Here is a 72,089-nt window from a genome sequence, read left to right on the forward strand (position 1 = left end):
GAGTATCAACAAAAGTATGATATTCCCGATATCTTCTTTCCTACTAAACCAGAAGAAAAACCAACCATGGCTGAAGAAGGACCACAAAATCGTCCTCTTAAATTCTACGCTACCCCGTCCCAACAAGAACCTCACAACAACATTGCTGCCCCTGCTATCAATCGAAACGATTTCGAGCTGAAACCGTCACTATTATCAGCCGTCCAACAACATCAATTTGCTGGAAATCCTACGAACGACCCTAATGAACACCTGACCAAGTTTGTGCAGTACGCAGACACTGTAAAGGCGAACTGTGTATCTCAAGATGCGATAAGACTGCACCTCTTTCCTTTATCACTAAGAGACAGAGCTTGGGCTTGGTTGCAATCCTTGCCCTCCAACTCTGTTACAACATGGGAAGAATTGAAGAACGTTTTCTTATCCCGATATTTTCTGCCGAGCAAAACTGCTATGCTGAGAGCTCAAATCAGCGGATTTCGACAAAAAGATGTAGAATCTCTCTACGAAGCGTGGGAGAGATACAAGGACATGATGAGGATATGTACACATCACGGTCTCGAAGACTGGGTGATCATTCACACATTTTACAATGGGCTTCTGTATAACACAAGACTGACAGTAGACACTGCCGCGGGCGGTGCACTTATGGACAAGCCATACAACGAAGCCTATTAACTCATTGAAAACATGGCCCAAAACCATTACCAATGGGGAGGTGAAAGAACTCCAGTAGAAAAATCCCAAACAAAGGGTGGAATGTACGAAATTAGTAGCCTTGACCATGTCCATGCCAAGGTAGATGCCCTTGTTCAAAAATTAGACAACTTGACCATACCACCCGCAACCACCGTGGCTGCTGTAACTCCAAACTGTGAGTTATGTGGAAACCCTGGACACACTGCACAAGAATGTCAGATATTAGTAGGAGTCCCAACCGATCAAGTGAATTACGCACAAGGAAATCCCTATTCGAATACCTACAACCCAGGCTGGAAAAACCATCCTAATTTTTCGTATAAGAATAACAATGCCCTGTATGCACCTGGCCAAGCACCAGCTATTCCTCCTGGATATCAAAAGCCAGCTAATAATGCTCCTAACATGCCTAGGAAGTCAAATCTCGAATTAATGATGGAAAGCTTCATAGCTACCCAAGCTCAAACAAACAAAGACTTCTTGAACCAAAACATACATACTAGCGAGCAACTCAAACAACTAGCGAGCAAAGTAGACGCCTTAGCCACCCACAATAAAATGCTTGAAACACAGATTTCACAAGTGGCTCAACATTAAGCATCTACAACCGCTCCAGCTGGAACATTTCCTGGACAGCCGTAACCTAATCCAAAAGGACATGCAAATGCCGTTATACTGAGGAGTGGAAAAGAAATAGACGGACCCGTAGATCCAAGACTCCAAAACCCTGCCATGTACCAAAAACCAGACAAAACTACAACTAAGCAGGTGAATGAACCAAAGGAAATAAAAGATAATACCCGAGAGGCCGAAGAGAAAGAAAAACCTTATGTGCCTCCACCTCCTTATAAACCACCCATTCCGTATCCTCAAAGACTCACAAGTTCTAAAACTGCGAGTCAATTTAGGAAATTTGTTGAACTTCTGAAGCAACTAAACATTACAATACCCTTTACAGAAGCCATCACACAAATGCCCTCATATGCCAAATGTCTTAAGGAGATCCTATCCAATAAGAAAAAGATTGAGGGTAACGAAACAGTTACACTTACTGCCGAGTGTAGTGCAATAATCCAAAACAACATGCCTCCCAAACTAAAAGACCCAGGTAGTTTTTCCATACCCTGTGTCATTAGAAAATTCGTCATAGACAAAGCTCTATGCGATCTAGGAGCCAGCATTAGTGTAATGCCCTTAACCATCTGTAAAAGGCTCAGTATGGGAGAATTAAGACCAACCAAGATGTCTGTTCAATTAGCTGACCGCTCAATCAAATATCCTGTCGGTATACTAGAGAATGTCCCCGTACGTGTAGGACAAGTTTACATTCCTACAGACTTCATAATCATGGACATCAAAGAAGATGCCAGTACACCTATTATATTAGGAAGGTCGTTCTTGGCTACCGCCGGAGCTATAATAGACGTAAAGAGAGGTAAGCCGACATTCGAAGTTGGAGAGAAAAAGGTTGAATTCATCTTAACACAATTCTTACAAGCGCCAGCCATAAACGATACCTGTTATCTACTTGATGTCATAGACGAGTGCGTAAGAGAGATGGAGATGCAAGAAACCACATATTCTGATATAATGAAAATCCAAATTCCTCCAATCTTTGAAGACGATAATTGGCATGAACCATACCAAAACGAAAGTCTAAGCGAATGCTTAGCACTTACACCCAACCACATGCCATGCCCAAAGAAACCTGACTTGGAATTAAAAGCACTACCAAAGAACCTAAGATACGATTTCCTATACACTGAACTGAAAAGACCAGTAATAACCAACGCTGACTTAGGACAGATGGAAACTGAAAAGTTACTAGATGTACTAAGAAAATATCCAACTACGTTAGGATACAACATCGCCGACCTAAAAGGGATAAGTCCTTACATCTGTATGCATCGCATTATGCTGGAGGAAGATTGTAAAACCTCTAGAGAACACCAGAGAAGGATGAACCCAATCCTAAGTACGGTAGTCAAGGATGAAGTAAAGAAACTACTAGATGCTGGAATCATATACCCGATCTCCGATAGTCAATGGGTTAGCCCCGTTCATGTAGTACCCAAGAAAAGGGGTGTTACCGTTGTTAAGAACGAGAAGGGCGAATACATAGCACAAAGAGTTGTGACCGGAAGTAGAATGTGCATCGACTATAGAAAACTAAACAAAGCCACTCGGAAAGATCATTTTCCTCTGCCCTTCATTGACCAAATGCTTGAACGATTGGCTAAGCATTCCCACTTCTGCTATCTAGACGGTTATTCAGGATTCTTTCAAATTCCAATCCATCCTAACGACCAAGAAAAGACTACCTTCACATGCCCCTATGGTACATTCGCTTACCGACGAATGCCATTTGGATTATGCAACGCTCCCGCAATGTTTCAAAGATGCATGATGGCAATCTTCATTGATTTTATAGACGACATCATGGAAGTCTTTATGGACGACTTTTCTGTTTCTGGGCAGAGTTTCGAAGGATGTCTATCAAACCTTGAAATGGTACTCGAAAGATGCGTAAAGGTAAATCTCGTTTTGAACTGGGAGAAATGCCATTTCATGGTCCAACAAGGAATCGTGTTAGGTCACGTGGTATCTGATAGAGGAATTGAAGTAGACAAAGCTAAGATCGAAATCATAGAGAACCTTCAACCCCCTAAAATCGTACGAGAAATACGAAGCTTTTTGGGACACGCCGGTTTCTATCGACATTTTATCAAATATTTCTCGAAAATCACCAAGCCACTTATGGGTTTATTAATGAAAGACGCTGACTTCATCTTTGATGAAAAATGCTTAACAACGTTCAACCAACTAAAAACATCTTTAATCACCGCACCCATAATGCAACCACCTGACTAGAGATTACCTTTTGAAATCATGTGTGATGCGAGTGATTACGCCGTAGGCACAGTACTGGGACAAAGAAAGGATAAGAAACTTCATGCAATCTACTACACAAGTAGAACACTAGATCCAGCCCAAATGAACTACGCCACCACTGAAAAGGAACGTTTTGCCATCGTGTTCGCCTTGGACAAGTTCTGTTCCTACCTAGTAGGAGCGAAAATTATAATCTATACTGAACACGCCGCTATTAGATATCTATTAAGTAAGAAGGATGCCAAACCAAGACTTCTAAGATGGATCCTACTCTTACAAGAATTTGACTTAGAGATAAAAGATAAGAAAGGTACTGAAAACGTAGTAGCGGACCACTTATCACGAATCGAAGGGAATAAGCCTGAACAAATTCCAATCAATGACGATTTCCCTTACGAACGACTCATAGCCCAAATGGAAAGCGACATGTCTGAAGTAACAATAACTGATACTGAAATAGAAGATTCTGTGGAATAAATTCATGCAAATGTAACTCTGCCATGGTATGCTGATTTTGTCAACTACCTAGCTGTTGGAGTACTTCCACCAGACCTATCTTACCAACAAAAGAAGAAATTCTTCCATGACCTAAAACAATACTACTGGGATGAACCTCTACTTTTCAAAAGAGGTACCGACGGTATTTTTCGTTGATGTGTTCCTGAGGATGACATAATCTCTCATTGCCATTCCGCTCCCTATGGTGGGCACGCAAGTACCTCAAAGACCTGTACTAAGATCCTACAATCGGGCCTCTTTTGGCATACTCTATGGAAATATGTCCATAATACGGTCATGAAATGCGACCGGTGTCAACGCACTAGTAACATCTCAAGATGCGATGAAATGCCACAAACAGGAATCTTAGAAGTAGAAGTCTTCGATGTATGGGGGATTGACTTCATGGGACCATTCCCAGCTTCTTTTGGTAATAAGTACATACTCGTTGCTGTCGATTATGTTTCAAAATGGATCGAGGCTGTAGCTTCTCTGACAAATGACACACAAGTAGTGATTAAGTTATTCAAGAACATCATCTTTCCTAAATTCGGTGTTCCAAAACTAGTAGTTAGTGACGGTGGCTCCCACTTCATATCAAACATCTTTGGAAAACTTCTTCTGAATTATGGAGTTTGACACCGTGTAGCAACACCTTATCACCCACAAACTAGTGGGCAAGTTGAAGTCTCAAATCGAGAGATCAAATAGATTCTAGAAAAGACTGTTGGAATATCCAGAAAAGGCTGGTCATCTAAACTAAACGAAGCTCTGTGGGCCTATAGAACAGCTTACAAAACCCCAATAGGGACCACACCCTTTAAACTAGTCTACGGTAAATCATGTCATCTCCCTGTGGAATTAGAACACAAAGCTTACTGGGCAATCAAGACCCTAAATATAAATTATACTTCCGCAGGCGAGAAACAAATTTTGGACATTCACGAATTGGAAGAACTGAGACTAGACACCTATGAGAATGTCAGGATATATAAAGAGCGAACTAAAAGATGGCACGACAAACGTATATCTAGGAAAGAGTTTAATGTCGGTGACATAGTACTACTATTCAATTCGAGACTTAAACTTTTTTCGGGAAAACTTAAATCTAGGTGGTCAGGCCCTTTCGAAATCACTAAAGTCCTTAAAAGCGGTGCGATAGAAATAAAAGGTAGAACTAGTGAACCATTCATAGTAAACGGGCAGCGATTAAAACATTATCATAATATTGAAAATAGAGACTATTCAAACAGTCTCAGACTTATAGAGCTGCCTGCTCAACCCCAAAACTAGTACATCGCGACGCTACTGTCGAACTTACGACATTAAACAAAGTGCTTAGTGGGAGACAACCCGCCTTTTCTTTTATTTGTTATCTTTGTTACAAAGTATTTTCCTTCTTTGATTTTCTTCTTTATTTTTGCCCCCCTCTTCTTGATTCTATGCAGTAATTCTTGTTGCTTCTAGTTACTAACTTAGAAACATTGGATACTGATTAACAGGAAAATTAATAACTAGTTAGTTACTAACTTTCATCATGCAACAAGTAGATACAGTTTTCAGAGGCAGAGTTCAGAGAAGGCGGTATGATTATCTAGCTCGGAAGGATATGGCATTATCCATTTATTATGATGGGCCTACCATGGATAGGTTAGGTATCCGAGATAGCATCCTGTTTATGTTTAACCAGCTAGGGTGGGAGAATGCTGTTATTAAGAGACGGTTTGTCACTTACCGTGAACTAACCCTAAAATTCCTTAGCTCCCTAGTTTACAACCCCGAGCATGGTTATGGACTTAACAAAGGGTTGATATCCTTTAGGCTGTTTAGCATGGACTTCACCTATAACCGTAGAGACCTTGCTGACCTCCTAGGATTTCCTAGTGGCCCATTCGTTTTTACTACCCGCCAGGAGGAACTAATCGATGACATCGACCTAGATCACTTTTGGGGTAGCTTAACTGGAGACTACAACCCTAAGCCAAACGAGATGCACTCCCAAATGATCCACAACCCTGCTATCCGCTACTTCCATAAAATACTAGCCCGCACCCTGTTTGGTAAGGAAGAGAACAACATCATAGTGTCCCGCGAAGAACTTTTCATCTTGCTATGTGTCGATCAAGGTCGACATGTCAATGTCGTGACATTTATGATGGAGAGATTCGATCACCTTTCTAAGAACAATCGCACCCCAATAATAATAGGTGGCCTAGTAACCATGATAGCAGACGCCATCGGAATTAGACGCTCACTTTAAGAGCATGTACCATTTGGAAACATCCGACCCATGGATATCGAATTTTGCTTTAACCGTAGAATCATAGGCAACCTTCGGCCAGATACTTTTGATTACCTAATCAATAACGAAGTGGTCCGACTATTTACCTTGCCTAACCATGAGAGAACGAGTGTTCACAACCGCAATAACTGGCTTTATGACTTAGATGAACACCCAATTGATCCACCTTCACCTCCCGAGACACCGCCTAAATATGAGTATTTCAATGACCCTATCCATGTTGAAGAATCTGACCCTGAAACACCTCCCAACTACTATAACATTGATGAACCGGTTCCTCCATCATATGTTGATAATCTTGCCATGCTTCTTACCCGTCTGAATGATTTCCAAGCTGACATCACAACCGTGAAAGAAGAGATAAAGATCACGCGCTTTGATATCTTAGGCCTGATGGATATAGCCGTCGAGCAGTTTCATCACCTGAACCAGGCTGTAGCTGCATTGGGACAGAACCGTGGCTAATATCACTGTCCACTGATCTCTCCTACTCACACTAAGCAATGAGGACACTACTATATTTTATGTGGGGAGGGAGCACATTTATTTTATTACTTTTGTTTATTGCTCTTTTGTCGTTATTAACTTTTTTCTTATATTACATTTAATTTTAATCTATTAATCTAATAACATTTGCTATTTATTTATTTATTTATGCTTCAATTTATTTATGCTTCTTTATTTATTTATCTATGCTTTTAAATTCAATTGCTCAGTTATCATATTATATTGTATTAAACTGCTGTAACATTTAATGAAAAAATGAAGAAAATTGCAGACAAGCGTATGACGACCGTCACATATAATGTGACGCCCATCTCACAGACGTGACGACCGTCACGGATCTACCATGATCGTCACACGACATGCAAATGACCGTTACGAACATCTGACCGTTGCAGACGACCGTTACGCACCCGTTGCACGTGACGACCGTCACACCCCTGTGATGACCGTCATGAAACCAGAGGGCGCGCCTATAAATACAGGCGCACTTCCTCTCTTCTTCCTCATCAATCATCCTACTCATACCATTCTTCTCTGCATTATTCAATTCTTTACATCCTTTTAGGAGAGAAGCCTGTAACTCACCATATCCATCTCACCCACCAACACCAAAAGTTCCATAAATCACACCAATGTCCCGTCGAGAAAGAGCTACTCTCGACCTCTCAACCATCGTATTCAGAAATGGAGAAGCCGGCGAACGCCAAAGAGACAACTACCTCAAGTTCTACCAACGTTCAGTCCAAGCTACGAGGTATGTTGATAATGAATGCCTGACGGAGCTGGGGCTTTTGGATGGCGTAGGGTGGATGCTGACCAACTCCAGCTTGACGCAACTGTGTACCACACCGCAACCAACCTACGAAGCGTTGACCCTGGAATTCCTGAGTTCCTTCTCCTATATTACACCCCCTGGCGCAACTCAGTTTCTCACCGGAGTCGCCACATTTAGAATGTTCGGCACCGAGTATTCCCTAAACCAAACTCAGATAGCGTGAATGCTTGGCTTCCGACATGGAGAAGGAGTTCACTGTTGTATCCCTGACAGATGGACAGAGGTAGCATTTCAAGTATGGCATATCCTCACCAACATGAACGCCACGAGCTAGGATACACTTAACGCAACATACATTCACAACCCAACCATTAGATATTTCCACCGAGTCCTGGGGCACACAGTTTTTGGAAGAGTCAGCAATCATAAGATAAACTCCAAGGAACTTTTTCTTCTTCACAGTGTGTTTACCCCAATTGCGTTCAATGCTACTCCTTTCCCGTTAGCCAACATCCAGGCTGCGTGCATGAGAGGCAGTCATGCGTTTTATTTTGGGGGAATCATCACCTCCATAACACTAGGCTTGAATCTGGGAGATAGGCTAGCCAACTTGCCAGCCTTGCCAACCGAGTTCCTCGACATCGACTACTGCCGTGCTTCACACCTGATCAAAGCCAGAGACGACAGGAAGTATCATCCTGTTGTCAGAAACAAGATAGTTCGAAGCATCATCATGCCCAACAGGAACCGAACAGATCCGCAAAATATGGAGAATTGGATTTTTGATCTGGATGCCCCTGAGGAAACTGAAGGAGATCCTAATAATGGAACAAATGAAGTCGAGAAGGAACTTAACCGAGGCATGCCACAACCACCTCAGGAGTATGCTGCAGAGACATCTTTCCGAGGGCAGTGAAGAAGTGAGCGAAGACCCGCCACCATGGAAAACATCTACGTCGAGATGCTGCGACAAAACCAGAGGATGGAAGAATGCCAGACGGAAATGATGCAAGCGATCCAGCAAATACAGCCGGATCAGCATGACTATGCAAACTGGCATGACCAGGGGATGGCGGAGCTTTCAAACCAGATGAGTGCCCTGACATATTGCATAGATGCCATTCAGGAGTACACTCAGCATGTAGGGTTGGATCCTACCCAGCGAGGAAGAGGTGAGCGCGCAAGAGCAAGAGCCAGAGCACGCAGAATCCAACAGCGTAACGACGAGTAGTGACCTTCTTCTTTCTTTCTTTTTATTCTGTGTACTGTCGCATTGAGGATAATGCATTGATTAAATGTGGGAGGAAATCCTTATCACTCCTCTACTTGTTTCTATTGTTAGTATTTTCAGCCAATACAAAATTTTTTGTTTGTCCTTATCAATCATTTATACATAATTTGGCATAACAAAAATTTTATTATGTAAGATTTAATGCATTCCCTACGAGTATATAGGTTGTCTTACAGAGGTTCTGTTAGGAAACTGAGAAAGATCTAACAAGATTGATACCGTCCCGACACCTTAGATCCCTCACTTCTACGAGATCAGTTTGAATAACCATTATACTGATACCTTAAGTCTCCGTTCTAGATTAACCCCTAGTAGTTTATACTAGCAATCAGCACTGTCTCAAGCATAACCCACGTGAAGAGCCGATGAATATAAGTGTTTGATGCCTACGAATTAAAGAAAATCCTTCATACCTTTTGCTATCATGAAATTGATGAAAGAACCATACAAAAGGTTGCAAGATATACAAAAGGAAGGAACAGAAATACCCGGCTGGTTGGTTCAGAGGTACCTGGTACTGGACTCGGTAGGGCAAGCTACAGTTTGATCCCCCACAACCTTCAAAAAAAGGGATATATAAAGGGGTACCACACTAGTGTACCAGACCCAGTGCTAAGAAAAGGATCAAAGTCACTAACCGACTACTTCACTAAGTGCGTGTGGAGGCAAAGGGATTAATGTGATTGCGCTAGAATGAAACCGGGTGAAATAGGAATGAGAGACACTAGGTTGAGCTATAATTACATGATTTGAGCTGGCTTGTACAAAGGAGAGGTCTACGTTAATGCATTTTGCTTGTGTCGTCACTGTATCTTTAGTGTTTTACTTGAGTATCTGTCATCTTAGCAAAGTACCCAACAACCACGTACGAATTGGAAATGTATTCGAGTTTAACTATGGTTTCAAAATTTCATTTGCTTGAGGACAAGCAAAGATTCAAGTTTAGGGGAGTTTGATAACGCAAAAATGCATCAGATATTTACCTTGATTTACACTCAAAGATCATACCACTTTAGTTAATATTCCGATTATTCCGCAAGTATTCAAGTTATTTTTGCAAGTATTTAAATCTCCAAGCATTAATGAGCAAAATATAGAAAAGGAAGAAAAAGAAGAAGAAACAGATGAGAAAGCACAGAAAAAGCAGAAAAACCAGAAGAAAGAATTTGTTGATGTGACGATCGGCACGGCCTAGCCTGTGACGACCGTCACAGGCCTATGACGAGCGTCACCCGGCCAGATTTTACGCTTTGAAGCAGTCATCAGAGGCAACCAAACGTGCCTAAATTCTCTCCAACAGAATGACTCCCCCGTGGATTCCTCATTCAACCAGTCTTCCTTAATTTTCTCAACTGCCAAGACCTACCAAAGCAATATATAAAGGACAGAAGTTGGAAAAAAAGAGAACGTCTACATTCTCTCTGCAATTTATTTTTCTACAGCATTTTAACTTTTGAGCATTATTTTCCTTCAGCAACTTTCTTTCCCTTACCGTAATTCAGTTGCCATTCCTTTTAGAATTCCCGTTTTCTCTTTTCCTTCCCGTTTTCCAGTTAGCCATAGTAGTAGTTTCCTACACTGGGGAGCTACTGCACTTTATTTAATTTAGTAAGCAATTGTATTGAAGAAGTAGAATCCTACCGACTTGTGGAGGACTGCTCAAGTACTCCAAGATTTGCCGTACTCTGTTAATCCAATTGCCAGGTTTTTATTCAATTATTATTATTATCATTGTTTTGTTATCGTTATAATTATGTTTGTTGCGCTGTTAATCTGTTTATGCTTTGTGTTTGCGCTATTTAACATGTCTGGCTAAACTACCGGTATCGGTATGTAACAATTTAATTGGATGGGATTTAATAATAATTGGTGAAAACTCTTTTTCTCAAACAATCTTTTAGGCTAAGGTTTTTAATTTAAATTTAATTAACTTTGTCACAAAAGTGAAAAGCTATTTAATACGATTTTGCCATGAGAGTGGGAAATTAACTAAGGTGAGAACCGACAATCGCGAGAGCGTGAGGCTCGAGCTGGATAGTAAAAACTAGGCATTGATTTTAAAAACAGCGAGATCACTTTAAAAGCAATTATAACTTATTTATTTTCAAAAAGTATTTTTAACTTCAAATGGGACAACGAGAGCGTACATTCTGACTTAAAGCTATAGGCTGAATCAACAACCACGAGAGTGTGAGATAAAGTCTTTTAAATAAGTATTTTCTACTGAAAGATATTTGGTATTTAAACTATTCACCGGTGACTTATCGAATCCCTGAAGATTAATGCGTTGCATACTGATTCCTCTTATTAATAATTTCTTAAAACTAAATTTCTCTTAGATTTAATATTCTGCACCCGAACTTCTATAAATCATTCCCTTAGCTAAACAAAGTGACATTAGTAACACTAGTTTTGACCATAGGTCCCTGTGGGTTCGATATATTTTAAAACTAAAACGACTGGACTGTGCACTTGTAGTCAAGTACCCGATAGACTATATTTTATATATAGTCACGATTCGAATCAATATCCAAATACATTTATGTCAAAATGAGTGTGTCTCAGTTAGAAATGTATGAGGTGTGTATATGGTTAATATGAAAGTGCATCTCTGGATCCATTTATGTCAAAATGATTATGTACCAGTTAGGAATGCATGAGGTGCATATATGGTGAATACGGAAGTGAATCTCTGGACTATTTTCATGCAGAAAGAGACGTGTGGCTCATTTACACATGCATTTGGTATGAAATGGGTGCGTCAGAAAATGCATTTTCAGATTTGTAAGGGCATTTTCGGTTTTTCTTAAGGTGCTTCTCCACCACTTAGGGTGGGAGAAGAAATCCCCAATAATTTTTAGTAAAAGGTTTTCGATTGCAGGAAAAGAGGTTGGGCCTTTCTCAACCTAGTTGTTTTTGCACAACCCTTTCCCCCTCCCAGTTCTGGATAACACTCTGTCATACCCTAATTTCAACCCTAAGATGCCACCATCATTTGTATTATTTGCATGACATCTAACATCTTTGCATTACTAACCTATTGAAAATACAAAAAGATTTTCTACTTTATTTGTCTTAAGCCAGGGTTTTGCACCAAGAGCTTTCAAAGATTGATCAATCAAGACTTGGCATGAGTTTCAACATTTCAAACTCCTCATCCTTCCCAAGTGATCAAGTGACTTCCATCAACAAGAATAAAGTTCAAGATCATTCCATCTCAAATTCCTCAAGGCCAAAGTTCATCTGATACCCTCAACTAGGGTTTTGACCCAAAGTCAACTGGTTGACTTTTTAGCCAAAGCATGATCCCAAAGATTGAAGTATGGTTCAAAGAATTCAAATATATCATAAGCGATCCATTCACATCATCTAATGGGCCCAAGAGATCTCATTCATTAAAGATTGCAAGAATTGGATTCATTTGATACAAAGTCAACTAAGGCAAACTCAAAGTTTGACTTTTGACATTTTTGGTCAATTATGGACTTCTCAACTCAAGGATCATGAAAATATGGTTGATGGATGCATTTCATTAAGAGAAAACAAGAAATTGGAGGTTACTTGCAAAAATGGCAAGATTTGGTTATGTAAATTTTTCAAAGTTACGAAAAAAATACATGTTAAGGAGCCAACTTTCCAAGTTTATAACTTCCAATCCAAGCAACCATTTTATTTTCTCCAAATCTCAAATTAAATCTCTCTTCCCATACTACAACTTTTTCCTTGATGATTGGTTCCCAAAAATTGCAAGGATTTCAAGTTATGAAGCCATGAAGTTGGTACCATAAAGTTGAAACATAGAAAAAGTTTCAACCAAATCTGCCTTCAAAAAGTGACTTACATGATCATCATTTTTCACCATGATCCACATTGATTAAATGAAAACTCCCAACATGAAAGTTTTAAAGGATGTTATTAGATTTCCAAAATGTCTAAGAGCATGAAATTATCATATTTGAGCTAGGAGTTTCGAAGAGATGAAGTTGGCTCTCCAAATCTGAATTTTGGGTCATTTTCATGGCAAGTTCATCATGCAACCTTGAGCCAAAACTACATAATCTTACTTTGCAGGCTATATTGATTCTAATCCTCACCTTAATCATAATATTACACAAACCCTTGGTGCATAACATAAGGGATTGAGCCATTAACTAAGTCTTGATGCCATATTTGGAAGGTTTTGCAAAAAGCTTCATATCCATTTTGATAAAGGCCAACTTTTCCAACCACTCTTCCATTGAGCTTCTAACTTGTTTCTTTTAATCACACTTAACCTCTAAAACAAAAAAGTAAAATCCTAAACGTCAAGAAAATTACCTCTAAACTCCTCCTTTCACTCCACATTGTCATCATGATCCATTATGCATTTTTATGCAAAATGAAACCAAGTCACTAAACTAGCATTCCAATTGAACCAAGATTGATTTCTACAAGTTACATGAATCATATGGAGCCTCTATAAATATATAGCCAACCCTCATAACTCAACACACCAGAATTTATACAAAAACTCCATTGTAGCAAATTCTCTAAACCTCAAACTTCCAAATTCCATTGTGCTTGTGTTTCCTCCAAACCAACACTTCAAACAACTTCTAGACTTCCATTAGAAATTGTCCAAACACTTGAAAAACTTCTGTAACAATCCTACCATCATCTTCCAAATCAAATTTTCATAGCTTGCAACTTGATTTTGAAAGGAAGAACCAAACACTCTCAGCTCAAGTCAAACATTCAAACATCTTCCATGAGGTGTAAGGAAGTTGTTCAGATCATAAAATCACATTTGGAACACCCCTATTTCAAAACACTATTTTCATTTTTGAGGTATGTACTCGTTTTTTCAATTTATGATTTAAGGCACCATTTTCATCATTCTTGTTAGCATTTCACTTGGCAAGACGTGAGGAACAAAACCCATATGATCATTGGTCTTAAGCGGTGTTGTTTGTAATTTAATTTTAAATTCAATTTTTAGGGTTCATATGTATTTTGTTCGATTTCTTGAGATTTATGAAAAATAAATGAAATTGGTTAATACCATCATATTCCTTGCGAAATTCTAAGCAATTTTGGTATTTACAACTTTTGATTTCGTTAAGAATTGAGAGAGTTAGAGTTTTGTGAAGTTGTGAAAATGATGGACTACGGGATGAATGAGGAAGATGAAGTTTGAATCCATTTTTAAATTTTAAAAGTGACTTTAATATATATTTTAATTGATATAACTTAATACATGAATTGACGTTGTGCCATAGTGGTAAAATGCTGGTTTGTTAAGTCTCTTGCATGCATAAGGTTTGGGGTTCGAATGCCCTTGCCCCAGGCTTTTGTTTCTTTTATTTTTTTTACATCTTTTGCATTCAGTCTTAATATATTATGTATCACACACATAATACCAGTACTATTTGATGCTTGGCCCATTGGCTATGGTTTTAGCCTGCAAACACCAGGTCAAGGGTTCAAACCCCCTTAACCACACTTTCCTTGTTTTTTACCATTACTTTTTATGGTTTTCTTCAAATATTCATGCATTTATTTCTATATGCAAAATTAATTATTTTTGAATTATTTTTTACACACTTGTTATTTATCCTCTCTATTTTATGAATCAGCAAAAAAATTCCAAAAAATAATATTTTATTTGACCTTTTTTATTAGGTAGAAAACTAGTGCATTTTATGTTGTTTTTAGGTCTTTTAATGGATTTTCTTTTATTGTTTCCTTGTTCTAAGTGATCATAGATGTTTGTGTGACCAATATATATTTGTTTAGGTCTTGTTTGATGTTGGTTGCATTTTATTTGCTTAAACATTATCATATTTTGGGCATTATGCTATGATTAAATGACATTGTTTTAAAATATTAGTGATTGATTATTTAGATGAAACTTAGAGTTTTGTTTAGATGAATCTTTTGAAGCATCTTGATGCATGATTAGGGTTTTCACTTAAGCTTGGTCTTATCATGAACTTTGATTCAAGTTTAATATTTATTTTGCGAAGACTTATAATGTGATGCATGTTTGACCTAAATTGATTCATGTTATGTTTACCATGTACCAATGAATGCCTTTAACATGTCAAATATGAATTTGTCTTCACCATCAATGTGTTGTGTCTTGTGATGTTATGTGAAACTTCGTCATGTATTGTTTTTGTTTATCTCAATTCCTAAAAACCATGATCAATATTGTCATCCATACCTCACTCACCTTGTGATTGCCGTTGTGTTTAGCCATATTTTTTGCCTTAATGTTAATGCATATTCAACCTTGTTATTGTTTATATCCAAGGGAAACTTATCATGACATTCTTGTCATTTTGCATGTGTGTGTTCATCTGCATCCTATACAACTTTGCTTCCTGTTAATCCAAAACTTCTAGATACAATCTTAGGTTCCCCTCAATGTAAACCTTATGACTCTCTCTCTCTCTCTCTCTCTCTCTCTCTCTCTCTCTCTCTCTCTCCTTCTTATAACCACTTTCATAATAAACTTTGACTTAGGTCATTGATTTCCCATTTATTTATTAATCAAATGATTCAAAAAACTTAAGCATATTCAAAGATCTTTTCATAAGACCTAAAAAAACACAAACTTAATTCAGACCCTTTTGCCACTTTGACTTTTCCATGTTTAAAACCTTTTCATAAAAGGATTAGACATGAGTCATCCTTAGTTGAGATTTAAATCTCCTACCCCATAACATTGTTGGGATTGATATTGATTCTCTTCCATTTGGAAGAGATATGTGGCATACTTCTTGATTCTATATCCAAGTAAGAGCCCTTCTTTAAATTTGATGCAAAGATTTATCTTCCACATGGTTGTGGTGGTTTAAAACTAAGTTTTATCCTTAAGATGACAATTTGTCTCTTTCTCATAAAATCAACCCCAACAAATCCCTTCTTACTTTTAAACTCGAACTACGAGGTTTTGATCCTTCACGGGTACGTAGGCATAAGACTCAATGTCTTTCCAAATCATCAAACAATAAAAAAATGTTCTATTTCTCATCTCCGAAATCAAATAGCAAATAATTTTAAACCAAACACATATATTTAAAAGGTTCATGTAGAGTACTACAGATGATTAGGGTGCTAATACCTTCCCTTTTCATAATACACCTCCGTACCTTAGAATCTCCCCCCCTTTTCCTTAGCTTAAGTTTAATCTTATAGCTTTGCATATGCATATTGGGTTATTTTTGAATCTTTTCCCATTACCTTGGATAAATTAAAGTTCAGTGGTGATATTTTGATTCATGAGTCAAGTCTAATCAATAGCTTGGTCTCCAATTCTTCACCGCGACAGAAATGGCAACTTCACTAGGGACATAATATTAAGTGGGTGATACCTAACTTGTTTATATATGTTTATTATTATTATTATTATTATTATTATTATTATTATTATTTGTTGCTATGTTTGCTTGTGTTTCATTATGGAGATCTATAATGGTGAGGAAATCCTAACCTGGATTAGAGAATACAAATAAGATAGGATGGTGGTATAATCAAAGTTACATGTCTGGAGTAATCCTAAGCATGATTAACATATGATATAACCCCACTCAGTCGAGACCCCTTCGATGGTAATATATTTTGTTGCGAGTAAATCATAGTGGCATTATTATCTTCGACCTGGGAGTCTAAGAAACTGAGGACCTTTAGAACCCTTTTAACCCCTTCAAGCCTTTTTAGGATGTAATGCGGAGATTATCCAGGTGTAAGATCTGAGGTAATTGTTACGCGATGCTACTCTCAGACGAGTTTCTCTTGAGAATATTATTGGTCGGCGAGCAAGTCGTTAAACCGATAATATTCGAAAGAAGGATCTATGACTCTGGGGATAACTTTAGAACCTTATTCTACAGGTATAAAATAAACACCATACATTGTGGGGATGGTTAGACCCTTGGCTCCATGCTTAATGTCAAAACCCTAAACCCGTATTTGTGAAACATGCATTCATACGTCCATAAAAACCTTTTTGCATAAAAACCAAGAAACTCAATAGTTTTCTTTTGCAAATATCAATAGGTAAAATGGAACATAGAATGAGGAATACCAATAAATACACTTTCAAAAGTCCTGACTTAACAGAGTTGAAGAAGCTTGGTTTTATGATGGTTAGTCGAGAGGATATCAGAGCTCGGTATGGAAGACTTGTGGGTATCTTGAAGACCAAGGTTGAAGATGGAGTTCTCAACACCCTGGTACAGTCTTATGATCCACTCTACCATTGTTTCACATTTCCAGACTACCAGCTTATGCCTACTCTAGAAGAATACTCTTATTGGTTTGGTTTGCCAGTCTCTGACAAATTACCATTCAGTGGTTCAGAGAAGACCCTTACACCAGTAGCTATTGCAAAAGCACTTCATCTAGAAACGTCTATCGTGAAGGCCAACTTCATTACAAAAGGATGGATTCTAGGTCTAACCTCTAGATTCCTGATGGAGAAAGCCTTTGTCTTTGCAGAAGTAGATAATAGAGATGCCTTTGAAGCAATCTTTGCTCTACTCATTTATGGAATTATGCTCTTCCTAAACATTGATAACTTTGTGGATGTTAACGTTGTGCGAATCTTCTTAATTAGTAACCCATTACCCATATTACTTGGATATACCTACCATTCTATCCATCACAAGACTAAGAAAGGTGGTGGAACCATTCTTTGTTGTGCACCTCTCCCATATAAGTGGTTTATTTCTCACTTAGCCGGATCCAGGCTCTTCAGGGAGAATCCACAAAAGCTCAGATGGTCTCAGAGGTTCATGTCCATTGATCAAGGGAATATACATTGGTATGACCCATCATATGATATTGGAGTAATTATTGACAGTTGTGATGAATTTCCTAATGCATATCTCCTTGGTGTACATGGGGGAATTATCTACAACCCCATCCTTGCCATACGCCATTTAGGATATCCTATGGAAGATAAACCCGATAACCTTCTGTTGTCAGGTTTCTTTTACCTCAACAAAGAAGAGAGTTCCGGTTTTAAGGATAGAATCATACATGCTTGGAGCAACATTCACAAGAAAGGAAAAGGCCGATTAGGAAGAGAGAATTATGTTGCTTTTGAGCCCTACACCCAATGGGTTTGTGCTAGAGCCAGTGAACTTGAGATGCCCTGTGCTCCTGAGAATCCCTCATTCCCCTATGCTATAACATAATCATCCACCATTCCTATTGAGAATAGGGAAGAGTTTCAAGAAATTTTGGCTAGGTTGAAATTGGAAAGAGACACTTGGGAAGGAAAGTACCATGTCTTGAATGATAAGAAGATGAAGAGGAAGCATCAGCCAGCAATAGGACCTTCTATATATGGGATTCCTTAGGACTCATAGACTTAGTTGTTTTCCTCTTGTATTGTTTAGGATTGTCGAAATTGTATTTCATCCTTTGTAATCCCTCAATTGTTTAATAAAAAAAGATTTTTGTTCAGCTTATACCAAATTCTGTCTCTATAATATTTGCAATAAATTATTGAGTTTCTTAAAAATTAAAACTCATCTTTTTCATCTGCATATCATTCATCATTCAAGCACAAGTTCCTGCATTTCAAGAAACTTACAAGTGTCTTCTCCCTCCAATGGTCAAACTAAATCACCAGTGCAATACTCGAGCCAGTCGTCGGAGAAGGATGAGTCAGCTTGAACAAGAAAATCAAGAGCTCATGGAGGAAGTAATCACCTTGAAAGACAGTTTGGAAAGGCTTTCTGCTATGATGGAGGCTTTGGTGGCTGCTTAGAACCAGTCATCAAACAATTCTCAAGATCCAGTGCAACGAACAACCGTTTCTGAGAACGTCTCGACGCCTATTCCAGTGGTGCCCGTCAATGATCAACAATATTACATGCCACCCGGTTTCCCTTGGGGCATTCCTCACGGTTATATGCCAACTAGATACCGCCCTCAAAACACTGAAGCTCTAGTAGTGACTGTTATGATGTCTGTACTTCCTCATGTGGTGCATACGACTCCTTATAATGAAGAAAATATTTATCACATTGCTCTAAGCAAAGTTGTGGGAGTAGATGAAAGGTTAGAGAAATTTCAAGATCAGTTCTTAGAAATACAAAAGGAAATCAATGCTCTTCGAGGTAAGGATCTTTTTGGCAAGACCGCTTCCGAACTCTGCTTGGTTCCTAAGGTTCAAATTCCGCCTAAATTCAAAGTACCATAATTTGAGAAATACAAAGGAAATTCATGTCCTAAAAGTCATTTGGTGATGTATGCTAGGAATATGTCCACTTAGACTAACAACCATCAGCTTCTGATCCACTTCTTTCAAGACAATTTAACTGGTGTCGTTCTTAAGTTGTACATGGGCTTGGACATCGCGAAGATCCGTACTTTCTGTAACACCCTTCTAAATACCCCAAATTATTATAATTAAAATAAAAATATATTCATCAGAGTAATTATGCCCCGAAGGGTGTCACACAATCATTTCACAAAAATCCTCAAACATTCCTGTCATGCTCATTTATTTAATCAACATAAGGTTCTTTTGCATAATTCGCAGCGGAATAAAATCCAACATCAATGTAAAACATGTAACACAATACATGTAAATCATTCAACCACAAATATCAAATTAATTAAAACATTCCCTCCCGATGTTACATCTATCAGAGCATGACCCATAAGAAACTACTCTAGACTCCAAGCATAAGCTTCTACTCAACTCATTTCTCGTTACCTGAAAAATAGGCGTAAGGGTGAGTTCCTCAATCAATATAATAAGCATTATAGAACAACATGTAATGCCAAGTAATTAACACATTAATTCACCCTAATTAGACTACGCATTCAGCAACAGTAATATCCATTCAAACATCATACTCAACAGTACAATCTCCATCATATTAAATCATTAACAACCCAACACACAACACACATATGATACTGGAATACATCCATTCATATCATATGCCATACATTCATTATGCAATGAGACTCTATGCATGCGGTACCGACTATGTTGTGAACATATAGTTCAACCTCACCGTCCAAATCCAGGCACGGCTACCAAGCTCACTAGTCCCACTCATTTGAGACATAGTGACTCACTCACTAATTCCTCACCATGGGAATTAGCTACCACCCCAAATGGGCCATGATATGCACGCTAATCACCTAGCATGCAAACAACAACAACAATCAACATGATTTACTCACTAATTCCTCACCATGGGAATTAGCTACCACCCGAAGGCCACAATACGCATGCTAATCACCTAGCAATGCAACATCAACGATAATCAAGAATAGACACATGCTCACACTCTAAGCTATAGAATAGTCTATTCACAAATGCATACATTCACAACATCATGTATACCATTCCACATTATCAACACAATTTATCACAAAAGCATATCATATCATGCCAAACAACAACCACAATATTAGCACACTCCACTAATATCTATACTGCTCAAACAGCGGGAATTAGTCTCTATTACATCATAGGCCAACATAGGCCAACCCTCAAATAGGCACACAACATTACAATTAACATTTTTCCACTCTGCAACAGCGTTAACCGGTTAACGCCCTGGGTTAACCGGTTAACGCAGCACAACACGCCTTCTGTCTCAAAATTTAACAGTGTTAACCGGTTAACGCCCTGGGTTAACCGGTTAACGCAGCACAAACAGCCAAATATCAGAAATTACAACAGTGTTAACCGGTTAACACCCTGGGTTAACCGGTTAACGCAGACAAAACAACACATATTCATAATCCAACACAGTGTTAACCGGTTAACACCCTGGGTTAACCGGTTAACGCAAGACAGAAGCTGTTCCTGCGCTAACTCAAGGCAGAATGCAGAATTCTCCGCATTTTCCGCCATTGGAGGACTTCCGGACCTCCGAATCCGATTCCGTAAAAAGCCATACGATCGGGGAATTACAACAGTCTCAATTACCGACTAAATTTCAACTTCTAACACGGTTCATCCAACAAAATTTCAGTATTCACAGTTCCCAATTAGGGTCAATCAACAGCTTATCACTACCCATGACATATTATCCCATAATACCCGTTAATTGACGATAAACCCCCCTTACCTGAGTTAATCCGGCGAATCTCTAAGCTCAAGCCCTTCCTTCTTCAACCTTCAGCCCTCGCTCTGTCTCTTTGCCCTTTTCCTCTTCTTTCACGATCGTTCTCTGTTTCACGTAAAACCTTGTTTTCCAAAATGAACTCTTTTCTCTTATTTCCCACTTATATATATTTTCCAAATAATAATAATAATAATAATCCAATAATAATAACAATAAAATTTCCAATTATTTAATTAAATTAATAAATAAATTATTAACTCAATTTAAATAATTATTTTATTATTATCGGGGTGTTACAACTCTCCCCCACTAAAAGAGTTTTCGTCCTCGAAAACATACCTCAAGCGAACAACTCTGGGTAAGACTCCTTCATCTTACTCTCCAGTTCCCAAGTCACGTTGCCACCTGCTGATCCTCCCCAAGCTACCTTCACCAAGGCAATCTCTTTACCCCGCAACTGCTTCAACTCTCGATCCTCGATCCTCATAGGTGATGTTTCAACAGTCAGGTTATCTCTCACCTGTACATCATCTATTTGGACTACATGCGACGGATCATGAATGTACCTCCTCAGCTGAGACACATGAAAAACCTCATGCAAATTCGCAAGCGACGGCGGTAAAGCGACACGATAGGCTACCTCCCCTATCCTCTCCAAAATCTGATAAGGACCAATAAATCGAGGTGTCAACTTCTTCGACTTCAAAGCTCGACCAACACCAGTTATCGGAGTAACACGAAGAAACACATGATCTCCCTCTTGGAACTCAAGTGATTTCCTCCTCTTATCATGATAACTCTTCTGACGACTCTGAGCAATTCTCATCTTATCCTGAATCATCTTAATCTTTTCTGTAGTTTGTTGAACAATCTCCGGTCCAACCACAGCACTCTCACCGGACTCATACCAACATAAAGGCGTCCGACATCTCCTACCATACAAAGCTTCAAACGGTGCCATACCAATACTCGAATGAAAACTATTGTTGTAGGTAAACTCAATCAAAGGCAAATAACAATCCCAAGCACCTCCTTTTTCCAAAACACAAGCTCTCAAAAGATCCTCTAATGACTGAATCGTCCTCTCAGTCTGACCATCAGTCTGCGGATGATATGCAGAACTCAATCTCAGCTTAGTTCCCAAAGCCCTCTGCAAACCTTCCCAAAACTTCGATGTAAATCTAGGATCCCTGTCCGAAACAATACTCGACGGAATACCATGCAAACTTACAATCTTCTCAATATACAACTCGGCTAATCTCTCTAACGGATAATCCATTCTGATCGGAATGAAATGAGCCGACTTTGTTAATCTATCAACAATCACCCAAATAGCCTCAAAATTCTTACTTGTCCTTGGCAACCCAGAAACAAAATCCATACTGATACTATCCCACTTCCACTCTGGAATAGCCAACGGTTGCATTAGCCCAGACGGCTTCTGATGCTCAATCTTTGACTTCTGACAAGTCAAACAAGAATAAACAAAACTCGCAATTTCTCTTTTCATTCCCGGCCACCAAAATAACTTCTTCAAATCATGATACATCTTCGTAGCTCCAGGATGAATACTCAAGCCACTACGATGTCCTTCTTCCAGAATACTCTTCTTAAGTTCAGTAACATCCGGAATACACACCCGACTACCAAATTTCAAAATACCATTCTCATCAACTCTGAATTCACCACCTTGACCTTGATTCACTAAAGTCAACTTATCAACCAAAAGCATATCGGATTTCTGACCCTCTCTGATCTCGTCCAGAATACCACTTGTTAACTTCAACATTCCCAATTTAACACTATTGTGAGTACTCTCACACACCAAACTCAAGTCTCTAAACTGCTCAATTAAATCCAATTCCCTAACCATTAACATAGACATATGTAATGATTTCCGACTCAATGCATCAGCCACTACATTTGCTTTACCCGGATGGTAATTCAAACCAAAGTCATAATCCTTCAGAAATTCTAACCATCTTCTCTGTCTCATATTCAGCTCTCTCTGATCAAACAAATACTTTAAACTCTTATGGTCACTGAAAACCTCAAATCTTGATCCATACAAGTAATGCCTCCACAACTTCAAAACAAACACCACAGCTGCCAACTCTAAATCGTGCGTCGGATAGTTCCTCTCATGAACCCTCAGCTGTCTCGAAGCATAAGCTATAACCTGCTTATTCTGCATCAACACACCACCCAAACCCAACAATGAAGCATCACAGTAAACCTCAAATGGTTCCGACGAACTCGGTAATATCAGAATAGGAGCACTAGTTAACCTTCTCTTTAACTCTTGGAACCCCTCTTCACATTTTGAATCCCAAACAAACGCTTGCCCCTTTCTAGTCAACATCGTCAACGGTAACGCCAACTTAGAGAATCCCTCAATAAATTTCCTATAGTAACCTGCAAGTCCAAGGAAACTCCTTATCTCAGAAACTGACTTCGGAGCTTCCCACTTAGATACCGCTTCTATCTTAGAAGGATCAACAGCAACACCACCTCTTGAAATCACATGACCAAGAAAACTAACCTCTTCTAGCCAAAATTCACACTTTGACAGTTTAGCAAATAACTTCTTTTCTCGTAGAACTTCCAACACCACTCTCAAATGCTCAGCATGTTCTTCTTCAGATTTCGAATACACCAAAATGTCATCAATAAACACCACAACAAACTGATCTAGATACGGATGAAAAATCCTATTCATATACTCCATGAATACTCCAGGCGCATTAGTCACCCCAAAAGGCATTACAGAATACTCATAATGTCCATACCTTGTTCTGAAAGCAGTCTTCTGAATATCCTCAGTTTTCACACGTATCTGATGATACCCAGATCTCAAATCTATTTTACTAAACACACTCGCACCAACCAACTGATCCATCAAATCATCAATCCTTGGCAAAGGATATCGATTCTTGATCGTCACTTTATTCAGTTGCCTGTAGTCCACACACAACCTCATAGTACCTTCTTTCTTCTTAACCAATAACACTGGTGCACCCCACGGTGACACACTAGGACGAATAAATTTCTTATCCAACAGATCTTCCAGCTGACCCTTCAATTCAGCTAACTCAACAGCAGACATACGATACGGAGCCATCGATATCGGTCTAGTACCAGGTACCAAATCAATCGAGAACTCAACTTCACGCTCTGGCGGTAATTCATTCACTTCTTCCGGAAACACATCAGGGAAATCACCCACCACAGCTAGATCGCCAATCACCAGTTTATCTTTAGCCTCCAAAGTCGCTAACAGCATAAACAACTCTGCCCCATCTGCTACTTCCTCGTTCACTTGCCTTGCTGATAGAAACAAACTCTTTCCTTCCTCAATCTCAGGAATATCACAGTCTTATCAAAACAGTTGATATAGACTCGGTTAAACACCAACCAGTTCATACCCAGAATAACATCAATCTGCACTAGCGGAAGACACACAAGGTCTATCCCAAAGTCCCTACCAAAAATACTCAAAGGGCAACTTAAACAAATTGAAGTAGTAGTCACTGAACCCTTCGCAGGAGTATCAATCACCATACTTCCATGCATCTCAGATATTTCTAACTTAAGCTTCACAGCACAATCCAAAGATATAAAAGAATGAGTAGCACCGGTGTCAATAATAGCTACAAGAGGAAAGCCATTAATATAACACGTACCTCGGATCAAACGATCATCTGCAGAAGTCTCAGAACCCGATAAAGCAAAAACCTTGCCTCCTGACTGATTCTCTTTCTTCGGCTTAGGACACTGTGGACTGATATGACCCACCTCTCCACAGTTGAAGCAAGTCACAGTCTTCAACCGGCAATCCGCAGCCAAATGACCACCTATCCCACATTTGAAACACTTCTTCTCATTACTGGTACACTCATGGATACGATGTCCAGCCTGACCACATCTGTAACACTTAACAGGAGCACTAGAATCTCCTCCACTAGGTCTCTTCATTCCACTCTGCCTCTGGAAACCTTTACCAGCTGCATACGGTTTTCCACGATCAATCTGACTCTTGCCTTTCCTATCAACCCTTTGCTGATAGCTCTCTGCTCTAGCCTTGGAATCCTGTTCGAAAATCCTGCAACAGTCAACCAAATCAGAAAACACTCTAATCCTCTGATATCCAATCGCCTGCTTGATCTCGGGACGCAACCCGTTCTCAAACTTCACACACTTCGAAAATTCTCCAGCAGCCTCACTATAAGGAGTATAGTACTTTGACAGCTCTGTGAACTTCGCAGCATACTCCGTAACGGACTTGTTACCCTGCTTCAATTCCAAGAACTCTATCTCTTTCTTTCCTCTAACATCCTCTGGAAAGTATTTCCTCAGAAATCTCTCTCTGAACACAGCCCAAGTGATCTCAGCATTCCCAGCATTTTCCAACTCAGTGCGGGTAGCAACCCACCAATCATCAGCTTCTTCTGACAGCATATGCGTACCGAACCTGACCTTCTGGTTATCGGCACACTCAGTCACTCGGAAGATTCTCTCTATCTCCTTCAACCACTTCTGAGCGCCATCTGGATCGTATGCTCCCTTGAACATGGGAGGATTGTTCTTCTGGAACTCACTCAATTGACGAGCAGCTCCCATTCCCACAACATTCGGATTTCCTCCAAGTACTCCAGCTAGCATACCCAGAGCCTCAGCAATCGCAGCATCATCTCTACCTCTTCCAGCCATCTCTATTCTGAAAACCCAACAACTAAAACAATTAAGTACTGATAGGGTTACACAACACCTATCCCGTACAGGGGAACAGAATAACTACGACTCAACACGACCGACTATGCTCTGATACCACTAATGTAACACCCTTCTAAATACCCCAAATTATTATAATTAAAATAACAATATATTCATCAGAGTAATTATGCCCCGAAGGGTGTCACACAATCATTTCACAAAAATCCTCAAACATTCCTGTCATGCTCATTTATTTAATCAACATAAGGTTCTTTTGCATAATTCGCAGCGGAATAAAATCCAACATCAATGTAAAACATGTAACACAATACATGTAAATCATTCAACCACAAATATCAAATTAATTAAAACATTCCCTCCCGATGTTACATCTATCAGAGCATGACCCATAAGAAACTACTCTAGACTCCAAGCATAAGCTTCTACTCAACTCATTTCTCGTTACCTGAAAAATAGGCGTAAGGGTGAGTTCCTCAATCAATATAATAAGCATTATAGAACAACATGTAATGCCAAGTAATTAACACATTAATTCACCCTAATTAGACTACGCATTCAGCAACAGTAATATCCATTCAAACATCATACTCAACAGTACAATCTCCATCATATTAAATCATTAACAACCCAACACACAACACACATATGATACTGGAATACATCCATTCATATCATATGCCATACATTCATTATGCAATGAGACTCTATGCATGCGGTACCGACTATGTTGTGAACATATAGTTCAACCTCACCGTCCAAATCCAGGCACGGCTACCAAGCTCACTAGTCCCACTCATTTGAGACATAGTGACTCACTCACTAATTCCTCACCATGGGAATTAGCTACCACCCCAAATGGGCCATGATATGCACGCTAATCACCTAGCATGCAAACAACAACAACAATCAACATGATTTACTCACTAATTCCTCACCATGGGAATTAGCTACCACCCGAAGGCCACAATACGCATGCTAATCACCTAGCAATGCAACATCAACGATAATCAAGAATAGACACATGCTCACACTCTAAGCTATAGAATAGTCTATTCACAAATGCATACATTCACAACATCATGTATACCATTCCACATTATCAACACAATTTATCACAAAAGCATATCATATCATGCCAAACAACAACCACAATATTAGCACACTCCACTAATATCTATACTGCTCAAACAGCGGGAATTAGTCTCTATTACATCATAGGCCAACATAGGCCAACCCTCAAATAGGCACACAACATTACAATTAACATTTTTCCACTCTGCAACAGCGTTAATCGGTTAACGCCCTGGGTTAACCGGTTAACGCAGCACAACACGCCTTCTGTCTCAAAATTTAACAGTGTTAACCGGTTAACGCCCTGGGTTAACCGGTTAACGCAGCACAAACAGCCAAATATCAGAAATTACAACAGTGTTAACCGGTTAACACCCTGGGTTAACCGGTTAACGCAGACAAAACAACACATATTCATAATCCAACACAGTGTTAACCGGTTAACACCCTGGGTTAACCGGTTAACGCAAGACAGAAGCTGTTCCTGCGCTAACTCAAGGCAGAATGCAGAATTCTCCGCATTTTCCGCCATTGGAGGACTTCCGGACCTCCGAATCCGATTCCGTAAAAAGCCATACGATCGGGGAATTACAACAGTCTCAATTACCGACTAAATTTCAACTTCTAACACGGTTCATCCAACAAAATTTCAGTATTCACAGTTCCCAATTAGGGTCAATCAACAGCTTATCACTACCCATGACATATTATCCCATAATACCCGTTAATTGACGATAAACCCCCCTTACCTGAGTTAATCCGGCGAATCTCTAAGCTCAAGCCCTTCCTTCTTCAACCTTCAGCCCTCGCTCTGTCTCTTTGCCCTTTTCCTCTTCTTTCACGATCGTTCTCTGTTTCACGTAAAACCTTGTTTTCCAAAATGAACTCTTTTCTCTTATTTCCCACTTATATATATTTTCCAAATAATAATAATAATAATAATCCAATAATAATAACAATAAAATTTCCAATTATTTAATTAAATTAATAAATAAATTATTAACTCAATTTAAATAATTATTTTATTATTATCGGGGTGTTACACTTTCAACGACCTTGGTGAAGCTTTTGTCGCCAATACAAATATAATATAGATATGGCTTCGGATAAATATCAACTTCAAGCCATATCTCAGAAAGATAAAGAGAGTTTCAAGGAATATGCTCAAAGGTGATGTGAAATTGCTGCACAGATTTTGCCCCCCACTTGAAGAGAAAAAGATGACTAAAATCTTTTTGAAAACTCTGAGTTCATTCTACTATGACCTCATGATCGCTAGTGCACCCAGTGATTTCATGGAGATGGTAAACATGGGCATGCGACTTGAGGAAGCAGTCCGAGAGGGACGTTTGACTAAGGAAGGTGGCACTTCTATCATGTTAATAAATTCGTCAATAATTTCTCCAAGAAGAAAGAATTGGATGTTAGTGTCGTTTCATATGGAAGACAAAGAATAAAGTATTAACATGTTGCAACTGTTTCACCAATCATTAGTCCACCAATGGTAGCTCCAACTTATCAGCCACAGTTCTTGCATCAACATCAACAATAGTATCCTCAACAACATCAACAACAACAACATGTTCAGTAACAACCATCAAATCAATAACATTAACAGACTCCACAACAGGCTCGCTCTCAATTCAATAATCAAAATCGTATTCAAAACAGGCCACAGTTTGATCTTATCCCAATGTCCTATGCAAAATTGTTTCCTGCACTGTTAGCTAAAAATCATGTCCAGACAAGGTCTCCACCACCCGTGCCAATGGACCTTCCCTATTGGTACAAGGCATATCAATTTTGTGCTTACCATTAAGGGGCACCATGATATAACATTGAAAACTATTTTGGTCTAAAGTCAGATGTTCAGAGGCTCATCAAGAGTGGTATCCTTTCATTTAAGGATATAAACCCCAATGTTCAAGATAATCCTCAACCGCAAATTGGTTTAGCCTCAGTTAACATCGTATATGGTTGCTCGGGAAGTTTCTGGATCTATGATGTACGGTTGATGGGCGAGAACTGAGTAAAGAAACATGCCAGATATAACAAGAATGGTTTTATGCCTCCACATAACTATGCATATTGCAAGGTTTGTTCCAGGAACTCTCAAAGATGCCTAACTGTTGTAATGAGTTCACTGTTGTATCCCTGACAGATGGACAGAGGTAGCATTTTAAGTATGGCATATCCTCACCAACATGAACGCCACGAGCTAGTATACACTTAACGCAACATACATTCACAACCCAACCATTAGATATTTCCACCGAGTCCTGGGGCACACAGTTTTTGGAAGAGTCAGCAATCATAAGATAAACTCCAAGGAACTTTTTCTTCTTCACAGTGTGTTTACCCCAATTGCGTTCAATGCTACTCCTTTCCCGTTAGCCAACATCCAGGCTGCGTGCATGAGAGGCAGTCATGCGTTTTATTTTGGGGGAATCATCACCTCCATAGCACTAGGCTTGAATCTGGGAGATAGGCTAGCCAACTTGCCAGCCTTGCCAACCGAGTTCCTCGACATCGACTACTGCCGTGCTTCACACCTGATCAAAGCCAGAGACGACAGGAAGTATCATCCTGTTGTCAGAAACAAGATAGTTCGAAGCATCATCATGCCCAACAGGAACCGAACAGATCCGCAAAATATGGAGAATTGGATTTTTGATCTGGATGCCCCTGAGGAAAATGAACGAGATCCTAATAATGGAACAGATGAAGTCGAGAAGGAGCTTAACCGAGGCGTGCCACATCCACCTCAGGAGTACGCTGCAGAGACATCTTCCCGAGGGCAGTGAAGAAGTGAGCGAAGACCCGCCACCATGGAAAACATCTACGTCGAGATGCTGCGACAAAACTAGAGGATGGAAGAATGCTAGACGGAAATGATGCAAGCGATCCAGCAAATAAAGCGGGATCAGCATGACTATGCAAACTGGCATGACCAGGGGATGGCGGAGCTTTCAAACCAGATGAGTGCCCTGACATATTGCATAGATGCCATTCAGGAGTACACTCAGCATGTAGGGTTGGATCCTACCCAGCGAGGAAGAGGTGAGCGCGCAAGAGCAAGAGCCAGAGCACGCAGAATCCAACAGCGTAACGACGAGTAGTGACCTTCTTCTTTCTTTCTTTTTATTCTGTGTACTGTCGCATTGAGGACAATGCATTGATTAAATGTGGGAGGAAATCCTTATCACTCCTCTACTTGTTTCTATTGTTAGTATTTTCAGCCAATACAAATTTTTTTGTTTGTCCTTATCAATCATTTATACATAATTTGGCATAACAAAAAATTGATTATGTAAGATTTAATGCATTCCCTACGAGTATATAGGTTGTCTTACAGAGGTTCTGTTAGGAAACTGAGAAAGATCTAACAAGATTGATACCGTCCCGACACCTTAGATCCCTCACTTCTACGAGATCAGTTTGAATAACCATTATACTGATACCTTAAGTCTTCGTTCTAGATTAACCCCTAGTAGTTTATACTAGCAATCAGCACTGTCTCAAGCATAACCCACGTGAAGAGCCGATGAATATAAGTGTTTGACGCCTACGAATTAAAGAAAATCCTTCATACCTTTTGCTATCATGAAATTGATGAAAGAACCATACAAACGGTTGCAAGATATACAAAAGGAAGGAACAGAAATACCCGGCTGGTTGGTTCAGAGGTACCTGGTACTTGACTCGGTAGGGCAAGCTACAGTTTGATCCCCCACAACCTTCAAAAAAAGGGATATATAAAGGGGTACCACACTAGTGTACCAGACCCAGTGCTAAGAAAAGGATCAAAGTCACTAACCGGCTACTTCACTAAGTGCATGTGGAGGCAAAGGGCTTAATGTGATTGCGCTAGAATGAAACCGGGTGAAATAGGAACGAGAGACACTAGGTTGAGCTATAATTACATGATTTGAGCTGGCTTGTACAAAGGAGAGGTCTACGTTAATGCATTTTGCTTGTGTCGTCACTGTATCTTTAGTGTTTTACTTGAGTATCTGTCATCTTAGCAAAGTACCCAACAACCACGTACGAATTGGAAATGTATTCGAGTTTAACTATGGTTTCAAAATTTCATTTGCTTGAGGACAAGCAAAGATTCAAGTTTAGGGGAGTTTGATAACGCGAAAATGCATCAGATATTTACCTTGATTTACACTCAAAGATCATACAACTTTAGTTAATATTCCGATTATTCCGCAAGTATTCGAGTTATTTTTGCAAGTATTTAAATCTCCAAGCATTAATGAGCAAAATATAGAAAAGGAAGAAAAAGAAGAAGAAACAGATGAGAAAGCACAGAAAAAGCAGAAAAACCAGAAGAAAGAATTTGCTGATGTGACGACCGGCACGGCCTAGCCTGTGACGACCGTCACAGGCCTATGACGAGCGTCACCCGGCCAGATTTTACGCTTTGAAGCAGTCATCAGAGGCAACCAAACGTGCCTAAATTCTCTCCAACAGAATGACTCCCCCGTGGATTCCTCATTCAACCAGTCTTCCTTAATTTTCTCAGCTGCCAAGACCTACCAAAGCAATATATAAAGGACAGAAGTTGGAAAAAAAGAGAACGTCTACATTCTCTCTGCAATTTATTTTTCTACAGCATTTTAACTTTTGAGCATTATTTTCCTTCAGCAACTTTCTTTCCCTTACTGTAATTCAGTTGCCATTCCTTTTAGAATTCCCGTTTTCTCTTTTCCTTCCCGTTTTCCAGTTAGCCATAGTAGTAGTTTCCTACACTGGGGAGCTACTGCACTTTATTTAATTTAGTAAGCAATTGTATTGAAGAAGCAGAATCCTACCGACTTGTGGAGGACTGCTCAAGTACTCCAAGATTTGCCGTACTCTGTTAATCCAATTGCCAGGTTTTTATTCAATTATTATTATCATTGTTTTGTTATCGTTATAATTATGTTTGTTGCGCTGTTAATCTGTTTATGCTTTGTGTTTGCGCTATTTAACATGTCTGGCTAAACTACCGGTATCGGTATGTAACAATTTAATTGGATGGGATTTAATAATAATTGGTGAAAACTCTTTTTCTCAAACAATCTTTTAGGCTAAGGTTTTTAATTTAAATTTAATTAACTTTGTCACAAAAGTGAAAAGCTATTTAATACGATTTTGCCATGAGAGTGGGAAATTAACTAAGGTGAGAACCGACAATCGCGAGAGCGTGAGGCTCGAGCTGGATAGTAAAAACTAGGCATTGATTTTAAAAACAGCGAGATCACTTTAAAAGCAATTATAACTTATATATTTTCAAAAAGTATTTTTAACTTCAAATGGGACAACGAGAGCGTACATTCTGACTTAAAGCTATAGGCTGAATCAACAACCACGAGAGTGTGAGATAAAGTCTTTTAAATAAGTATTTTCTACTGAAAGATATTTGGTATTTAAACTATTCACCGGTGACTTATCGAATCCCTGAAGATTAATGCGTTGCATACTGATTCCTCTTATTAATAATTTCTTAAAACTAAATTTCTCTTAGATTTAATATTCTGCACCCGAACTTCTATAAATCATTCCCTTAGCTAAACAAAGTGACATTAGTAACACTAGTTTTGACCATAGGTCCCTGTGGGTTCGATATATTTTAAAACTAAAACGACTGGACTGTGCACTTGTAGTCAAGTACCCGATAGACTATATTTTATATATAGTCACGATTCGAATCAATATCCAAATACATTTATGTCAAAATGAGTGTGTCTCAGTTAGAAATGTATGAGGTGTGTATATGGTTAATATGAAAGTGCATCTCTGGATCCATTTATGTCAAAATGATTATGTACCAGTTAGGAATGCATGAGGTGCATATATGGTGAATACGGAAGTGAATCTCTGGACTATTTTCATGCAGAAAGAGACGTGTGGCTCATTTACACATGCATTTGGTATGAAATGGGTGCGTCAGAAAATGCATTTTCAGATTTGTAAGGGCATTTTCGGTTTTTCTTAAGGTGCTTCTCCACCACTTAGGGTGGGAGAAGAAATCCCCAATAATTTTTAGTAAAAGGTTTTCGATTGCAGGAAAAGAGGTTGGGCCTTTCTCAACCTAGTTGTTTTTGCACAACCCTTTCCCCCTCCCAGTTCTGGATAACACTCTGTCATACCCTAATTTCAACCCTAAGATGCCACCATCATTTGTATTATTTGCATGACATCTAACATCTTTGCATTACTAACCTATTGAAAATACAAAAAGATTTTCTACTTTATTTGTCTTAAGCCAGGGTTTTGCACCAAGAGCTTTCAAAGATTGATCAATCAAGACTTGGCATGAGTTTCAACATTTCAAACTCCTCATCCTTCCCAAGTGATCAAGTGACTTCCATCAACAAGAATAAAGTTCAAGATCATTCCATCTCAAATTCCTCAAGGCCAAAGTTCATCTGATACCCTCAACTAGGGTTTTGACCCAAAGTCAACTGGTTGACTTTTTAGCCAAAGCATGATCCCAAAGATTGAAGTATGGTTCAAAGAATTCAAATATATCATAAGCGATCCATTCACATCATCTAATGGGCCCAAGAGATCCCATTCATTAAAGATTGCAAGAATTGGATTCATTTGATACAAAGTCAACTAAGGCAAACTCAAAGTTTGACTTTTGACATTTTTGGTCAATTATGGACTTCTCAACTCAAGGATCATGAAAATATGGTTGATGGATGCATTTCATTAAGAGAAAACAAGAAATTGGAGGTTACTTGCAAAAATGGCAAGATTTGGTTATGTAAATTTTTCAAAGTTACGAAAAAAATACATGTTAAGGAGCCAACTTTCCAAGTTTATAACTTCCAATCCAAGCAACCATTTTATTTTCTCCAAATCTCAAATTAAATCTCTCTTCCCATACTACAACTTTTTCCTTGATGATTGTTTCCCAAAAATTGCAAGGATTTCAAGTTATGAAGCCATGAAGTTGGTACCATAAAGTTGAAACATAGAAAAAGTTTCAACCAAATCTGCCTTCAAAAAGTGACTTACATGATCATCATTTTTCACCATGATCCACATTGATTAAAGGAAAACTCCCAACATGAAAGTTTTAAAGGATGTTATTAGATTTCCAAAATGTCTAAGAGCATGAAATTATCATATTTGAGCTAGGAGTTTCGAAGAGATGAAGTTGGCTCTCCAAATCTGAATTTTGGGTCATTTTCATGGCAAGTTCATCATGCAACCTTGAGCCAAAGCTACATAATCTTACTTTGTAGGCTATATTGATTCTAAACCTCACCTTAATCATAATATTACACAAACCCTTGGTGCATAACATAAGGGATTGAGCCATTAACTAAGTCTTGATGCCATATTTGGAAGGTTTTGCAAAAAGCTTCATATCCATTTTGATAAAGGCCAACTTTTCCAACCACTCTTCCATTGAGCTTCTAACTTGTTTCTTTTAATCACACTTAACCTCTAAAACAAAAAAGTAACATCCTAAACATCAAGAAAATTACCTCTAAACTCCTCCTTTCACTCCACATTGTCATCATGATCCATTATGCATTTTTGTGCAAAATGAAACCAAGTCACTAAACTAGCATTCCAATTGAACCAAGATTGATTTCTACAAGTTACATGAATCATATGGAGCCTCTATAAATATATAGCCAACCCTCATAACTCAACACACCAGAATTTATACAAAAACTCCATTGTAGCAAATTCTCTAAACCTCAAACTTCCAAATTCCATTGTGCTTGTGTTTTCTCCAAACCAACACTTCAAACAACTTCTAGACTTCCATTAGAAATTGTCCAAACACTTGAAAAACTTCTGTAACAATCCTACCATCATCTTCCAAATCAAATTTTCATAGCTTGCAACTTGATTTTGAAAGGAAGAACCAAACACTCTCAACTCAAGTCAAACATTCAAACATCTTCCATGAGGTGTAAGGAAGTTGTTCAGATCATAAAATCACATTTGGAACACCCCTATTTCAAAACACTATTTTCATTTTTGAGGTATGTACTCGTTTTTTCAATTTATGATTTAAGGCACCATTTTCATCATTCTTGTTAGCATTTCACTTGGCAAGACGTGAGGAACAAAACCCATATGATCATTGGTCTTAAGCGGTGTTGTTTGTAATTTAATTTTAAATTCAATTTTTAGGGTTCATATGTATTTTGTTCGATTTCTTGAGATTTATGAAAAATAAATGAAATTGGTTAATACCATCATATTCCTTGCGAAATTCTAAGCAATTTTGGTATTTACAACTTTTGATTTCGTTAAGAATTGAGAGAGTTAGAGTTTTGTGAAGTTGTGAAAATGATGGACTACGGGATGAATGAGGAAGATGAAGTTTGAAGCCATTTTTAAATTTTAAAAGTGACTTTAATATATATTTTAATTGATATAACTTAATACATGAATTGACGTTGTGCCATAGTGGTAAAATGCTGGTTTGTTAAGTCTCTTGCATGCATAAGGTTTGGGGTTCGAATGCCCTTGCCCCAGGCTTTTGTTTCTTTTATTTTTTTTACATCTTTTGCATTCAGTCTTAATATATTATGTATCACACACATAATACTAGTACTATTTGGTGCTTGGCCCATTGGCTATGGTTTAAGCCTGCAAACACCAGGTCAAGGGTTCAAACCGCCTTGACCACACTTTCCTTGTTTTTTACCATTACTTTTTATGGTTTTCTTCAAATATTCACGCATTTATTTCTATATGAAAAATTAATTATTTTTGAATTATTTTTTACACACTTGTTATTTATCCTCTCTATTTTATGAATCCACAAAAAAATTCCAAAAAATAATATTTTATTTGACCTTTTTTATTAGGTAGAAAACTAGTGCATTTTATGTTGTTTTTAGGCCTTTTAATGGATTTTCTTTTGTTGTTTCCTTGTTCTAAGTGATCATAGATGTTTGTGTGACCAATATATATTTGTTTAGGTCTTGTTTGATGTTGGTTGCATTTTATTTGCTTAAACATTATCATATTTTGGGCATTATGCTATGATTAAATGGCATTGTTTTAAAATATTAGTGATTGATTATTTAGATGAAACTTAGGGTTTTGTTTAGATGAATCTTTTGAAGCATCTTGATGCATGATTAGGGTTTTCACTTAAGCTTGGTCTTATCATGAACTTTGATTCAAATTTAATGTTTATTTTGTGAAGACTTATAATGTGATGCATGTTTGACCTAAATTGATTCATGTTATGTTTACCATGTACCAATGAATGCCTTTAACATGTCAAATATGAATTTGTCTTCACCATCAATGTGTTGTGTCTTGTGATGTTATGTGAAACTTCGTCATGTATTGTTTTTGTTTATCTCAATTCCTAAAAACCATGATCAATATTGTCATCCATACCTCACTCACCTTGTGATTGCCGTTGTGTTTAGCCATATTTTTTGCCTTAATGTTAATGCATATTCAACCTTGTTATTGTTTATATCCAAGGGAAACTTATAATGACATTCTTGTCATTTTGCATGTGTGTGTTCATCTGCATCCTATACAACTTTGCTTCCCGTTAATCCAAAACTTCTAGATACAATCTTAGGTTCCCCTCAATGTAAACCTTATGACTCTCTCTCTCTCTCTCTCTCTCTCTCTCTCTCTCTCCTTCTTATAACCACTTTCATAATAAACTTTGACTTAGGTCATTGATTTCCCTTTTATTTATTAATCAAATGATTCAAAAAACTTAAGCATATTCAAAGATCTTTTCATAAGACCTAAAAAAACACAAACTTAATTCAGACCCTTTTGCCACTTTGACTTTTCCATGTTTAAAACCTTTTCATAAAAGGATTAGACATGAGTCATCATTAGTTGAGATTTAAATCTCCTACCCCATAACATTGTTGGGATTGATATTGATTCTCTTCCATTTGGAAGAGGTATGTGGCATACTTCTTGATTCTATATCCAAGTAAGAGCCCTTCTTTAAATTTGATGCAAAGATTTATCTTCCACATGGTTGTGGTGGTTTAAAACTAAGTTTTATCCTTAAGATGACAATTTGTCTCTTTCTCATAAAATCAACCCCAACAAATCCCTTCTTACTTTTAAACTCGAACTATGAGGTTTTGATCCTTCACGGGTACGTAGGCATAAGACTCAATGTCTTTCCAAATCATCAAACAATAAAAAAATGTTCTATTTCTCATCTCCGAAATCAAATAGCAAATAATTTTAAACCAAACACATATATTTAAAAGGTTCATGTAGAGTACTACAGATGATTAGGATGCTAATACCTTCCCTTTTCATAATACACCTCCGTACCTTAGAATCTCCCCCCCCCCTTTTCCTTAGCTTAAGTTTAATCTTATAGCTTTGCATATGCATATTGGGTTATTTTTGAATCTTTTCCCATTACCTTGGATAAATTAAAGTTCAGTGGTGATATTTTGATTCATGAGTCAAGACTAATCAATAGCTTGGTCTCCAATTCTTCACCGCGACAGAAATGGCAACTTCACTAGGGACATAATATTAAGTGGGTGATACCTAACTTGTTTATATATGTTTTTTATTATTATTATTATTATTATTATTATTATTATTATTATTATTATTATTATTATTATTATTATTATTATTTGTTGCTATGTTTGCTTGTGTTTCATTATGGAGATCTATAATGGTGAGGAAATCCTAACCTGGATTAGAGAATACAAATAAGATAGGATGGTGGTATAATCAAAGTTACATGTCTGGAGTAGTCCTAAGCATGATTAACATATGATATAACCCCACTCAGTCGAGACCCCTTTGATGGTAATATATTTTGTTGCGAGTAAATCATAGTGGCATTATTATCTTCGACCTGGGAGTCTAAGAAACTGAGGACCTTTAGAACCCTTTTAACCCCTTCAAGCCTTTTTAGGATGTAATGCGGAGATTATCCAGGTGTAAGATCTGAGGTAATTGTTACGCGATGCTACTCTCAGACGAGTTTCTCTTGAGAATATTATTGGTCCGCGAGCAAGTCGTTAAACCGATAATATTCGAAAGATGGATCTATGACTCTGGGGATAACTTTAGAACCTTATTCTACAGGTATAAAATAAACACCATACGTTGTGGGGATGGTTAGACCCTTGGCTCCATGCTTAATGTCAAAACCCTAAACCCGTATTTGTGAAACATGCATTCATACGTCCATAAAAACCTTTTTGCATAAAAACCAAGAACCTCAATAGTTTTCTTTTGCAAATATCAATAGGTAAAATGGAACATAGAATGAGGAATACCAATAAATACACTTTCAAAAGTCCTGACTTAACAGAGTTGAAGAAGCTTGGTTTTATGATGGTTAGTCGAGAGGATATCAGAGCTCGGTATGGAAGACTTGTGGGTATCTTGAAGACCAAGGTTGAAGATGGAGTTCTCAACACCCTGGTACAGTCTTATGATCCACTCTACCGTTGTTTCACATTTCCAGACTACCAGCTTATGCCTACTCTAGAAGAATACTCTTATTGGTTTGGTTTGCCAGTCTCTGACAAATTACCATTCAGTGGTTCAGAGAAGACCCTTACACCAGTAGCTATTGCAAAAGCACTTCATCTAGAAACGTCTATCGTGAAGGCCAACTTCATTACAAAAGGATGGATTCTAGGTCTAACCTCTAGATTCCTGATGGAGAAAGCCTTTGTCTTTGCAGAAGTAGATAATAGAGATGCCTTTGAAGCAATCTTTGCTCTACTCATTTATGGAATTATGCTCTTCCTAAACATTGATAACTTTGTGGATGTTAACGTTGTACGAATCTTCTTAATTAGTAACCCATTACCCATATTACTTGGATATACCTACCATTCTATCCATCACAAGACTAAGAAAGGTGGTGGAACCATTCTTTGTTGTGCACCTCTCCCATATAAGTGGTTTATTTCTCACTTAGCCGGATCCAGGCTCTTCAGGGAGAATCCACAAAAGCTCAGATGGTCTCAGAGGTTCATGTCCATTGATCAAGGGAATATACATTGGTATGACCCATCATATGATATTGGAGTAATTATTGACAGTTGTGATGAATTTCCTAATGCATATCTCCTTGGTGTACATGGGGGAATTATCTACAACCCCATCCTTGCCATACGCCATTTAGGATATCCTATGGAAGATAAACCCGATAACCTTCTGTTGTCAGGTTTCTTTTACCTCAACAAAGAAGAGAGTTCCGGTTTTAAGGATAGAATCATACATGCTTGGAGCAACATTCACAAGAAAGGAAAAGGCCGATTAGGAAGAGAGAATTATGTTGCTTTTGAGCCCTACACCCAATGGGTTTGTGCTAGAGCCAGTGAACTTGAGATGCCCTGTGCTCCTGAGAATCCCTCATTCCCCTATGCTATAACATAATCATCCACCATTCCTATTGAGAATAGGGAAGAGTTTCAAGAAATTTTGGCTAGGTTGAAATTGGAAAGAGACACTTGGGAAGGAAAGTACCATGTCTTGAATGATAAGAAGATGAAGAGGAAGCATCAGCCAGCAATAGGACCTTCTATATATGGGATTCCTTAGGACTCATAGACTTAGTTGTTTTCCTCTTGTATTGTTTAGGATTGTCGAAATTGTATTTCATCCTTTGTAATCCCTCAATTGTTTAATAAAAAAAGATTTTTGTTCAGCTTATACCAAATTCTGTCTCTATAATATTTGCAATAAATTATTGAGTTTCTTAAAAATTAAAACTCATCTTTTTCATCTGCATATCATTCATCATTCAAGCACAAGTTCCTGCATTTCAAGAAACTTACAAGTGTCTTCTCCCTCCAATGGTCAAACTAAATCACCAGTGCAATACTCGAGCCAGTCGTCGGAGAAGGATGAGTCAGCTTGAACAAGAAAATCAAGAGCTCATGGAGGAAGTAATCACCTTGAAAGATAGTTTGGAAAGGCTTTCTGCTATGATGGAGGCTTTGGTGGCTGCTTAGAACCAGTCATCAAACAATTCTCAAGATCCAGTGCAACGAACAACCGTTTCTGAGAACGTCTCGACGCCTATTCCAGTGGTGCCCGTCAATGATCAACAATATTACATGCCACCCGGTTTCCCTTGGGGCATTCCTCACGGTTATATGCCAACTAGATACCGCCCTCAAAACACTGAAGCTCTAGTAGTGACTGTTATGATGTCTGTACTTCCTCATGTGGTGCATACGACTCCTTATAATGAAGAAAATATTTATCACATTGCTCTAAGCAAAGTTGTGGGAGTAGATGAAAGGTTAGAGAAATTTCAAGATCAGTTCTTAGAAATACAAAAGGAAATTAATGCTCTTCGAGGTAAGGATCTTTTTGGCAAGACCGCTTCCGAACTCTGCTTGGTTCCTAAGGTTCAAATTCCGCCTAAATTCAAAGTACCATAATTTGAGAAATACAAAGGAAATTCATGTCCTAAAAGTCATTTGGTGATGTATGCTAGGAATATGTCCACTTAGACTAACAACCATCAGCTTCTGATCCACTTCTTTCAAGACAATTTAACTGGTGTCGTTCTTAAGTTGTACATGGGCTTGGACATCGCGAAGATCCGTACTTTCAACGACCTTGGTGAAGCTTTTGTCGCCAATACAAATATAATATAGATATGGCTTCGGATAAATATCAACTTCAAGCCATATCTCAGAAAGATAAAGAGAGTTTCAAGGAATATGCTCAAAGGTGATGTGAAATTGCTGCACAGATTTTGCCCCCCACTTGAAGAGAAAAAGATGACTAAAATCTTTTTGAAAACTCTGAGTTCATTCTACTATGACCTCATGATCGCTAGTGCACCCAGTGATTTCATGGAGATGGTAAACATGGGCATGCGACTTGAGGAAGCAGTCCGAGAGGGACGTTTGACTAAGGAAGGTGGCACTTCTATCATGTTAATAAATTCGTCAATAATTTCTCCAAGAAGAAAGAATTGGATGTTAGTGTCGTTTCATATGGAAGACAAAGAATAAAGTATTAACATGTTGCAACTGTTTCACCAATCATTAGTCCACCAATGGTAGCTCCAACTTATCAGCCACAGTTCTTGCATCAACATCAACAATAGTATCCTCAACAACATCAACAACAACAATATGTTCAGTAACAACCATCAAATCAATAACATTAACAGACTCCACAACAGGCTCGCTCTCAATTCAATAATCAAAATCGTATTCAAAACAGGCCACAGTTTGATCTTATCCCAATGTCCTATGCAAAATTGTTTCCTGCACTGTTAGCTAAAAATCATGTCCAGACAAGGTCTCCACCACCCGTGCCAATGGACCTTCCCTATTGGTACAAGGCATATCAATTTTGTGCTTACCATTAAGGGGCACCATGATATAACATTGAAAACTATTTTGGTCTAAAGTCAGATGTTCATAGGCTCATCAAGAGTGGTATCCTTTCATTTAAGGATATAAACCCCAATGTTCAAGATAATCCTCAACCGCAAATTGGTTTAGCCTCAGTTAACATCGTATATGGTTGCTCGGGAAGTTTCTGGATCTATGATGTACGGTTGATGGGCGAGAACTTAGTAAAGAAACATGCCAGATATAACAAGAATGGTTTTATGCCTCCACATAACTATGCATATTGCAAGGTTTGTTCCAGGAACTCTCAAAGATGCCTAACTGTTGTAATGGATCTCCAGGATCAAATGAACCTTATATTGTAGCCTACCAAGACAGAGATTATAATCAGCTTAATATGGTCAATAATGACAACGAAGTAAATGTCATAGTTCCTCATTTCAACGACTCCGAGCCTATACATATTACTTATGACAGTCGGAAGACTTGTGTGACTCCTCTGGTGATTAACTTATCGTACCCAGTTCCCTACCAATCTGATAAAGACGTACTTTACAAGTACAATGCTATAATTACTGAGAATGGAAATGAGGTTCCTCTACCCTCCATTGTTAACGTTGCTGATGTAAGCAGGGTCACAAGGAGTGGGCGTATATTTGCAAAAAGGACTGAGGATGTCACAACATGAAAGTAGGCTCATGTTGAGATCCCTTTTGAACCGGTTGGCCAATATGACAGCATGAATCCGAAAACTGATGATGATGAGGTGTTGAAGATCATCAATAAAAGTGAATACAATATGGTGAAATAATTACTGCATACACCTTCCAAGATATCTGTGTTATCTTTGTTGATGAACTCTAGGGCTCACCTTGAAGCTTTGCAGAAATTCTTAGAACAAGTCTATGTAGACCATGATGTGACAGTCGGATAGTTTGATGGTATCGTCGCTAACATCACGTCCTGCAACAACTTGAGTTTCAGTAATGAAGAGCTCTCCAAAGAAGGAAGAAATCATAACATGGAACTAAATATCTTAATCAACTGTATGAATGACTCTTTATCAAATGTGTTAGTGGATACATGCTCATCTCTCAATGTCATGCCGAAGTTGACACTTTCCAGACTTTCTTTTCAAGGTGCTCATATAAAGAGTAGCGAGATTATTGTCAAAGCTTTTGATGGTTATAGAAAAACAGTCATTGGAGAAGTCGACCTTTCTATGACCATCGGACCTCATACTTTCCAGATAACATTCCAGGTGATGGACATAGAAGCTGCTTATAGTTGTTTATTAGGTCGTCCTTGGATTCTTGAAGTCGAAGCAGTCACTTCCACTATGCATCAGAAGCTTAAATTTATGAAGAACGGGAAGCCAGTGATAGTTTGTGGGGAGCAAGCACTAGTTGTGAGTCGCTTATGTAGCGGGGTTTTCGTTACCTTTAGGTTTATTGACTAAACCAAAAGTAAACATACAATTCGAGTCGCCACCGCACTTTTATTTGTGCTAAAAAGCGAACAAAAGCCAAGTAAGAAGTTTTTCAAATAAAAAACTAATAAAAATGTCAGAGATCTAGGTAAGGGGGTTGGTTATGAAATGGGAAGGTTTTACGCACCCAAAACATCCTTAGTACTCTAAGGGAACCCTTTTTGCAAATATGTGTTGTAGGTTGGAATTTATGAAAAGATTTGTACAAAAGATTGGGGGGATGAGAAGAGAATAGATTATATTTACAACTTTTATCGTTTGAATGGATGAACCCATTTCCTACGTACCATCACAAAGGAGGATCAAAACCTCGTAGTTCGGGGTAAAAATCTCAAAGATTGGTGAATTGATTTGATCAAAAGCCTCAAGGTCTTTTGTTATCAAAGGGAGAAAACTCAACCTAAACCAACAATCCACCATGTGAGGAAGGCTTCAACATACTAGTGAGGGGTTAACCCTATAATAAGTATGGAAGACTTATAATCCAATCACTAAGGATGAGGTGAGATTTACATCAACCACTATGATAACTCAAACATATGACTAATGTTTATGAAAAAGGTTTTAACAAGTGGTCATTAGAACCACAAAACAACTTGAAGTGAGTTATATTTACAAGTTAGATTTATTTACAAAATGAAGTCAAAGTTGAATTAAAGTTTATTCACAATGAGTATTTATGAAAATGGTTTTGAAAAGTCAGAGGCTTAAGGCCTAGGTTTCTAATTTGAAACAAAGTCAAAGTTTGAAAAAAAAGATTTTCGCTTGGGTTAGAGTGAGGAGAAGAAGAGAAGGGCAGGTCCTAAAGCATACAAAGATAAGATATAAAAGATAAACCCTTGGAGTTCCTTTTCTTGAGATCATAAAAATGACTCAAGATGCTCCTTTCCTCTGGACTTAACACACACACAAGCAATCACACAATTTGGATTCAAGCTCCTAGGATCTCCATTTGGCTTCTCTCTCTTAGATTGGCTACTCATGACAATGGTCCTCTTTCACAATCTCAAGGTAGGATCCCTATCACACAAGAGCAAACATCAAAAAGTTCACAAACACAATAACAGGAATAGACAAAGAATAAGTTTGGATGGAAAGTCCTTTGAGATAAATTTTGGATTTTTAGCATTCTAAAGGCATGAGGCCTAGTTGCTCTTTAACAAATTTAGCATTCTAAAGGCATGAGGCCTAGTTGCTCTTGAACTCCTTTAAGCATAGGTAGGTCCTAATTCTAAGTCCTTTCTCCTTTTGCATTTGGTTCACACAAAAACACACAAGACAACAATATATATATATATATATATATATATATATATATATATATATATATATATATATATATATATATATATATATATATATATATATATATATATATATATATATATATATATATATATATACACACAATAATGAGCTCAAATGAGCCAAAGAAAAATGACATAAACATAAAATATGTGCTCAAGTGAGCAAAAATAAAAAGCAATATGAATAAATAAGCAAGAAATAAATGACATTAAGAATAAAGGGGCGAGAAATTAAATGCTCAAATTAAAGTTAGTAATTAGTGAAGTTATGTTAGTTTGTCATAAGACAATGTAGAGCTATGTTAAGCAATCGTAAGTGGACTAATGTAGTAGTCACACCTATCTGAGGTCAGTCAATAAAAATATAGGCAAATAAACACAAGTTAGAGATCATGACTAGTAAGCCAAGCTCCACAAACTTGCCATGCCAAAACAAAAGGGGAATGACCTTGTATGGACTTTAGGTTATTTGCTTGACCAAGAAGCAACCTATCTTGGACACAAAACAACTCACTTGATCATGGATCAAGTTGAGTTTGGTTTAGATTAAAGAAGGTTAAACCTCTCATTTGTTAAGACCAACCATAAGACATTAACTCATTGGCCATTAATGAAAAGAATGAGATGAAGATGAAAGGGGGGGAAAAGAGAGACAAATGTCAAATTCAATTGATCAAATGTGAACCAAGTCATCATCAATCAATGCCAAACAGAAAAGAGATGAAAATTACAAGTCAACAAGTCAACCATAATTGTTTTGGTATTTTTGAATTAAAATAAAATGCAAATATAAAATAAACAAATAAGATCAAACCTCAAATTCAATTTAAATCAACTTCAACAAGTCCAATTAAATTCTCATAGGTCTAACATGGTCAAACAAGCTTTGACTAATTTTCTCAATAATTTTTGAAACCAGAAAGTATTTAAAAACAATTAAAAATAGCACAAAATGGATTAAAATCTCAAATAAATATCAAATCAAATAAGAAATTGATGACACTATTTTTCATTGACTTATCATGATCCATATATGCTAGGAAAATATTTTTGGATTTTTCAAATATTAGAAAGTATTTTAAAATGAATTAAAACTATTAAAAACCAAATAATTCACAAAAAATATTAAATGAAGTCAAAATTTAATTAAGAATCAAAATATGAAACTAGATTTTTCAAGAAATTTTTTGGAATTGGTCTCATATTTTTGTGACTTCAAATAAATTTTCTATGAATTTTTGAAAATAAAAGGAATTAACTAAAAATAAAAGAAAATATAAATAACTGAAAATTGCGCAGCCATTGGATCAGGCTCATTAATTGACGTGGCAAGGAGAAGCGGTCCAGATGTGAGGGCACATGGTGTGACCAAGTCAAACGCGTGGCAAAGTGATTTAAAAAAGATAAACACAATGGAAGGTCAGGATTATAACGTGGAAACACGATCCAAGGGTCATGAGTGCATACACGTGGTGATGGTGGTGGAAACCACCATCTTCTCCGGTGATCCAACAATCTTCGGCCACCAGTTGCAGAGAATTTTTTTATAACAAAAATGAAAAACAAGGACATCAAATTGAAGCTTGTGTGATGTACATCACCACTGTATCCATGGATCTTCCTCACTTTTCCTATTTTGAGAGAAATGTGAAGTGGAAGATCATGATGTTCAAACTGAAAGTGCACGAAATGGAAAATTGAAACCACCATTGGCTTGCCTCAAGTGTGAGGACTTCAGAAAACCACACAAACAAGAGAATACTACATTGAATTGCAAGATCTAGATCCAAAAAGTTTGAAGTTCTACCTCTGAATTGGAGCTCTTAAGGCCACGAATTCTTCAAGATCTTGATTCCTTTTTGCTCTGGAGATGTAATGGAGATGATAGGCTAAGGAATTGAGCTTTGAAAATCAACTAATGATGTTGAATTTCAAGCTTGAAAATGAGAAAAAAATTTGGAAAATTCCTTTGGTATTGGTTGGGATTTCAGTGCTGCAGCGTTTCAGGTCTCCAAAAGGTTGTGAAATGAAGCTCATGAGGTGTTTATTTATAGCTGGATGTGGCTGAGTTCACGATTCCCTCGTGTGCATGGCAATTTGAACTTTGATGCATGGGCCTGTACAGGCGCATGTGAGGCCCAAGCTGAATTCATTTGGAATGGAATTGGACGTGTAGATGTGATGTAATCATCTTGCACATTAAGTTTCATCATGAAATGCAAAAATGAACATAAAGAAAGAGCTCTTCGAAACTCACCAATGGAAAGTCAAAAAAAGTAATATGAGTAATGGTTGGAAAGCCCTTGAAATAAGGAACAAAAGTCATGTTGGGCGAAAATTCATTTGGCATTTGGAAACTAATGAAAACTGGCTGTGAAAGTTTGGGTACAAAACATGTTTAAATCACCTTTGAAAATTTTCACCAAAAGCAAGCCTATTCAAGCCCCTCTATTTACATGATGCAAGCTTCAAATGGAAAAACCCTCCAACATAAGAGCTGTAGATATTTTCAAAATGATCAATTTAGACTCAAATTTTGCATCATTTGGATTTTCTATGACAAAGTTATGGGCATTTGAAGTTGGATACTTTTTCAAATTCAATGAATTAAGTCCAAGGTGACCTATAATGTTTTGTATTATCACATGTATTTATTTTAGGATTATGAAATTTTTTCCAATATAACATTTGAATTGGACATCTTAAGCTTTCCAATGCATTTGGTATCACCTCAAAATAATAAAAATTAAGGAAGTTATGTCCTTGGTAAGTTGAACCAAAATTAGGGTTTCAATCAAAATAACCTATAATGTTTTGAAATGAATTATGACCTTAAAAGTTTCAAATGGATTTTTGATGAACATGAAATTTGTTCAAATAGTTCTTAAGAACAGTTTTTCTCTTGGGGTCATATTCATTTGACAAACACATCACAAGTTATATTTCAATGGTGCTCAGCTTAGTCATATGACTTGACTGGTCAACTTTTCAAGGCCAAACTTCCAATCTTGATGAATGAATGATTGAGGATCCTCAAATAGATTCACATATGCATAAAATAATGAATGAAATAACTTACCTTTATTAAATTTGATCATAGGTTGAGGTTGCTTCATGAGCAAGGCACAATCAAGGCACAGTTGAATTAGGGTTTCCTTGGGAAACAATCCTCAAGCCCTTTGGGTTATCTTGATCAAATTGGAAAATTGAGATAATTGGGAGACATATATAATGATTAGGAACTTTGTGGACCATTGTCATGCTTTTTCTCATCTTCATCTAGCCATTGCATTGGGCTTAGGAGCCTCCTAGGAGCATTGGAGCACATGATCACTTGAGCTTCAAAACAAAAAGAGTTAGTGACATATTTTTGTGCTTTTGATTAGTAATCAAAATAATAAGAGAAATAATATACAATACAAGCATGCTTGATGGTCTTAAACCACTCACACAAGTCCCAAAACTAGGGTTAAGGAACCAAACATGCTATGATCCTTGAGGCAAAACACTTGTGCCATAACATGATGCCATGAGGGATCTTGGGGTCAAACTTAGGGTCTTATAGATGCCCCTATTTAAGGTCATTCTAGCCGGAGATACGAAGATTAAAATCTTCGTTTCAACGAGGTAGAATGGGCTTAAATAATAACAAAGAGACGAATTTTGGTCCCTAAGAGACCTCATGATGCAAATGTATGCATACAAAAATAAAATCTTCATGGTGAATAATTGCCACAAAGGAAAAGAAATTGGGAGAAACTGAAAAGTCCAATAGGAGTAACACACTCACTAAGGAGACAGAGACTCTGGGGAAATAAGGTAAAAATGCGTGAGCAGGTCACGACTTGAAAACTTGCTGGGAGACACGAAGGGATTCCACAAAAATAAATCGATGGAAAGACTCGAGCTGACGCAAAGATGCATGTATTGGGGAATATGCCAATACAGCAAGACTATCCGCAAAAGATACTTCGGATGAAAATCCGGACTCAAACGGGGATGTCCACAAAGGACTCAACTGAGGAGGAAAAACGAGATATTACTGGTTACTGGGTAATAAACTCAAAAAGAGACATGTTATCAAAACACCAGTTACTAGGTGAGAGAACAACACGTTCTGGGAGAAATCTAACTCCACAGGGAACAACAAGTCATAATAGGGAGAAGAAGGAAGAAACACCAGGGATACCAGTTACTGGGCATATAATAGGTGACCAATCAGGCGTGAATTGGGAACATATCCAAGACACTCATCATCCGAAGGGAGGGCTGGAAAAAAAAGTAAACTCGGCTTATAGGATGGGCATTTGATTCCACGAGGAAATACAAATCTTACTCAACTGAGGAAGAAAAAGACTTCGACTGAAGAGCGCATGAGATATATTATCTATTACCGTCATAATGTAGATAACATATTCGCATGGAAGATTATCCACAACCGGTTACTGGGTTAATGAAGGATAAATCAACCGAAAAGAAAGGACATCAGGATACCGGTTACTGGGTATAAAATGATGACCGATCAGAAGGAGAAACAATCATTACCAAACAAGGGTAAATGAAAGATGACTCGCAAGGGATAAATTTCCTAACAAAAGCAATTATCCAGGAGATATATCACCGATTACTGGGTGGTATACTCGAAAACGAAGGAGTATCAATACCGGTTACTGGGTAAAGATAACCAACAAAGAGGGGATTAGATCTACCGGGTACTGGGTAGAAAACCACAGAAATAGGACTTACAACTACCAGTTACAGGGTAGAAGGCCACAGAATCCACTGAGGAAGGAATGAACAATTACTGGTTACTGAGTAATTGAACAAACGAACCACAGGGAACTGCAGGGGATAACAAGAAAGGAGTCAATCTAGGAACAAACTAGAAAGATACAATCAAACAAGACTCCACCCAAAGAGGATATAACTCAGGGGAGTAATTCCATCCCGATACATACTAGGGAGGAAACTGAAACAATAATCATCCACTAGGACATAACTCGGTGGGGAATAAAGAATGAAAGATAGACATTTTCTGCCTATGGGGCTGACTCTATATGGAGAGATCAGACACAACCATCTGCTTGGGGAAGAATATTTCACCAATAGCAGGAGATAACAAGCAAAGATATATGGCAAAGAATGCAACATGAATATCTGAATGCTATGTTTATGCATATATATGCATGGTTGGTGTATGATTAATGCTGACAAACAGACATATCTAACACGAGTAGGTCCAAGAATTACGAACGGGCATTCGGCACAACATCTCAACAAGAAGGACAAAGCCTATTGGAGAAATCAGTTTGGGGAACAACCCGAGCAGGATGATAAAAAATCATCGGGGATATCAAACCCTATTCCACAACTACACTCACTGAGGATACAAAGAAGATGTATTCAGGAGCAGCGGAAAAGTCAAATTTGGTGGGGATCATCCAGGGAAGAAGAAAAACAACGGGAAGATGTCAACTACAGCTAGGGACAGGCAAAAAGATCCGCCGAAGAGGAAACTCTACTGGGGAACTTATCAAGGAATGATGTGAAGCTCCGTGGGGAATAACCACCAATCAGATACACATCAGTCAAAATACTCCCTTCTATCTACTGGAGAGGAAACTCTGCTAAGGGGAAAAAAACAATTTGCTCCACTGGGAAGGAAGTAAACATCTTCGACACCAGCTCCCAATGCTAGAAGAAATCTTCAAACTCAGAGGGGACACAAATCATTATCCTTGGATCAGGCAACCCTACTGGGGACAGGCTATAAACGTTCTCAAAGGAACCACCCAGGATGAGGAAATCAGAAATGATTCCTTTGTCAACAAACGACATGCTGGGGATGAAAAGGGAGGCAAGCCTTCACCAATTGCTTTAGGCAACTTCCTGCTGAAGAGACAATTATCTAGAAAGATAGCCCTTGCAAGGAACACATGCTCACTCCGCTAGGAACTTCTACTCAAGCTGGGGAAAGTTTAAGACCCTAATTTTTACCCTAAGATCCCTCATGGCATCATATCATTGCTCATTGCATTGCCTCAAGGATCATAGCATGTGTGGCTCCTTAACCCTTGGGTTGGGACTAGTGTGAGTTGGTTTGAGACCACCAAGCATGATTTAATTGTATATTATTGCTTTTCTTATTTTTTTTACTAACCAAAAGCACAAAAATATGTCACTAACTTGTTTTGTTTTGAAGCTCAAGCAGTCATGAGATCCCTTGCTCCTAGGAGGCTCCTATGCTCAATGAAGTGGCTAGATGAAGATGAAAGCAAGCATGAAAATGGTTCAAAAAGCTCTCAATCATCATATATGTCTCCCAAGTATCTCAAATTGCCAATTTGATCAAGATAAGCCAAAGGGCTTGAGGATTGTTTCCCAAGGAAACCCTAATTCAACTGTGCATTGACTGTGCCTTGCTCATGAAGCAACCTCAACCTATGATCAAATTCAATCAAGGTAAGTTATTTAATTCATAATTTTATGCATATATGAGCCTATGTGAGTATCCTCAATCATTCATTCATCAATATTTGAAGTTTGGACTTGAGAAGTCGACCAGTCAATTCACCTAACCAAATTGAAATCCACTGAGACCTAACTTTTGATGTGTTTGTCAAATGAAGATGACTCCAAGAGAAAAAATGTTCTTAATAACCATATGAAAAACTTTCACGTTCTTCAAAAATTCATTTGAAACTTTGAAGGTCATCATTCATTTCAAAACATTATAGGTCATTTTGACTAAAACCCTAATTTTGGGTCAACTTCCCAAGGGTCTAACTCCTTCATTTTTTATGATTTTGAGGTGAGACCAATTGAATTGGAAATCTTAAGATGTATACTTCAAATGTTATGTTGAACAAAATTTCATAATCCTAAAATAAACACATGTGATAATACAAAACATTATAGGTCACTTTGGACCAAAGCCATTGAATCTTGAAAAAGTCCAACTTCAAGTGCCCATACCTTTCTCATAAAAAATCCAAATGATGAAAAATTTAAGTCCAAATTGATCATCTTGAAAAGATATACAACTTTTATGTTGGAGGTGTTTCCATTTGAGGCTTGCATCATTGAAACAGAAGGGCTTGAAGTTGGTCACTTTTGGCAAAAATTTTAAAGACATGTTTTGTACATCAAACTTCATGGCCAGTTTTCACAATTTTCCAAACTCCAAATGGATTTTTATCCAACATAGATTTTGTTCCTTATGTCAAGACCTTTCCAACCATTGCTCACATGCCTATGTTTGGATTTTTTATGTATCACTTTCGAAGAGATGAACATTTAGGCCCAAATATGAAATTCACCTTGAACCTTCATGCACAAGCAAATACCATTCAAATTACATGTCCAAACCTCCTCCAAATGAGCTCAGCGTTCATTTCCAATTGGTTTTGGGTTTCACATGCGCTTGTACAGGCCCATGCATGGAGGACCCAATGATCATGCACACGAGTTTGGCACTTCATGGCTTGCACTTCAGCTATAAATAAACACCTTGCCTCATTCAAATCTCATCCTTGAATCAACCTGAAGCTCTGCAGAATTGGAAACCCAACCCTACCAAAGGAATTCTCATTTTTCATTTCTCATTTCAAGTTTGAATTTTAACAAAATCAGTTGATCTTCAATACTAATTCCTTATCCTTGCATTCACACCATACCTCAAGATCAAACTGCAAGCAAGAATTGGAAGGAATCGTGTTGTTTAAAGCTGCACTTCAAAGGTTCATTGCTCAACTGTTTTGATCCATATCTCCTCATATAATATGATTTGCTTGTATTTGTTTGGTTCTCTGAAGTCCTCGTGTGAGAGGCAAGCCAATGGTGGCTTTGATTTTGTGAATTGTGGCATTTCAGATTGAACACCTGGATTTTCCATCTCAGATTTCTCCTTCCATAGAGATCTTGAGAGAAATCCAAGGTTACAGGGGTGATGTACATCACCCCATCTTTAATTTGGTATAAATATCATGCAATTTGGTTGAGGTTTGAAAACCTGCAACTGGTGGCCGGTTTCTGTTGGCTCACCGGAGAAGACGGTGGTTTCCACCACCGTGCCCACGTGGATGATTCCAGGCCTTTGGATCACACTCCTCCGTTCTAATCGTGGCCATGCATTGTGTTTACTATTTTTAATCCAGTGTGTGATGCGTTTGACTGATGATCACCATGCACGCGCGCTTCAGCACCATTGGATTGTCCACGTCAATTAATGAATTGAATCCAAGCGTTGTGGATTTTCCTTATTTTCTAATTTCTGTTTTATTTTCTTTTATTCCATTTATTTAAAAAAATTCATAACTCTTTTATTTGGAATCACAAAAATATGAGACCAATGGCAAAATTCTTCTTTTAAAATCTAGTTTCATAATCTGATTTTTAGTTATTTTTGTGATTCAATTTAATATTTTTTGTGAATTATTTTGTTTTTAATAGTTTTTAATTCATTTTAAATACTTTTTGATATTCAAAAATTCCAAAAATATTTTCTCAACACATATGGATCATGATAAGTCTATTTAAAATATTCTCATCAATTTCTTAATTGATTTGAGATTTATTTGAGATTTTAGTTCATTTGTGTTATTTTTCTTGATTTTTTAATTGTTCTAAAAAAGTTTCTGTTTTCAAAAAATGTTGAGAAAATTTGTCAAACCTTGTTTGACCATGTTAGACTTATGATGATTCAATTGGACTTATTCAAGTTGATTTGAATTGAATTTGAAGTTTGACCATGCTTTGTTCATTTTATTTTATGTATTATTTTAATTCCAAAAAATACCAAAAATATGTTTGACCTTTCTTGACTTCTAATCTTCATTTCACTTCTGTTTACCATTGGTTGATGTTGATTCCATTCACATTTGACCATTGTATTTTGACTATGTCATTTGAATTCTCATTTTCTATTCATTTCATTTCATCTTCAACTTCTTCTTTTTATTTTGGCCAATGAGTTAATGATTTGTGGTTAGTCTTGACATATGAGAGGCTTAACCTTCTTTGATCCAAATCAAATTCAACTTGATCAAAGATCAAGTGAATTGCTTTGTGTCCAAGATAGGTTGCTTCTTGGTCAAGCAAAAAACCTAAAATCCATACAAGGCCTTTCATTCTTTTCTTTGGGCATGGCAAGTTGTAGGAGTTTGGCTTACTAGTCATGATCTCTAACTTGTGTTTATTTGCCTATAGTTTTATTGACCGGCCTCAGATAGGTGTGACTACTACATTGGTCCACTTACGATTGCTTAACATAACGCTAAATTGCCTTATGGCACACTAACACTAACTACTAATTACTAACTTTTAATTCAAGCATTTAATTCTTGCAATTTACTTTAATGCAATTTAATTTCTTGCTCATTTATTCATATTGTCTTTTCCCTTTGCTCATTTGAGCTCATATTTATGTTTATGCCATTTTCCTTTTGCTCATTTGAGCTTATTATTGTACATAAATATATTGTTGCTTTATGTTTGTTTTGTGATTGTTTGTGTGAACCCAATGCAAAAAGGAGAAAGGACTTAGAATTAGGACCTTACCTATGCTTAATGGAGTTCAAGAGCAACTAGGTCTCATGCCTTTAGAATTCTAAACTTGTTGAAGAGCAACTAAGCCTCATGTCTTTAGAATGCTTAATCTTGAAAGTTGACTTGAAAGGACCCATAATCTAAACTCTTTCTTTGTCCATTCCTCTTATTGCATTGTGAACTTTTTGATTGTTTGTTCTTATGTGATAGGGAATCCAAACTTGAGATAGTAAGAAGGACCATTGTCATGAATAGCCAAGTTAATAAAGACAAGCCAAATGGAGATCATAGGAGCTTGAATGTTTAATTGTTTGATTGCTTGTTGCTTGCTAAGTCCAAAGGAAAGGAGCAACTTGAATCATCTTTATGATTTCAAGAAAGAAACTCCAAGGGTTTTATCTCTTCTCTCATCTTTTCATGTTTAGGACTAGCCCTTCTCTTCTTCTCTCCACTCTAACCCAAGCCAAACTCATTTTGTGCAAACATTGACATTGTTTTCGAAACTAGAAACCTAGGCTATATGCCTTTGATTTTTTCAAACTCTTTTCATTAATACTTATTTTGAATTGAATCTTAATTCATACTTTGACATCATTTTGTGAATACTTCCAATTTGTAAATACAACTCACTTCAAATTGTTTTTGTGGTTCCAATGGCCACCCTTGTTGAAGCCTTTTTTATAAACATTAGTCATTAGGTTTAAATTATCATAGTGGTTGATGTAAACCTCACCTTATCCTTAGTGATTGGACTATAAGTCTTCCATACTTATTATAGGGTGGATCTCTCACTAGTATGTTGAAGCTCTCCTCACGTGGTGGATTATTGGTTTTAGGTTGAGTTTTCTCCCTTTGATAACAAAAGACCTTAAGGCTTTTGATCAAATCAATTCACCCATATTTTGAGATTTTTACCCCGAACTACGAGGTTTTGATCCTACCTTTGTGATGGTACGTAGGCAATGGGTTTATCCATTCAAACAACAAAATTGTAAATAATTTATATATTCTTTTCTCATCTCCCTAATCATGTTTGCACAAATATTTTCGCAAATACCAACCTACAATACACTTTGCAAAAAGGGCTCCCTTAGAGTACTAAGGATGTTTTGGGTGCTTAAAACCTTCCCACTGCATAACCAACCCCCTTACCCAGATCTCTGACATTTTTATTAGTTTTTGATTTGATAAAACTTCTCGATTTTTTTTTCGCTTTCTAACCTTTCCTTTGGATAAATAGAAGTGCGGTGGCAACTCGAATTGTATGCTTACTTTTGATTTAGTCAATAAATCATAAGGTAACGAATACCCCGCTACAGAAAGACAAAGTCCTTGTAAGTTGTAAGTAGAATAGCATATCGACTTTTATCAATCTATAAGGGATTTTAGATCAGTCCATACAAGGGATGACAACCATATAATTGATAAAACACAAATGCTAGTGCCTGATAAAGAGGGATACAAGTCTCTAAAGGATCAAGGCAAGAACAGGAACTAAAGGGATCATCCACGGATCAACCAAATAACCAATCAAGGATTGCTAAGACTCCGCGGGGAACTAAGCATGTATGCGCAAACAAACTATCTAGGAACTTTTGAATGAACATCCATAAAATTCTGCTAGAGGAAAGCAATCCAGCAAGATAGAACCAATATTGCCATCAAAAGGAACTTCTCATATCAGACTCTTCTGCACTCGCTGGGGAGACAACCAGAATAATGATGGAGAGGACATAAACATGCCAGAATATGAATAAATGTCTTACCTTTTGGAAATCCTACTATCCTTGGGAAAGCAAGTGAGGACGTTCCACTTATCCTTTCAGTCATTGTAAATGTCCATTTTTTTTAAATCAGTTTATTTATGATAAATTTATTTGTTTAAAACAATGATATTCATCAATTAAAACATGCGAACATTTGTTAAACAGAAACAAATAAGAGTTCAAAGAATTGGATAAAGGTTCAAATTTATTTAATAGAATGGTAGTCCGCAAATGGCGAGACTCCATGGATCTTTACAAATTTGAAATTGGTGATATACATGGAAAAAGGGATACATTGAACATAATGACCGTTTCTCCACCAACTCTGAATCCACTATATTTAACGCTTCAGTTACCGACGACTGAGCGAGAATCTTTGACAAATGACAGTTGTGGAACAAGGTCTTGTCAAGATGTAGTTACTTGCAAAAAATCCCTAATTTTTGCCTAGATTGCCCCAAGGTGAGGTACTCAATCTAGCGGGATATGTATATTCATTTTTTCATGTCTCTAACTTTTGCCTGGACCGTCCTTTCGGGTTTTCAATCCACCGAGACACTCATTTTTGCCTAAGCCGCCCTTTCGGGTTTTCAACTTAGCGAACTATTCTGTTTTTATTTTTAGGCGATGTATTTCTTGACTGCATTTGAATTCACAGAACGGGTGAAATCCTCCCCATCCATAGTTGTAAGCAACAAAGCACCGCCTGAAAAGGCTCTCTTAACAACATATGAACCTTCATGGTTTGGAGTCCACTTGCCCCTGGAATCGGGCGCGAAAGACAAGACTTTCTTGAGCACGAGGTCACCTTCTCGGAACACACGAGGCTTGACCTTCTTATCAAAGGCTTTCTTCATCCTCTGCTGATACAACTGACCATGGCACATGGCAGTTAATCTCTTCTCTTCAATCAAATTTAGCTAGTCATAACGACTCTGAACCCATTCAGCCTCGGTCAACTTGGCTTCCATCAAGACTCTCATTGATGGGATCTCAACCTCTACGGGGAGCACAGCCTCCATGCCATATACAAGCGAGAAAGGGGTTGCCCCTATTGAAGTGCGGACAGATGTACGATAGCCATGTAAAGCAAATGGCAACATCTTATGTCAGTCTTTGTATGTAACAACCATCTTCTGAATAATCTTCTTGATGTTCTTATTAGAAGCTTCAACAACCCCATTCATCTTGGGTATATAAGGAGAAGAATTATGATGCGCAATCTTAAACTCACTACACAGTTCTTTCATCGTCTTGTTGTTCAAGTTAGATCCATTATCAGTAATGATCTTGTCTGGCACACTATAATACCCCAAAATTTACCCTTCATTTTTCCTGGAAGCATGGGATTATGTTTTACACTTCATTAGCATCATATTAGGTCATACTCATTGCATACTGCATTAGTGACATGGAGATCAGGTTTTGATCGATCACTCCTTAACAGAAGGAGCCCACACAAAGCAAGATTGACAATTGACTTCATTTTCTAAGTATACAAGTCTCAAGGGTCTCAGGGGGGTCCAAGTATCTTATTATGGTCCTCAGTTCATCAGTTAAGGATTCAAAGCTATCAGAGTGTTCATCTGGATTTAATCAGAAATTAGGGTTTCATGGCTACCTGCAACAGGCAATGTTTGGTTGGAAGTAGAGGAGCTCATCCATGTCATAATTAGAGAGGCATATTGGCCTAGGAAGATTCACAATTATCTCAGAAAGATCCATTGGAAATCAGTGCAATCAGTTCCTGATCATTTTGCCCTAAAACTAGGGTTTGGTATAAAATCAGTTTATTTCTGATTCTTTGGGTGAAACTCTTTTCCATGGCCCTCCATATGTCCACAAGGGTCTACATACAAAAAATCAGCTCTTTATTTGAGCTAGAAGTGCTTCAATTGATCAATGGAATCGAGAATCAGACAGTTTGGGAAAAGTCAACTGTGGGGCCAGAAAAGTCAACTCCTGATATTTTGAGAGTGGAATCTCAAAATCCATGCCTAGGGGATCCTACATGTGAAATTTGATCAAGGTTGGATCATGGATTCATCATTTAATCAGGAATTGGAAAAGTTACTTAATTTGGAAATGGTTGACTTTCCATTTAGGGCAAGTTTTCATGATCGTTGCACTCACTTTAAGCCTATTTTGGATCAAGATAAAAGCTCCATTTGAAAATTTCTCCAACATAAAAGTTGTTCCTCTTGTTCCAAGCTTTCTAGAGATATAAAGTTTGCTCCATTTGTATTAGAATTGAGAAAGTTATGCTTAGTCAAAGTGAGACATTTTTTTAGGACACTTAGAAAAATTTCTAAGTCCAAAATCTTCAAAATTTGTCAAGATTTCTTGGCCAGTTTTCTTGCACTTCAAGGCATTATTTGAAAATACTTTCTTCACAACAATTGTACCTTGCCATGTCCTCTTTCATATCCTTTTGGAATCATCTCATTTGGATCCATGGTTTGAGAGATACATTCATTTAAAGTGGGCACCATGACTTGATTTTCTAGGCAGATTTTGGGCCTGGCTGGCCCAATCAGATTTTCTAAGCATGCTGCACAAACCAGTCACGTTTTTGACCTCTTTTGGCCATGCATTGGACATCCATTCACTTAAGTTTGGCCCAAAATAACAACATTTTACACCTCACTTCACACTTTTATTCTTATGGATAAATCACTTATTAAAAAGCCCATGAGAACACCTAATCCACCCTATTTAAGAAGCTGAAACCCTAACCCTAAAGGAGCATTGGAATTTCGTGGCAAGGAGGCAAAGCTTCATCACATATCAGATTCCATTCCACTTCTTTTTCTTATTTAAAATATTTTCTTCGTCCATAAAATTACCCAAAAATATTTTTCACTTTTCTTAACGTTTTATTTAATTTTATATAATTTTTATTTTCGTATTTTTTTAATATTAATATTTTATTTTAATTATTTATTCTAAATGGTCCATTTTAACACACTTTTTTTATTGATTTTATTTTTATGACTTAAAATTATTGTTAGGATTTGATTTTTGGGATGAAGGTTGACCACTGTCTCATGGTCAACCTGACCTTTTCTTGAAATTTTATTTCACATTTTCAATTTATTTTGGATTTATTTTTGACCTAGTTTGGTTGGTAGACTTTTAATTTGACTTCTGTTTTATTTTAATTAATTCACGTACCAATTTTCATTATTTTTAAAATATTTTTAGGGGATGATGATGTCCTGACCCCACCTTATTTAGTTTAATTTTTCATAATTTTCTTGATTAATTTACTATTTATTGTTAATTTATTTCTAACCTAGTCTTATTAATTGACTTTTGGTTTGACCTATGTTTTGTTGTAATTAATTCACGTGCCAATTTTCATTATTTTTAAAATCTTTTTGGGGGATGATGATGTCCTGAGCCCACCTTATTTAGTTTAATTTTTCATAATTTTCTTGATTAATTTACTATTTATTCTTGATTTATTTCTAACCTAGTCTTATTAATTGACTTTTGGTTTGACCTATGTTTTATTTTAATTAATTCACGTGCCAATTTTCATTATTTTTAAAATCTTTTTGGGGGATGATGATGTCCTGACCCCACCTTATTTATTTTAATTTTTCATAATTTTCTTGATTAATTTGCTATTTATTTGTTATTTTTTAAGTTGACTTGAATTTTCAGTTGACTTCTTTATGATCGATGTTTGACTTAGGGATTGCTTATGGCAATTGAAGAGATCTTTTGATCCTCCCTTGTTCATCTCATATGCCATGTATTAGAGGCCTTTTACCTTGATTTTATTTGGTCCTTACCTCATTTCCTGATTAAATTATTCAGTGGACCCTTCGTGTGTATATTTTCATATGTTTGATTCATCTGTTATCTTTTATACTTGTTTCTCTCATTCATGCTTTCTATTGCTTGATTATTTAACATGTTCATACTCCCATGCATTATTTAAATGCTCCATTATTTGATTCTTTGGTTTGATTATATATTGTTTATTTATCCGATCTGATTGATAACTGTTGCCTACTTGTATGATGTATGAGGCATATATTCTTATTGTCTGTTTGCCATGAACAATCCTCATTCATAACAAATGTACCCCTCTCCCATAAAGTGTATAATATTTATTTCTTTATTTCTTTAGTCACCTGTTAATACAAGAATTAAAACGAACATCCGATAACCATTTCAAAATAAGATCAAAAGCTCGATCCAACGTCGAGTAATCATTTTCAAAACTTAACAGAACCAGCACGCATTCATCCATCCTCTTGTAAGTCGATTACCTCAGGCATCGCCATCTACCTGTAAGTCGATTGCCTCCGGCATCACCATCTACCCTTATGCGTAACTCCTCTCCGCGCTCCATCCGTCGACTCTTATTCCGTTTAGGTAGCACCCATTAGGTAGAATCCTTTGTATGATAACATAGGTAGAATTCCCTTATTCTTTGCATGCTAACATTAGGTAGATGTTCCCCTTTGTAAATCCTAACACATAGGTCCATATTGCATGACAACTCTAGAGTATAGCTGCCCCACTTTTAGACCTTCCGTGCGTCTCCGATCTTGTGGCATGTCAGTCCGTTCTATTGCAAAGAGGTAACTGCCTAAGACTCGATTCAACGAGCTGCGACACTTACTGCTAGGACGTTGAACACACTGCCCACCCTCCTTTGACACAACTGGTGTCCTCTTTTGTAAGTCCATGTTCAAATGGCAATCCTTAACCCCTATTTAGCCGAACTACGTTTTGCTCTGATTCTCATTCCAGATGAGATACGTAGGCATAAGACGCGACGTCTTACCGAGCACACTTCTCTTTAACCCATAGGTAGCCGAGCTACGAAGACTCTGATTCTCATACTCAGATGAGATACGTAGGCAGTGGATGCGACATCCTTGCGAGCCATTTTCTTTTAACCTTCCTTTTAGTAAATAGTACTTTAGATATACCTACACCCTTTAGACTAGAACAACACTTATGAAAAGGGCTCCCTAGGAGTACCTAGAATGTTTTGGGTGCTAAAAACCTTTCCATTGCATAACCAACCCCCTTACCTAGATCTCTGACATTTTTACTAGTTTTTGATTCGATAAAACTTTTAGGTTTTTGTTCGCTTTCTAACCATTCCTTTGGATAAATAGAAGTGCAGTGGCGACTCGACTTGTATGGTTTACCTTGGATTTAGTCAATATCTCTAATGGTAACGAATACCCCGCTACACACACCATATCGGCATATGAGTTGATTCTTGATAAACCTCACAACCACCTACCTGGTCACATTTGCATACGATGCGGCTTCAACCCATTTGGTGAAGTAATCAAAAGCTACGAGAATAAAACAGTGACCGTTCGACGCCTTAGGTTCAATCATGCCAATCATGTCAATTCCCCACATGGAGAAAGGCCATGGTGAGGAAATAACATTTAGAAGTGTCGGGGGAATATGAATCTTATCCGCATAGATCTGACACTTGTGGCATTTCTTCACATACTTGCAGCAGTCAGACTCCATTGTCAGCCAATAGTAGCCTGCTCTCAACATCTTCGTAGCCATAGCATGTCCATTGGAATGAGTACCAAATGAACCCTCATTGACTTCAGTCATCAACAGGTCTGACTCGTGTCTATCCACGCATCTGAGCAGAACCATGTTGAAACTTCTCTTGTAAAGTACATCACCATTAAGGTAGAAACTGCCAGATAGTCTCCTCAAAGTCTTCTTATCTTTAACAGATGCCCCAGGTGGGTAAGTCTGACTTTGGAGAAAGCACTTAATATCATAATACCATGGCTTATCATCTTTCACTTCTTCAACCGCAAACACATGAGCTAGTCTATCCAAGCGCATCACAGTTATATTCGGGACTTCATTCCAATACTTTACTACAATCATTAAAGCAAGCGTAGCGAGAGCGTCTGCCATCCGATTCTCATCTCGAGGAATATGATGGAAGTCAACCTTGGTAAAGAAAGTTGAAATCCTCCTCGCATAATCTCTATATGGGATGAGGCCAGGCTGATTCGTCTCCCATTCACCCATAATTTGATTAACAACAAGGGCCGAATCACCATAAACATCAAGATCTTTGATCCTAAGATCAATACATTCTTCCAATCCCATAATACAAGCCTCATACTCCGTCATATTATTCGTGCATTTGAAAGTTAGCCTTGCTGTAAAAGGAAAATGCGTGCCTTGAGGAGTAATAATCACTGCCCCAATACCATTTCCATACTGATTGACAGCACCGTCGAACACCATACCCCATCGGGAACCAGGCTCTGGCCCTTCATCGAGTGTAGGCTCATCACAATCTTTCATTTTCAAATAAAGAATCTCCTCATCAGGGAAGTCATACTGTACGGACTGATAATCTTTAATTGGTTGATGCGCCAAATGGTCAGCCAAGATACTACCTCTAATAGATTTTTGAGCTCGATACTCAATATCATACTCAGATAACAACATCTGCCAACGGGAAATCCTCCCAGTTAAAGTGGGCTTCTCAAAGATATACTTGATTGGATCCATTTTGGATATCAACCAAGTGGTATGATTCAGCATATACTAGCGTAAACGCTTAGCAGCCCAAGCCAAAGCATAGCATGTCTTCTCAAGCATTGAGTACCGAGACTCACAATCAGTAAACTTCTTACTCAAGTAATACATCACGTATTCTTTCTTTCCTGTTTCATCTTGCTGACCAAGGACACAGCCCATGGAATCATCAAGCACATTCAAGTACATAATCAATGGTCTCCCTTCAACAGGCGGAGACAAAATTGGAGGCTTAGACAGATACTCTATGATACTATCAAAGGCTTTTTGGCAATCCTCAAACCAATCATGACGTTGATCTTTCCGGAGGAGCTTGAATATGGGCGCACATGTGGCAGTCATGTGGTATATAAATCTTGAAATGTAATTCAAGCGGCCAAGAAAACCTCGGACTTGCTTCTCAGTTTTGGGCGCAGGCATCTCTTGTATTGCTTTGACCTTGGCAGGATCAACCTCAATACCTCTCTCGCTGACAATAAAGCCCAATAACTTGCCGGAACGGACTCCAAATGTACACTTGTTCAGATTCAGGTGGAGCTTGTACTTTCTCAAACGTTGAAAAAGCTTCAACAAGTGTTCTACATGTTCACCTTCCGTTTTCGACTTTGCAATCATATCATCGACATACACCTCAATCTCCTTGTGCATCATATCATGAAATAAGGTAGTCATAGCACGTTGATACGTGGCTCCAGCGTTCTTCAAACCGAAGGGCATCACTCGATAACAGAATGTTCCCCAAGGTGTGATGAATGTCGTCTTCTCCATATCCTCGGGTGCCATTTTAATCTGATTATAACCAGAAAATCCGTCCATAAATGAAAAGACCTTGAATTTAGTCGTATTGTCTACCAACATATCAATGTGTGGCAGAGGAAAATCATCTTTTGGACTAGCTTTATTCATGTCACGGTAATCCACACACATTCGGACTTTTCCATCTTTCTTAGGCACAGGCACAATATTGTCCACCCATTGAGGATATGTAGAAGTCACCAGAAACCCTGCATCAATTTTCTTCTGAACTTCTTCTTTAATCTTCACTGCCATATCAGGATGAGTTCTTCTAAGCTTCTGCTTCACAGGCACACACTCAGGCTTCAACGGCAAGAAATGTTGCACGATATCAGTATCTAGGCCAGGCATGTCTTCATACAACCAGGAAAAGACGTCGGCATATTCTCGTAGCAACTCAATCAACCCCTTCTTAACAGACTCTTCAAGGAGTTCTCCAATCTTCACTTCACGAATGCAGTCTTCATACCCCAAGTTGAATGTTTCCAGATTCTCAAGATGTGGCTGAATGATCTTCTCCTCGTGCTCAAGCAGACGGGTAATCTCATCAGGAATCTCTTCAACATCATCTTCTTCTGCCTCAAATACAGAGAACTCAAAGTTGGGAGATGGTGTTGGATCATTATGTTCAATGGGTTTGATTAACCTGCATAATGATTTTGAGTATAAAAGAGATTTTAGAATTCAAACAAGGCAAATCATTATGCAGATGAAAAGATTGATTTTATTCTCTTTTTAGGGTTTTATGGTGATCACCAATTTCATGCAAAAAGCAAAAAGTGAAAAATAATTTGAAAAACAAACATTTAACATGCGATTATTGAATGAATATCATTGTATTAATCAAATTATGCCAACAATGTCTTCACTTCTCCTTTTGGCATGGGAGAAGGGTTTTAGAACAAAATGAACACATTACGTGGACTTATGGATAACTATTGGAACATCAACAGCGACCTAATTATTGCAGATTCCTCCAGGTATGACAAAGTTGCCAAGGTCCTCCTCTTCATCATCTTCGACAATGGCACCAGCTTCCTGATCTTCAACGGTATGGATAAAACCTCCACTCTGGAACAACCCAAGATCATTAGAAACACCAGAAGAGTACCTTATGCCAGCTCGAGACTTGTTATCTTCCAACTTGATCATTTTCCCCAAACCAGTGGTTGCATCATGCTCAATGGCCAACTTAGCATCATTATAGGAGACAAATGAAGGAAGTCATTTCCTAGAAGGCTCACCAATAGATAAGGCTTGGAACGGTGTTCCAACCTCATCCTCAGCATCAATATAGGAGAAGGAAGATAAATGGCTAACCAAGAGAGCCTTCTCTCCCCGTATCACCACCAACTTCTTGTTCTTCACGAACTTCAACTTTTGGTGCAGGGTGGATGTCATGGCGCCTGCCTCGTGAATCCATGGTCTGCCAAGCAAACAGCTATAAGACGGATGAATATCCATGACCTGGAAAGTGATCTGGAAATCACTAGGTCCAATCTTGATCGGGAGTTCTAATTCACCGATCATAATTTTACGCGATCCATCAAACGCCTTCACCACCACTCCACTTTGCCTCATGGGAAGCCCCTGATATGAAAGTTTAGCAAGAGTGGATTTTGGCAATACATTAAGTCATGACCCCGTGTCCACCAACACATTGGACATGTCATCGTCTTTACAATTCATAGAGATAGGTAAGGCCAAATTGTGGTCTTTTCCCTCCTCGGGAAGATCATCATCACAGAAGCTCAAATTGTTGCAGGCAGTTATATTTGAAACAATGCTATCAAACTGTTCAATTGTGACATTGTGATCCACATATACCACGTCCAACACCCTCTGCAACGCTTCGCGGTGTGGCTCCGAATTCATCAACAAAGATAAGACAGATATCTTTGATGGAGTTTATAGCAACTGATCCACAACATTATATTCACTCCTTTTGATGAGCCTCAGCATCTCATATGTGTCTCTCTTAGATTGGCTACTCATGACAATGGTCCTCTTTCATAATCTCAAGGTAGGATCCCTATCACACAAAAGCAAACATCAAAAATTTCACAAACACAATAAGAGGAATGGACAAAGAATAAGTTTGGATGGGAAGTCCTTTGAGATAAATTTTTGATTTTTAGCATTCTAAAGGCATGAGGCCTAGTTGCTCTTTAACAAATTTAGCATTCTAAAGGCATGAGGCCTAGTTGCTCTTTAACAAATTTAACATTCTAAAGGCATGAGGCCTAGTTGCTCTTGAACTCCTTTAAGCATAGGTAGGTCCTAATTCTAAGTCCTTTCTCCTTTTGCATTTGGTTCACACAAAACAACACAAGACAACAATATATATATATATATATATATATATATATATATATATATATATATATATATATATATATATATATATATATATATATATATATATATATATATATATATATATATATATATATATATATATATATATATATATACACACACACACACACACAATAATGAGCTCAAATGAGCCAAAGAAAAATGACATAAACATAAAATATGTGCCCAAGTGAGAAAAAATAAAAAGCAATATGAATAAATGAGCAAGAAATAAATGACATTAAGAATAAAGGGGCAAGAAATTAAATGCTCAAATTAAAGTTAGTAATTAGTGAAGTTATGTTAGTTTGTCATAAGACAATGTAGAGCTATGTTAGGCAATCGTAAGTGGACTAATGTAGTAGTCACACCTATCTGAGGTCGGTCAATAAAAATATAGGCAAATAAACACAAGTTAGAGATCATGACTAGTAAGCCAAGCTCCACAAACTTGCCATGCCAAAATAAAAGGGGAAGGGCCTTGTATGGACTTTAGGTTATTTGCTTGACCAAGAAGCAACCTATCTTGGACACAAAACAACTCACTTGATCATGGATCAAGTTGAGTTTGGTTTGGATCAAAGAAGGTTAAACCTCTCATTTGTTAAGACCAACCATAAGACATTAACTCATTGGCCATTAATGAAAAGAATGGGATAAAGATGAAAGGGGGGGGGGGGGGGGGGGGGGGGAAGAGAGACAAGTGTCAAATTCAATTGATCAAATAAGAACCAAGTCATTATCAATCAATGCCAAACAGAAAAGAGATGAAGATTACAAGTCAACAAGTAAACCATAATTTTTTTGGTTTGTTTGAATTAAAATAAAATACAAATATAAAATAAACAAATAAGGTCAAACCTCAAATTCAATTCAAATCAACTTCAACAAGTCCAATTAAATTCTCATAGGTCTAACATGGTCAAACAAGCTTTGACTAACTTTCTCAACAATTTTTGAAACCAGAAAGTATTTAAAAACAATTAAAAATAGCACAAAATGGATTAAAATCTGAAATAAATCTCAAATCAAATAAGAAATTGATGAGACTATTTTTCATTGACTTATCATGATCCATGGACGCTAGGAAAATATTTTTGGATTTTTCAAATATCAGAAAGTATTTTAAAATGAATTAAAACTATTAAAAACCAAATAATTCATAAAAAATATTAAATGAAGTCACAAAAATAATTAAAAATCAAAATATGAAACTAGATTTTTCAAGAATTTTTTTGGAATTGGTCTCATATTTTTGTGACTTCAAATAAATTTTCTATGAATTTTTGAAAATAAAAGGAATTAACTAAAAATAAAAGAAAATAGAAATAACTGAAAATTGCGCAGCCATTGGATCAGGCTCATTAATTGACGTGGCAAGGAGAAGTGGTCCAGATGTGAGGGCGCATGGTGTGACCAAGTCAAACACGTGGCAAAGTGATTTAAAAAAGGTAAACACAATGGATTGAATAGGGGCAGCTGTAACACCTCAAAATTTGCCCTCCTCTCTTGGGACTAGTTTAACATATTGCATTTCATTTTTTTTAGGACATTAGTCGTTGCATATTTGCATATCATATGGCTACATTGAGCAAGTCATCCTCCTAGGTCTTGATCAGAAGATAAAGAGGTTAAAAGATTCAAGCTGAGGGTTTCATTGGATTGATCACTAACCATCTGAGGGTTTGTGTTTCAAATTAGGGTTTCTTGGTTTCTCAAGAAGGTTGAGCTTTATCTTGGTTGAAGTGGTACATCATCATCATCATGGTATTATCATCATCCAAGAGATTCATTATGCTTGATCAGATACCTTAAGATTAGGGTTTTGACCACTGGTCAACCCTAATCATCTGCATTGTGCCAATCAGGGCTTGTGAAGGAAATGAGGTCTTCATTGAGACGAGGGATCATTTATTGGTTTCATTGAGCTTTTGGAAGCTAGGGTTTCATGTTTGAGCCATTTCATCAGGAGTTTGAGGCTCAATTTCAACAATGCACAGCCAATTCATCTATCAGTCAGAAAAAGTCAACCAAAGGTCAACTGATGGATTTGGAGGAGGGAGAGGGTTAGAGACACTTCATTCATGTCCAAACAAGTTTCATTTGACATTTCAAACATCAACAATGAAGAAAATAAAGTCAGATGAAAACTTTCCAAAAATAGAAAGTGACTTGTAATTCAAAATTGCCAAAAATGGAAAGGTTTTCTCCTTGGAATTACATGTCCAAAAATGCTTCAAATGAAATTTTGTCCAACATGAAAGTTGTAGATCTTTCTCTCACCTTTCCAAAAAGTCCAAGAACATGAAATTCTCATTTATGGTTGGCAAGTTATGGATCAATCATTGTCAAGAAAGGTTGAATTTCAAAGTTGCATAACTTTTGATTCACAAGGCCAAATGAAGTGAGACTTTTTGGAGCAAATTTCTTTTGATGTCCTCTATCCAAAACAAGCATTACATTTCATGAATTTTGCTCACACAAAAAGTTCATTTTTCAAGTGAACTTAATTTGAAAAGTGGAGGGAAAAAGTGAATTTGAGAAATAAGCATTGTTTTCACTCCATTCCACTTGCATTAGCTCACAAACATCATTTGAAACTTGCTCACAACCAGAAATTCTACTGTTACATTGGTTTTGCACAAGTGAGGGTGGATTGGTCAATTGGCCATTTAGCATGAAACTTGCATTTTCACTAATCCTTTGTAATTACACTAATCATGATTACTAGCATCATTAACATCACATATAAAACCATAATCATAACTGTTTTCTGATTAACCATAACAGAATTGTGAATTCTAGATCTAGATCCAAACTTTTTTCATTTTTCTCTCAACTTTCTTCATCAATTTTCTTCATTCTTTTTGCCTTGCCTTTGATCAATTCGTCATCTACATGCATTTTGGAAGCTAATTGAAGCAAGATTTCATCATTTTCAAGCTGAATTCAAGGACTGTTGCATCAAGCTCCAACAATGGCAATTTGAGATTTCAACAAGATCGTGTACAATCAACATCCAAACCTTGCTTCATTCACTCCTACAAGCATCAAGGAGCATCTGTTTTGCATTGCCATGGCCTAGAACACGAGTTTTCACTTCTGCCAATTCTTGAAGGTGAGTTTTCGAGTCTGATAATTCTTAAAATTGATGAGTGCTTCTTGTAGATCCTTCCACGTAGAGTAATCTGCAATTTGAATCGTTAATTTTCATCAAGTATTGAACAAGTTACATTGATTGGAAGTTTCACATGTGAATATGTTTGTCTTCGAAACTTTTAAACTAGGAAGAATTAAGCCAAATTATTGCTGGATTCGTGTTGTGCATTGTGAGACCTTTCCAATGATATGTGTTTTGTTGATTTTGGTGAACAATTGTTCTTGAGTGATGAATCTATGAAGAACACATGATGAATGTTTGAAAACTTTTCCAGAACGCATGTAGATCTTCATTTTCGCGTTTGGCATGGTTTTAGGTGTTAGCGCGCGCCACTTTTTGAAACCGCACCTGCTTCGATCCTCCACTATGACAATTTCATTTTTACCTTTTGACATTTATTTCCATATGCTTCATATATTTCACATGCCTTCATTCATGCTTTTTTTATTTTTTCTCAACATTAGAAAATTCATAACTTCATAACCATTAGTCCAAATTGACTGGAATTTTTTGTGCCATGATCCTTGTAATCTCTAGAATTTAATGATGATTTTTGCAAAAATTGTGCACATGTGGAATTAAAAATGGCCTAGGGTTTGTTCATATGTGTTCTTTCATGCACCTTGCTTGATGTTTTGATCATGAAATGATGATGCTTAATTGGATGGAGCTGAAATTTTGCATGTGTAAACTAGACACTTAAATGATCATTTTGGTATAGAGATTGTGATTTTTGCTTTCCTGGTTTGTGAGATATGAGCTGATGAATCTAGGTGTGACAATTTGCGTCACACCATTTCTTCTCTAACTTCCTGATTTTATTTTCCATGCCATATGAACTTGAAATGAGCTGAATTTTTGCATGTTGATACTTCTGGATGTTAGGTTCACTTGTGAATTTTTGTGGATTTTTTGAGTGCATTTCCAATTTGTTTGAGAATTTCCTTTCTGTTGGACCAATTGTGGACTTTTTGTGAGTCATAATTTTAAATGTTTTGTGAAATTCTTGATATGTATTGGATGGACTTGAAATTTTGTGGAGTGATTCTAGACACATTGAAGTTTACCATGGCTTTGGTTTGGTGCATTTATCATGTTCCTACTCTGTTTTGTGCTTGCTTGAAGTTGATGCATGATTTTGTGCCTTGTATGAGCTTGTTTGAACATGTTTTGACTTAGGGAATTTAATTGACTTGCTTCCACTTGTCCAAATGGCCTGAAATTTGGTGTGATGATCCTTCAATTAGTGCTGTTTAGCCATGATTTTTCCTGGGATTTATTGAATTATTTTGGATTGAGTTTGGATTGATTCATTCTGTTTGGTCCAATGAGCTTTGAAATTGCATGTCTTGCCTTCTATGCTTCATGAAATAATTTTGGTGTATGATTTGAACATGGGACCAATTGGATGTTGTTCTAATTTGATTGAATTTGATTTGTGCCAATTTTCATGTTCTGTTTTGAAATATTTCTCCTCCTTTGACCCTAGGCTTTGTCCTAGGGATTTGCTTATGTTTGAGTTGTGTTTTCAGGACAAAGAAGCATATGGCATTGAGGGAATTAATTCACTTGGATTGAGTGGCTTGTTTGATTGATGTTGATTAATATTAAGTTTGTTTTGTAGGTGGCTTCTAAGTCATTTGTGTTGAGCATTGACTTGTGCTTTGCTTGATGCATTGCTTGTGTACAGTTAACTGTTGGCTTTTAGTTTGTCTGTTTGACTATTTGAGCTGTAAACTGACTGAATTAGATTGATTTCAGGTACATTAGTTGCTATAGTTCCTTTGTGAACTTGCTTCTTGCTGTTGCTTGGTTGCTTAACCAATTGAGGTATAGCATCACTAACTCCATGTAGTCTGGAAGACCTGGCCTGTTACTTGGCCAGGCACCTGTCTGAAGTCCTCCTTAAGAGGCAATGTTTGTGATTGTTTATCTTTGTCCCCAAGCAGGAAAAGACCTTGAATAAGGCAATTGGCAGACACAAGAGATGTGCAATCTATCTCCTGCTCTTCTGTTGAGTCGTCCCTTGGCTCACATTACATGTTGATGCCTTGAGGATAGTAACCCAAGATCCTTGTACAGTTGTACAGTTGAGTCAGTGTCATAAGTGTAGAAGGGTTCCCACTTTCTGGACCCACACTTCCTTTGTCTGAAGCTCTCCCTGACCAGGGATAAGAGCTGTGAGGCACACCCCTCACTCCCATTTCATCTGCTTCACCCTAACTCTCAATGTTAGGGTTAAGAGCTAACATCACCTGATACAGTTGGCTTGCTTTTGCAGCCTAACCCTTGTGTGAGCCCACTTTGTCTGTATATAGTGTGTGCTATTTGTGATTGTTTGCTTTGATTGTTTTGCCTGTTTAGGTTTAGCTTGCTGCCTGTGCAAGTTAGGATAGAAACCTTAACATAGGGCTATGATGCATGATAACTATTAGGCTCGAGTCCAGCTCCCTAGTAGTTTGTGTCTCCCTTTGTATCTGGTTAGGTGAGAATTTCTTTCCCGTTCAGGGGAACTACGTCGCCCTGATCCTCATACCAGATGAGGTACGTAGGCAGGAGACCGTACGAGGTCTCTCCGGGCACCCTTTTTCTTTTTGTGTGTGTTTGCTTGACAGTTACTAGGCTCGAGTGCCTGACTCCTTAGTAACTTGTTTGTTTGTTAACCCTCTTGTGTGTCGGGATATGGATGTAAGACCAGCGATTGGCTGTCCGTATCCTGAGTGTGTTTGTTTGGTTCGGAGTCTGACGTAAGCCCAGTGATTGGCAGTCAGTTTCCTGTGTGTGTTTTGTTTGGCGTGCGTGAGCCGAACTACGGCAGCTCTGATTCTCGTTCCAGACGAGATACGTAGGCATAGGATGCGATATCCTAGCGAGCCCTTTCCTCTCTTCCTCCACCTGTGTTGTTTTCAGTGTGTGTGTGTGTGTGATGTTTGTGAGCAGTTTTAGCAACCTTGTTCTATCTTTTGAGCGTGGATCCCGTCGAGTACGACGGATGCGTAGGGGTGCTAATACCTTCCCTACGCATAACCGACTCCCGATCCCATTCTCTTTGGTCGCGAGACCATGCTTTTTCCAGGTTTACTTCGAGCGTTTCCTTTCCCTCCTTTGGGATAAATAACGCACGGTGGCGGCTCTGTGTTGTTTTGTTTTAGCCCGCCGGTTGTTTTTCGCGGATGCGACAGCTGGCGACTCTGCTGGGGAATAACAAGAAGTTGACCTATTGCTGGTCCATCTTCCCTAAGCGAGTCTCTCCTAGCGTTCTAGGATAGTTTAGGTTGCTTGTGCTGCTATTTATTGCATTTATTATTCTGTTGTGTATATATTTGCATAGATACTTGCATGCATCATACTATCATGTTGCTGTCCTCTGTACAGGTGGTTCCTCTGTTTTGGGGTGGGTGTTCTGAGTGGGGCTAAAACCCAGGCCCGAGTGTACACCTAGGATTAGTGTGGTCTCACGTTCCTCATTTGCTTTATCAGCATATTGTTGCGACGTGACATACCACAAGCCGGACGAGGTTCATCTGAGAGTGCTCTTCCTCAGTGGGGTTTCCACTTTGGTTGGGTTACCTCTTTTGAGCTATTGACTTCGGTGACCGATCTTTCCCGGATCTTTGGTTTAGGCGATCTCAGGAGAGCTACAATGGCACACCCGAAAGGGCAAACCCATTAAGTATCTCTGCCCGATTGTCGAGACCATTATCCGCCTTAGGATGACCTGATTAGAATTTACCTGTGAGGGGAGGGTTGATTCTTGCAGATGCATGATCAGATGGTGACTTTGATGGTGACTATTGGTTCCGTTGATCAGAGTCTTATTTATAAGTCGGATTTATGGGCATTTATTGCTGAGACGCCGAAGTGCTGTCCGTGTTATTTATCAGTGGGGATCCGTTTATTTCAGGATTCCCCGAGC

General features: G+C 37.8%; 2 protein-coding genes and 1 non-coding gene across 3 annotated transcripts; 2 read left to right on the forward strand and 1 right to left on the reverse strand.

The window, feature by feature from the left end:
- Positions 1 to 453: 453 nt before the first annotated feature.
- Positions 454 to 560, reverse strand: LOC127108779 (small nucleolar RNA R71). The gene has a single exon (XR_007796292.1). It is a non-coding gene; the product is annotated as a small nucleolar RNA R71 (small nucleolar RNA).
- Positions 561 to 17,012: 16,452 nt separating this feature from the next.
- LOC127102927 (uncharacterized) lies at positions 17,013 to 18,149 on the forward strand. Its single transcript, XM_051040242.1, has one exon. It carries the CDS (start codon positions 17,013 to 17,015, stop codon positions 18,147 to 18,149), a length of 1,137 nt encoding a protein of 378 aa, XP_050896199.1.
- A 19,959-nt stretch (positions 18,150 to 38,108) lies between these two features.
- On the forward strand, positions 38,109 to 39,245 carry LOC127102928 (uncharacterized). The gene has a single exon (XM_051040243.1). It carries the CDS (start codon positions 38,109 to 38,111, stop codon positions 39,243 to 39,245), a length of 1,137 nt encoding a protein of 378 aa, XP_050896200.1.
- The last annotated feature ends 32,844 nt before the right edge of the window (positions 39,246 to 72,089 follow it).

The sequence above is a fragment of the Lathyrus oleraceus genome, chromosome 7 (genome assembly GCF_024323335.1).
Source record: "Lathyrus oleraceus cultivar Zhongwan6 chromosome 7, CAAS_Psat_ZW6_1.0, whole genome shotgun sequence".
Lineage (NCBI taxonomy): Eukaryota > Viridiplantae > Streptophyta > Magnoliopsida > Fabales > Fabaceae > Lathyrus > Lathyrus oleraceus.

Excerpts from the sequence above, each read along its gene's own strand:
- LOC127102927 (XM_051040242.1), top strand. The coding sequence starts at position 17,013 with ATGGAACATAGAATGAGGAATACCAATAAATACACTTTCAAAAGTCCT.
- LOC127102928 (XM_051040243.1), top strand. The coding sequence starts at position 38,109 with ATGGAACATAGAATGAGGAATACCAATAAATACACTTTCAAAAGTCCT.